This window comes from Glycine soja, chromosome 14 (genome assembly GCF_004193775.1).
Source record: "Glycine soja cultivar W05 chromosome 14, ASM419377v2, whole genome shotgun sequence".
Classification (NCBI taxonomy): domain Eukaryota; kingdom Viridiplantae; phylum Streptophyta; class Magnoliopsida; order Fabales; family Fabaceae; genus Glycine; species Glycine soja.
The window spans coordinates 46,201,023-46,273,111 of NC_041015.1; the positions used below are offsets into that span (position 1 = coordinate 46,201,023).

Genomic DNA, 72,089 nt, shown 5'->3' on the forward strand with positions numbered 1-72,089 from the left:
ATATTAATGAATGACATAACAACGACGTTAGCAGCCCATCGACTTGTGATGTCATTTAAGAGCATCTTAGGAGAATCATCTGTTATTTTTTTTATAAAATATATCTTTAAATCCTTATTTGTTCAAACTAGTTGACGGGAAATTTAAAACCATAATTTATCCAAAAACTACATGGAACTGCTTGTTAGACTCTTTCATGCCGTGACAAGTCAATATGTTGTCAACCTAATTGTTAGGTTATCAGATAACACTATAACTTAATAGTAGAGACTAAAAAAATAAAATAAATCTTTAAAGGACTAAAAAATTAATTTTATAGGGATCAAAAACTTATTTAAGCCTATAAATTAGATTGAAACTTACACTTTAGGTAAATACAACTAGGTGACACATGAGGCTAATACTTGTAATAATTATGCCTTCCTTTTCTTAAATTAGTGTTGTGAAAATCGTCTAAGACCGGCCGGTCAGACCGAAAACCAGTGATAAGACCTGTCCTAGCTAGTCATTGGATTAGTTATGTAATCCACCCAAATCAACTCGATTTGACCTAGATCGAACAATTTTTTTATAACTCCTAAAACGATGCAAATATTTAAAACTTTTTTCATGGTACCATTAGAAACTTGTGAAAAAAGCTTGATGATTCAAATTTGAATGCTTGATATCCATAACATTTCAATGAAACTTTTTATAAAATAGAAAGGTGAAAGCTCTTTCTAAGTTTTTAATAGCTAATTGTTGAATAGTATATAATAATATACTTCTATAATATATATTTTTTTATCTTGATAACAATATATAATAGCTAATTAGTATTATATATCTTTATCATGATATAATTTAATATTTATGTGTTTTATACATTTGGAATACGAGTGTAAGGTGAAGTTCCACTTCGGGTAGGAATGAGAAGGTTGAACACCATATAAGTGAGGAAAAGACCCATAAACTTAGAGTCATAAGATTTTGGGTTAAGGTGTGATGTTAGGTTCACTTATATAGTTGTTCATAATCCATTGATGTATATATCCCCGGTGTTAACCTCCCTCAATTTCTTCAACAATTGGTATCAAAGTCGATGGTTTGACTTGGTGACTGACTCAAAAGAGTAAATGGTGACAGCGGATCCATGGACATGGAGATCCCTTGTATCGAAAATCTTCCGGACGAGTGAGTCCATGCATAGAGACCAAGCAACGAGTCTTGCAAGTGTTGCGACAATGTAAGGTATTGGAGCATGTTGGTGGCAATGACTAGACAAGTTGGGTTAGCCATAGTTAAGCTCTATAGGTCACCATTGGATACTAGTGGATTGAAAATGGCTTTCGTTCGAAGGGAACGTTACCATGTGGAAGAAACTCACACTTGAGGGGAAGATTGTTGGAATACAAGTGTGAGGTGAAGTTTCAAATCGGGTATAAATGAAAAAATTGAGCATCATATAAGTGAGGAGAATACTCATAAACCTGAGTTTTAAGGTTTTCAGTTAAAGTGTGGTGTTAGGTTTGCTTATATGGTTGTTCATGGTTTATTGGTGTAAATTTTCCTGGCATTTACCCCCCTCAATTTCCCAACAATTGGTATGAGAGCCCATGATTCGACTTGGTGATCGATTCAGACAAGTAAGATGGCGACAATAGATCTATGTATCGAAAGTCTTCCTAGCGGATGAGTCCATGCATAAAAGCCAGGCAACAGGTCTCTTACGTGTTGCGATAGTACAAGGTACTAGAGCATGTTAGCGACAATGGCTAGACGAGACGGGACAATCGCAATTAAGCTCTGAGGGCCATTATTGGACACTTTGGATTGAAAATGATTTTTGCTCGAGGGAGAGACTATCATGTGGAAGAGACCCATACTTGAGAGGGAGGCGGTTGGAATACAAGTGTGAAGTCCCATATCAGGTAGGAATGAGAAGGTTGAACACTATATAAATTCAACTGGGTTAAAGTGTGAAGTCCCATATCCGTTTGTTCAATTTTTTTTTTCATCTTTTCTTTACTTTATTATGACAATAATTTTAAATTTAGAGTATGAATTGATCATATTTTTTTAGTTGTATAATATTTTTAAATTTTTTTAATATATATCAAATTAATTTATTTAATAAGTGACTAGTTAAACTATTAACCTATTAATCTATTATCTTTCAACTAAGTTGATGATCATTCGATTTTGACAACTCTATTTTAAATTGACTCCTGTAACAAAAACAGTTAAAGCTAATTAAGAATAATCAACTAACTGCCTAAAAATTAGAGGAATAATAATGAAAAATATCAAATTCAGTTGGTTGTTTGAATTATTATAAATTTTTTAGTATTATATTGAATTCCTATATATAAAAAAATTAACTTGACGTGTAATTTTTTCTTCTTGTAAGAAATAGCAGAAGTTGAGTTAAATAGACCGGTCATACCTCTTTACTATCTTCGTTTCTAGTAATATACGTATCATCATAAGCCAAAACATGATCTTTACATATCACTGATACTATGCCTTCTGTAATCCGTAGAGTCAAACAAGCCATAGAATGGTCAATTTTTAGTAGAGTTATGCTATATCGGGTTTCGTGGAAAAAAGGACAACGAATATCATGGTATACAATTATACACCACCGCGTATAATAATGTTAGATGCCAATTGTTTCCACCGTAGAATTTTTTTATAGATACAATGGATTAAGATCAAATTCCATCCCTTTTTTTTTATAGGTATAACATTCTTTTTCATTTTCATTTTCCCCCATTTCAAATGCGTGTTTATAAGAGGCATGAGGGAATTATTTAATATATTGAAATCTTTCTACAGGAGAAAATAATTGTAAGAGGTCCACAGACATTCCAATGAAATTAACGAAGCTCGTGCTCTGGAAAATAACGCTAATAATTCACAAGTGGGTGCACAGTTCAGTAAGGGGGGCCTCCACAACATAAATTGATTGTCGCTTCCAACACTTTTTTTTCCCTCTCAGGCTTAAATTCTTGGAGCTGGGAGAAAAAAGCAAAAGAGGAAAAAAAAAATATAAAATGAGAAAAGAGTAAACCTATACTTTAATTAGCATCTCCTAGCTTATTGAAATGGAACATTTATATATCTTGTTTGAGATCACTGATGCATGTACAAAGCCTATCCCTTGTTCTATATCCCTTCACGGGCCACACCCTACAAACTTGAACGCATTTCAACAAGGGTATCAAAGCTGTTTTGCACAATTATTGATAAACGAGGGTGCAATAGCCTTTTAGTATTTCAAAGTTTAATTCAGCTGAAAACAGCTTCCTCCTGAACTGTGCGTGATAATTGATGCACAGCAGCTGCAATTTCATCCACCGTGTTCAGCTGACACCCTTCCTCTACCTATTCCAATAATAAATTAATACATTAATACAAAATATACAAAAGAAAGAAAAAACTTTCAAATGTTTAATTATAAATATATCAAAATTGAGCAATGATAACTGTTCACCCGATTTTGAGAGGAATACATTTTCTCTAGCTAGTGTAAATAATTTGACATGATCAATTGTCATGATCTCAATATTTATTTTTTTCAATCTCAACTTTATAATAAAGCAATTATAAAGTCACTATTAAATATCCATTATCCTGAGTGAAAAAGAAGACACAAATAAGAAGAAAATAAGTTGCTACAATGCCTCAAACAAGTGAAAAATTATTAGTGGTCCTAGATCATATAATCTCCGTTAGTCTCTACATGACATGCAATACAAAATTATTAATTTTTTTAAGATTAAAAAATTTGAATACATATTTTATAAAAATTGATTGAGATTGTGGCAAATGATAATTTTGAACCACCTAATAGTCTTCCAGTTTAAGAATTTTTGTACTTTTAGTTTTTAGACCAATAGTTACATGAATTTTTGTTTAACAAAGTCAATAAAATTACAAAAACAAATTATATGATTTCGAATTCATTAAATAGGAACACATGTAACTATTGGTTCCAATACTAATTGTACCAAAACTCTTAAATTTCTCAAGATACCATACAATTTTTTTAAATAGAGAGAAAATGATAAATGAGAGTAGAAAAAAAGGATTAAGTTTTTTGTCTTTCAAAATTCTCAAAGATTCTAATTTTTAGTCTTCTAATTTTTTTTAACAATTTTTATTTCTTCACTAATTTTTTATCAGTATTTTTATTCCCTCTAATTTTTTTATCCATTTTTAATTCCTTATTTATTTTTATTATTCAAAATTATTTTGTATTTTATTCATTTTTTCCTCATTTATTTTATATTTAAGACTAATTTTGAATAATAAAAATAAATGAAGGATTAAAAATGGACAAAAAAAATTAATAAGACTAAAAGTGTTAACAAAAAATTAATGAAGAATTAAAATTTATCATAAAAAATTTGAGGAATTAAAAAAGATGAGCTAAAAAAACATTAAAAACTTATAAAAAAAAAAAGAGAGAGAGAAAAAATGAAGAGAAAATGAAAGAGAGAGAGAAAACCTAGCTAGGTAGCTAGCAGAAATAGGCAGAAACACAAACCAACCTTAACACTAACTGAGGTAAGGACCATATCGTCAACAGTGGTAACATTAAGGTGAAGAATGCTGAGACCAAGACTTTGAAGACCAACAACCATCTTCAGAAGCAACCCTGGTCGTTTCTTTGAGAGTATCTTCATGTTGGCATGGCCATCTACCAAGGTCACTTCTATGTCTGCCACGGCCCATGAATGGTTCCGTGCAATGTTGTTGTTGGCCTCGCACGTGCCAGGGTAGCCTCTGCTGCTGCTGCTGCTGCTCTGTGTCGCACGTGTCGAGTATTGGGGGAACATGAAGAACTCAGCAAAGGGTGATGAGTCAGAGAAGCCACCCTCCTTTGTTCTCTTCTGGCCCTTCATGCACTGCAGAAGCTGCTCCAGCTCCTTCACGAAGTTAATGGCGCCCCCAATAATAGATGCTTGATCGCCCTGTGTTTTTTTTTTTTTTTTTGAATAACCACCCATGTGGTACGGTTAGTTGGCTAGCTAGTATTTTAACATTTTCGGAAATTAACACAAGTTAAGGTCAAAACAATTGTAAAAAGAATCAATCTTGTGTACTAGTGTTTAAGGTTTTAAAAAACGATCTGTCACTACAACTTTGACCATCAAATATTTTGGGGTCATTGCAATTGTGTGATCCCAATTACAACATATCAACTATATTTATATGTAGTTTTCCGTAATATTAAAAATTGTGACCATAATTAACATAAGGTTAAAGCAATTGTAAAACAAACCAAAGTCATGTATTTGTGTTTTAAGGTTTTAAAAAACGGTTAGTGACTGTTATTTTGACTGTTAAGGTTTTTGAGATCATGGAAACTATAATATGATTACAATTGCAATTACTGCTGTATCAATTGTATTTGTCTTAATTTCTCACAATATCAAAGATTGGGATGGAGAAGTGTGACTGGGATTGCAATTTAAAACCTTAACTTGTAATGATCAAATGAAGACTATTAGACTAACCCTTTGTACATAAGAAGGAGGCATCAAGGATCTAAGCACGGCGAGGTACTCGTTCATCTGTTTTCTTCTATTGCGCTCAACTGCAATGTGGGTCATCCTCTGGTTCTCGATCTCCTCCTTGTTCTTGGCGCTCTTGGTGCGACGTCGTTTGCGGCGGCCCATGGCAGCGGCTTCGGCCGAGGAAGAAGGAGGAGGGAAGACTGCAGGAAGGGATTGATCAACAGTGCAAGCTTCAGGGGAGGAGTGTGAATCCCACTGGTCTTTAACATTTTGCAACACCGAAGGAGAAGATGAATCCCAATTTGCATGCAGGGTGTGGTCTATGTTGTTGTTGTTGATGATTCCCACATGGGTTTGGCTTCCTCCACCACCTCCTACTAACGAGTACAAGAAGTCTTTGTTGTTGCAACCGTAAGTGAATGGATCTTGTGGGAAAACCACGGCCTCTAGGGCCATTGTTTTTTTTTTTTTTTTTGTCACTTGTTGGATAAAGTTGGAAAATTTTTCAAGTGGAAAAGTGGAAGTGTAGCTCTCAAGGGAGACACCACTTTCTTTGTTCACAAGAGGAGCAAGCAGAGATGAGGAGAAAAGGTCTCTTAAAGAGAAAAGGAGAGAGAGGGGGGGGGGGTTGTATAAGAAAGTTTCTTCGTTTTTTTTTAGAGTAAGATGAAGGTTAATGATTAGATGATGCTAAGAACAGTTTTGGGAAAGCACGGAAGATGAAGGTTAATGATTAGATGCTAAAAACAGTTTTGGGCGAAGAAAGGAAGGTACTTACTTTAGCAAAGGCCAAAGCAAGGGCACTAACTAATAGAGCAAACAAAGTGACCCTTTTATCATGATCACCGTAAGAACAATGCCCTTTTGCCTTCAAATCTCAAAAAGTGGATTTGTGCACACAAACAAAAAGCTACAGCCCTATGCACGTGAGGTTTTTCGTCGTAGACCAGTTCCTTGATCGCACGAACTTAACCACCGGGAAACACACAGAAAGATTCTTTTGGCAATTTGTTAATTACTCAAATTTATAATACTACAAGCAATAGACTAATGATTTCCCCAACCCCTTGTGATGCCACACAACCTCCATGTTATGGACTAATAATACATAAGTAATATCAATTATTTATTGGCTAAATAGTCACTTTTATTTTTAAATATGTAATTCGTTGATAAATGTGTCCGTGAAAGATAAAAATACAAAATTTAATTTTCAAAAATGTAAAAAGTGTGATAAATATATTTGGCCATTAATTTTCGTTCTTCACTGTTAATAAAATTGCCTATGTGACACAAAGGGACAAACTTGTCACTAAAATGATTGTCAGCGTGGTCATCTTTAATTGTCAACATAAGGACATATTTGTCATATAATATTTTTTTACTTTTCGTCTTTTCATTCTGATAAATATATCCGAACGTTAATAATAGATTGTAACTAATTATTATAATTTAGAAAAATTTGTAATGATTGCGATAAAATTTTGGAAAAACTATATCACACTGGTAAGTGTTTGTTTCTGTTATATAATTTTTAAGCTATTAATACACAAAAAAAAAATTGACTGTAAAACGATAAAAAATCATTGTTTCTGATTAATCAGACATTATGTATTTAATAAGTTTTTTAATAAATTTTTCATAATAAAATATGAATGTCTATTAGTATATGCAATGACATCAAATTACAAATTATAATAAAAGTTGTTGATTTTTAAATTATTTTTTTAAATCATACACAATTATTTTTTATTGACTAGTCATTTAAAAAATCATAACCTTAAAAAAAATATTCCAAAGGAGGTGAGTGCTTTTTACAAATTAAAAGTGTCATTACAATTGTTATTTTTTCTAAAAATTATTCATGGATCTAATTTAACTATAATATTTTACAATAAATCTTTTTTTACTTGAACCTTTCATCAAGCATGGGAGTTAAAAAAAATTATTTACGAGTTTATAAAATAAATATTCTTTTTTTCTTATAGGCTTAATTTAATTTACGAGTTTTTATCATTAATTTAAAGTTAATAAAGCAAATACAAAAATAATTATTTATTATATTTTTTTATTTAAAATTTTTTTCTTTCACCTTAATTCCATGATCTGAATTTTAGTTACAACCAAATCAAAATTTTAAATGTACACTTATTTTTGTTTGTTATTTGAGATGAGTTAAGTTAAAAAAATATTCAATTATTAATTTGATTCTTTTGTCATAATCATTATAAATTTTCTAGGGACACATTTATCAGCAAATTACACATTCACGAGCAAAAATGATTATTTACCCTTATTTATATAAGATTTCTATAAAATCTATTCAAAGTTTATATGATAAATTAATAAGAAATCATTCAATTAACAAATTTATAATGCATAACAATATATGATTGGGTTACATTTTTTATGCATATATTATTTATCCTAATACTATTTTGGTTATCTTTTCCCATCACATTGATCGTCTCATTTTTATATTATTTTATTATATACCTATTCACCAACGATCACAATTGAACCAGTGATCCGTTTGTTTTATATTGGGCTTAAGGCTCAATCCGAATAATGGTTTACTTTGGCATAAATGTTAGATCAACCTAATTTGTATGTGTTGACCAAAGTCAACACCCAAGGATAAGACTCCTAATATACATTTGTGACTAGTAGATCACACCTAAACCTAAAGCAAAGTTATCTTGTCGCTATAGTAAATAGATAATTATTGTTAACAAGATGCCTTTGGCCTTGTGTAAGAAAATTTTGGTCCTACCATATTATTAAAAATAAAGTAAACATTACTATAGCATGTAAACATTTATTACACATTATCACTCAAGTGAGATCTCTATTAAATTAAGTGTCATACTATCTTTTACAACTGTTAATTCATTTCTCATAGTGTCATGTCTTTTTTTGATAGAAAGCTTTGAACCTCAATCTATTTCGGAGTTCATTCTAGTGAAATATTCACCAGAGTTCTTAATCACCAGTTCTCTTTCACACACTTTGTCATTATCCATCTAAGATGATCATCATTATTCAATATTTTAACCAAATCAATCACTAGTCTAAATTTGATAAAAAAAAAATTCTTTATGCAAGATCTTGAGAGTAAGTTATATGAATAGAATTAAATGTTATCTAATAAATGATTCACTTAACATAGACTACTTTAAGAGAGACAATGTAATTTCTAAAACTCTAAACTTTAAGTAAAGCAAAATATAATATAAGATTACAAAAATAAAACACTTCGATCGACTTTATTAACGTAGTGAAATTATAGAGATCAACAAAACAATATAGTTTATTTCGTTGTGTTAATTTGTCAAATCTCAAATGCTACATTGATTTACCACCTTTTCTTTTTTTACATATATTCGTTATTTATACACAATTTGTAAAAACAAAACAATTTAAATGCAGAAATTGCATAAAATTATAATTCTTCAATCTTATGTTTCTAGAATAACTTGATCTTATCCCCAAAATGTATCACAATCAACTCTAATTAGAAGAATTACAAATTATAGCCAAAAATAGTGTGATTGTGGGTGCATATATCAATGACAATTTGGGTGTGAAACAAACGGCTGGTCGGTAAGGGGACAAAAGCATATAGAAAATTATATACAAGATAAACCGTATCAACAGGGGCAGGGTCTTCAGTGTGATGACATTCATCTCTATTGTGGATATCTTTTTCTTTTCTTCCGATGCATTGTCGATATTTGTTAATTAACAAATATAAAAAAAAAATATTGTGGTCCTTCCACTGTACACAAGTGCATTGCTGTAATTATATACTATTTCATTACTTTTTTTGGTTACAAATTTCATTACTTAATATAAAAAAAATATTTCTCTATTTTCAAATTAATTATAATATAATCAATGTTAAATTAATAAATCGTGAATTAATGTCGTTAATCAGTCTAATTTTTAAACATTATACTGTGTGTATGGGAAAAAAATATACTTACACTAAAAATATATCTTATATAATTTATATTCATTTAATAATTTATTTTGAAACCATAATATTCTAAATTTTATCAACTGACTTTGGGACTAATCATCTATACAAAATTTCATCACACTTAAATTTCTTTTATGTAGACATCAAGCTCTCATCTTTTTTTCATAAACTCATGATGTATGATCTATATTTATTGGATGAATAATATTGGATTTGAATGTAAAATATAATATTTATAAATAAAATGATGTGATTGAAAGACACAAAGGTTCAATTAAAGGTGAGATATGTCAGATTTCATAGTCTTCGATAAAATCTATTCAAATTAATATTATGATACCTCAATAGAATAATATTATATAATTTAACCATTATATTTGTTAAATTGAAGTTGTAAAAATATAAAATAAATAAATAAATTTTGTTCTACACTTATTGATAAAATAAATGAATTTATTTCTATACATGCGTGTGTTTTACAACTTGTATTTTATCAATTAAGTCTGTCTGGGCTTTCATTGGGTAATAATGTGGTCTGAGACTTGTGCATGGAACAGAGAAAGGTCACAAAAAGCTGTTAATAGCTCAGAGATTCTTAGGTCATAGATCCATACAAGAGGAAATGAGGGAGCAAAAGAAAAATGAAAAACATGCAACAGTCAAACCAGTTTAGTTCAGGCAACGGGACAAGTTCAGATTTCAGAGGAATCCATGTGACCACACCATGGGCCACTCTGTAATATAATCACCTACGATGCACCTCTCTCTCTCTCTCTCCCTCTCTCTACGAGGTTTGTTTTCTTTATACACTATTCTCAATTAATACTTAGTATCATTGATTTTAAAATAAGAGTAGTTGTACTTGTAGGTAGTTTTATCGAGACAAAAATAATAAATATATAAAAGAGAATATTTAAAAATTAATTGTAGTATTAATATCACATTAAAAATTAAAATAATACTTATTAAAAATATTAATAAAAATAATTAATATCATATTAAAAAAAATCAAATACACCATTTATTTTGACATAAATATTTTTCCAAATACAGGAGATAGGAAGAAGTACTTAACTACTTATCTTTCATGTAGATGGAAGACCCATAAATATTTTACTTTTACCTGTGACTGAATGACACATTTGTTTTGGTTCACACAAACTACTAATTAACCATTTGACCACATCTCGATAAGACATTCTGTACGTTTCTTCCCTTTTACTCGGGTCTCCCTTCTTCGGAATAATAATAACACCATAAAACTAGTTTATGATCATTCTAATCAAACTATTAATGTGTTATTCCATTAGCGTTAATTATTATAGAATACCACTGAAATCTCTGATCTACGAGTACAGAATGATTAATCTAATACACAAAAATCCAAACCCAACTGGCATTCCTTTGAATGAATCAGAAGAAGTTGTAGATTATTAGATTCGATGACCACTTAACTTAACATCAGGGCAACTTGCTAATATGGAAATCCTGAAGCTACTACTACGTACGAATGACCAAAGTTTTTTTTAGTTATTAATACATCAAATAATGTACTTTTCAATAAAAAAATTATTTTAAATTTTAATAACTGGTCTTAGATATTAATAGACAAAATTACTCATGTACACGACACTGAACGCTACAGAAGCACATATCTTCATTCAATTTTTAGTTTTTCAATATTATAAATATAATTTTAAGTTAATATTTAAATATTATTGTCTCTAATTGTCTTCTCGTTATTTTTTTTTCTCGTATTAAATAAGAGATATCGTCTTATTTTTCATATTAAGAATTTCTATATTTGCTCCAAAATAATACTTCTTTAAATAGAATTATATAATGACTTTTTTTATTTAACTAATGGTTGAGAAATGAATGTTAACTATCTCTAGCGTCATGCTATTCAAGCAAGCAAGTCACATCACAACCTCCTTATTTCAATATTAAATATGTCTTTTTCGTCAATGAATATTTATATGTTTAATTTTATATGTATAAGACGCGTCATTATAAATTATTTGCTAAATTAAGGTGTAGAGTGTAGCGTGTAGTATACAAAAAACTAAGGTATAACTTTCCATCAAACTAGTTAGTTACTGCCTATGTGACCTATGGGTATTATAATCAGCTCATAGGGTTTTTTCTTATTGAGACTTTGATCATGTAAAATATAGATTTTATAACATCCTAATTATTTTATGATCCTATTAATTAGTGTGGAATTATTTTAACTTAACCAATAATCTTAAATTTGAACTCTAAATATACACCTAATTACAATAAATATTCATAAAAAAGACTTTATCTCCTATAATAGTCTTATCTAGTTCAAGTAAAATTATTTTTAGTAAAATACACATGTTGTCTTTAAAAAAATATATTATTATCTTTTAAATTTTTTATTTATAGGAAAGAAGTTACACTGCTATACAAATGGTCTTCTACATCAGTTCTAGGAGGTTTTTTATTCAATTTCCAGAATCAATGTAGTTAGAAAGGGCCGTAGAAAGTGACCACTTTTTATATCGATTTTTTCCCTAACTGATGTACAAACCATTTTTTTAAAAAACAAATGTGTTTCTTCATAGATAATCTCAACATGGAATCTTACACATTTTTATGTTTAACATTTCTATCAAACAAATAATATATTGTAGACTCAAAATTATGATCAATCAAATTATAAATTACAATATTAACAAGATACACAAAGATTTTTATGTGAAAAACTCTTTAGAACAAGGGTAAAAATAAGAGGTTGTTCAAACCATAAAAAAATCTCCACTATAATAAATAAATAATACAAAAGAAGAGTCTAGAAGACATGCTCAAATAGTGCATACAACAAAAACAACAACAACAACAATAATAATAAAATAAACCATTGTACAGAGCATTCAAGAAGTGCACAAATAGTGCATAGATGATAAACAAGAACATGAGAAATGTGAATAATTGTTCTTCCTCTCTAAACCTCTGAACGATCATCCAAGAAAGTAATTGATTTCATACTTGAACTGTCTTTTTTTCTTGTTTGTTTGTTTTTCATCTCCTTCATAATACATCAAGCGTTCAATACTAAAGATAGCAATAACACTCGTTAGAACTCAAAAGTTATGAAATTATAGACATACATTTACTTCTCATTAATTTACCGACAACAATTCATAACTTGGCAAGGTTGAAATCAACAAGGTATCATTGAAATTTGCAGCTCGGAGATGAAGATGATGCAATGATGGAGGATTTAATTTATCCTCATAAGTCTTTTTGGGATGTTAAAGGTGGATCAAGTTATTAAGAAAGAGAATAAACTTATTACAAAGGAATAGGAAGCGACTAAGACATTGAACTATATGAAAAAGAATTTTACTCAGGAGTAAGGACAAAGTTTCTTTTTAGTAAGCTTGTTCCGCTTCATATCGCTTAGTGTCTTCTTTTCTTCCACCTCTTTTCTTATAATCTCATTAAAGAAAATTAATCAACCTTCAAAAGCCTAGGGAAAACTATGAGGAACCATAAAAACAACCTTGTGACACAAGAAAAGCCATACATGACATGCAACATGTAAAAAAATAGTTTTAGCTATAAAAGAGTCCAAATTAATTTTGTGGCTTGTCATGCTTAACATGCATGTGTCATTTAAGCATCATGAGTTGACCTTACTTTGTATATTAAGCATGATGCGAATGAAATCAAGAATTGTGAATTCTCTAAGTGATAGGAATGATAGTGACAATAAAAGTACACGAATGTGCTTGGTCAAAGTGCAGACATATGCAAACCTACCTTCAATTCAGTAACATTACTTTTATCTCTTAAATGAGTTCTCAATCTTAATTTCATTACCATCATCCTTGACAATTAGATGAAGACTAACTTATGATGGCTAAATGGAACATAACGAACATGCAAAACAAGATAGCCAGTAAAAAAAAAAAAACTATTTTAGAGCTAAAATTGATTTTTCTATGTTGGTGGAAATGGGATGTGGTGATGGTGATGTCTCAATAGGGTTTTGAGGTTTGGGGAGTGAGAATAAGAGGAAGTTCGAAAAGGAAATGACAAGGTGTTGGCATGATGTGATGGTGATAGTGGTAACATTGGAAATGAGTTGTGGTGACAGTCATGTCAAGATAGGATTTCAAGGGTTTGAGGAGCGAGAGAAAGTTAGATATCAAAAGACAATGAGACGAGTGAGAAAGTTCAAATTTGTAAGGATAAAAATAATACTACATTATTTATTATTTGAGCCAATGTAGAATATCAAATTTTATTTAATTCTAAAAAAGAATGGAAGTGGAATCATCAATTAATTTAAAACCAATCTAGAGCACTTACACTTACAAGTTTTTTTTAAAAGTTAGAATTAAAATGCGTCAAATTAATTTATGGCTTAAATATATTTTTATTTCTTCAAATTTGAGTAATTATTTTTTTAGTCCTTAAAAAATTATTTTATTAGTCTCACAAATTTTCGAAAAGTTACTTTTAGTCTCTTTATTTCTTTGTGTTAATAATATCACAATTTGTGACCGTTTTTCACCGTCATAATTTTTTTAACTTAAATTTCTTCAAAAAAGATTTGTGATCATTTAAATTCGCCAGGATATGTAAAAAATTGTCACAATTCAACATTCATGTTTTTATTTTTCTTCTTTAAAACCTTCAAAAATATTTTTTAAGAAAGATCACCAATCCATATGAATCAAATCTTTTGATGATTTAAAATTGTTAGAAATTATTTTTAAAAAATTAAATCAAAATATTTATTTTTGTGGTTAAAAATGATCACAAATTATGAAATCATAAACACAAACAAAGAGGAACTAAAAGTAATTTTTTGAAAATTTGAGAATAATTTTGTTTTTGAAGAATAAAAAAAATAATTATCAAAATTTAAAAGACTAAAAACATATTTAAACTTACATTAAACATAAAATTCACCAAAAAAAACTAAGAATAAAAAATACAATTAAAGCTTAAAATCATCTTCCTATTTTCTTTCCTCATTTTTCTTCTCTAAATCACACATTACATAAAACCATGCTTTCATATCTTAATCATGCATATATTCTAGTCTATATCGTTACATTAATGTGGGACACATTTGAAATTAGTATAGTAAGTTGTAGTATTACTTAACATCTTATTGACGTAGAAATAAAACGCGTAGACGCGTCGTCCCTAATCTATCACATCTAAGATATTTGTCCCTTTCTGAGACACATGACTGTCCCCAAAGAAAACACGAGTAATCCAGATTTTTGTGCAATTAACTAGTCATTATGTTCTCAATCGCTGAAACTGCATGTGTTTTCAACCACAAAATACGCTACCAGCAACTCCAACCGAGGCATCCGGGCACAAGGCACATATAATTAATATTAGCATTTGACAATAATGCTGTAAGCAAACTGATTTGGTCAGAGATTTGGCTTTATTAATTAGCTACAATCTCATACTCATAGGCTTATTGACTTGTTCAAGAAAAATTCAGAAGAAAGGGACCTCATAAAATTCTGGGAACCTGAGCATTGTTTTATACGTTGGCGTTTGCTGCACAGATTATCGAGCCTGAACAGGGTTCTACTATATCACCGCACACCATAGCCATTGCCGCATCCCACTTTGTTTTCATTGCTCCAAGTCTGGCTATCACAAGCTGTTGTTTTGTCTGCCTTGGTTATTAAACTTTAATTAATTAGTTAATGGTTATGTCATGTATTAGCATTTAGCAGTAAGTACACTTAAAGGTCACGTTGGTTACATTTACAACATATACATTACATAGTTATTTAAACGAGTTATTTATTATAATTTTATGAGTTTTATAATTATGCATAAATTTAAATATTTTAAATAAAAATTTACTTTAATACTAAAGTTACTAAATGAGTGTTTAAATTAATTTTGTAAGTTATATAATGTTTAAAAAATATTTATTTATAGTACTATAATGTTCTTAAACAATGATGGTTGATATAAGCAATTCCACGTTATGGAAAAAAATTAAGTCTTTAAGCAACTTATGGAAGCACTTCCATTTAGAACTAACAAAATAAATTAGGCCGACGAGTTGGTCTGAGTCAAATTGGACAAAAAAAAAAGTTGATCCAAATAGAACTGGGCCTATTTAGGCTAACTAAATAAACCTATCGAACTAGGTTGAACTCAAGAAATATAGACATGAATTTAACTAAGCCTATTTTGGTATGATATTTTTTTTTTGAATTTATATAAATTTAGACAAAAAAGTAAAACAAATCAATATAGATCGGCCCGAAGGGCCAACAGACCTTATTGGATTTAAAAAAATGATATCTCATATAAAATATGAATTAACCCGATTTATTCCACTTTCTCAAATGGATTGGACTGGACTGGCTCGGCCCGTCCATTTTATCACCCCTAACTATCCCTGTTAGAAATGCTGTTAACATTTTGCTAGCTCCTTTATTTTATGTTGCAATTTTAATGTTTATTTCAAAAGAATTTTTTAAAGAAATTTAATTAAGTGGAAATCATAAGACAGACAAGGAAAGTTATGACATTTATTTTCAAGAATTTGAAATTCAAATCTCCTACAATTAAGCAATCAATTACATCTCCTATTAATTCCAATAAAAGTGAAATCAAGAGGGAGACAATGACAATTATAGACTCATAATTGGTGATAAAAAGGAAGGTTGGCAAAAACTGATGGTAGGAACAAGTATTTGAATGTGAATTCAAAAGTGATTTGTGTGTCGATTGTTTTGTTCCTCCTTTTTGCTTTTATTAATCTCTTTTCCTCTTTATTCCTGAGTTGATTTTATCTTTTGCAAGTTCTACAATCTTAGCTCCGCTAAGACGTTCTTGTTGTATCCTGGGAGGTTTGTGTGGGACACCACGGATAAACATTTTAGGTTAGTGACTGCCATGCCTCAGGAAGTTCAATCACGTTCGTGATTTTTTTATTTCGGCAGCAACAATCTAAAATGTTTATATCATGGTTGAAGCCACAAAACTTGTCAACAATGTCGACGCTTCCAATCCCACACCACCAACTACAACCATTGCCAAGTCACTGCCTGACTTCTCAAAAATTAAGGTCTTCACTGGCCAAAACATTTGTGGATGGCAGGAACATGTTCATACCTTGTTGGACATGCATAGAGTTGTCTTCACTTTTCCACTCCCAAACCTGATGCTAGTCAACTTCAACAATGGGTTTAGGCCAATAAGGTATGTCGTCACACTTTGTTAAGTGCCTTGTCTAATGATCTTTTTGGTGTCCACTACTCCTACAAGGAATCCAAAGAGATATGAGACTCTCTCATAGTCAAATACACTATCAAGGACGTGGTCAAGTAGAGATTCATCATTGCCAACTATTACCGTTGAACCACAAATGAAGAAAAAGATATCAAGGTACAAATTAGTGAATACCATAAACTGCTGGAAGACCTGAAGATTGAAAACTTCTCTTTATTTAACAAGTTTGTTTCTAAACTCTTGAATGTGAAGCTGTCAGAGTCCTGGACAAACTACAAACAATAGTTAAAGCACAAGTACAAACAAATGTCACTGTCAGACCTTATCACCTACATTATCATTGAAGATACAAATAGGAAGGAAAGTATTGCAACAAGAACTAAAGCAATGTCTGCCAAGGCAAACACAGTACAAGATAAATCGTTTCATAAGAGTCAACAAAATTGATCACAATAACAAGAAAAAGTACAAACATAATAACCCACATGCTATTCCTTCTAATCCCATCCCATGTGCTCTTGCTTCTAATCCTTTTTTTCAAGAAAAAAAGGTAGTTTGTTTTGTTTGTGGGAAGCGAGGACATTTTGCTCATCAATGCAGCTACAGAGTTGTGAAAAATGACAATCCTCCTAAGCTTAGGGCTAACCTGGTTGAAGGAGATGACATTATTGTTGTAGTCATTTCTTAAGTGAATGTTGCCACTAATGTGAACACATAGGTGGTAGACTCTGGCTAACTTGGTTGAAGGAGATGACATTATTGTTATGGTCATTTCTTAAGTGAATGTTGTCATTAATGTGAACACATAGGTGATAGACTCTGGGGCTACCAGACACATCTGTGCTAATAAGAATATTTTTTACCTCCTCCACTATTGTGGGGGATAGAGAAGAACAAGTTTATCTTGGTGATTCGAGAACTACTCCAGTTCAAGGAAAGGGAAAAGTTCTTCTCAAGCTCACATTTGGTGAAATAGAGTGAGGAGGTATCTTCAGAGATCACAATAATGCTCATTTCCTGGGAGGCTTTGCATCTAATGTGGGCATTCATAAATCTAATTTAATTTGCCGAACTTATGGGAGTCATCCTTGCGATAGAAATTGCTTCTAAAAAATGTGTGCAAAGCTTTGGTTGGAATGCAATTCTATTTTAGTAGTACATTTTTTTCATAATACTAACTTAGTTTCTTATAAGTTAAGAAATAGATGAATTAATTGCATTAGGAAAACAAAAAATATGCAATTTTTAGTTGCACACATATGCTAAGAAGGCAATACTTGTGTAAATCTTCTTCCCTTCGATCATGCTTCCTTTATCATCATTATGTTGGTGGGATTCAGTTTCAATCCCTTCTTTTGTTAAAGCATAGTTCTATAGAAATAGAATTGGTTTATTAAACTATAGGTTTAAATAGTTTTGTTTTGATAGCATGGGTTTTTGTTCCCCATGTTTTATACCTTCTCTCTTTCTCTTTTTGTTAATAATATTTTTCTGGTCATTTGGTAGGTATCTAGAGGAGTGTCAATCTAATTAGGATCAATCTAGCTACTATTCATCTATGTATGCCAGCTTTTTGCATAAAAAAGATATTCTTAATTATTATTTTCCAATTATACCCTTAAATTTTCATCTAATATTTAATTAATTTACACATATACATTTTTGTGAAGTAAAAATGGAAAAAAGAGTAAAATATGAAACCACATAAAAATTTCATAAGATAAATGTTTTTATTTCATTTCTTATTTTTTTACATAAAAATATTACAAGACGAATAAAAAGAAACCAAGGGACAAGTATTTAATTAGCAATGGATACAAGTATTAACCTCATTGTAGAGTAGAAAGAAATGTAGCCTTATATGGGTGTAAGTCAAAATTTGGCTTACATTATTAAATAATGTTTTAATTAATAATTTTATCACAAAATTCACAATTAACTTACATTTTTTATCATTATATATATATATATATATATAATTTTTCATAAAATCAAAATTAATAGTATTTTATTGATGTACATCATGAATAACATGATATAATCTTCTGACTATAAGGAAATAAAAATTATTCGACCTATTCTTATTATTATTGAATATAAACAAGATTTGTCACAAATAAACATTAACATCATAAATAATATTTTACAATCTACTTGATAAAACTTGTATTCTATATAAATTTATTAAATGGTAATTTTGAATTTTGTGTATATAGTTGCATTAAATATTCAAAAAAGAGTATTGTTGTTCATAGTAGTCTTTCTTGTTGATTTTGGTAATGATAAGTTGTTTCCACTGGAGATAGTGATTAATTTTTGTTGTGAATCAGGCAAGCGTACATAAAATGAATCTTTTTCCTCCAACACTATTTTTTCCAAGAACCAACTAGGATCTGAACCCTAGACCACTTGGTTAAAGAATACAAGCCACTTCCACTTGTGTTAACCATTGTTAGTCTATAAACATGATTATCTGTAATAAAAATACATGTGGTCTGTATAAAAAAGAAAAAAGATTATGCACTTGGGTTGATTGGAAGGAGGCATTGGGCACTACTATATGAAAGAGTTTTAACATCAATTATGGAAAGTCGTTGTTGAAATTAAGCATTTTCAACATCGATTTTAAGATCAATGTTAAAAATCGCTTTCTACATCGTTTCTGGTTGAAATTGATGTAGAAATGTGACCAAAATTGTGTATTCTAAAGTGTTTTTTACATCGGTTCTTAAAAAATAAATGTTCAAAGTCATATGAAATATCGGTTTTTGGCAAAATCGATGTTTAATATGCTTACGACATCGATTTTGGTCAAAACTGATGTAGAAAATGTCTTTATAGCATTGGTTGTGGTGAAAACTGATGTTGTAAATACACTTTCTACATCGGTTTTAGATCAACCAATGTTTTTTTGTATTTTCTTTAATATTTTATCTATTTTTATAATGAACCAACCATAACTAATTTGTAAAAAATATATTAATTTTAAATTAGAATATTTTTTTCATTACAACATCACATTACATACAATCTCATAATATTAATGATTCTATAGTCTCAAATAACTAGAAAAAATAAAGAAAATCTTAAAACAATAATATAGTGGAAGTCTTGATGAAATAAGCCTAGTGAAATTGAAACATGCAAAATCAAGACCCGAGTAGGCATCTGAGAAGTTGAATATCCCTTTGCAATGAAATTGTTGGCTTCCTTGTTTGCCAAATCAAAATTACCATTTTTGCAAGCTTTAAGAAGTGCCTCCACAACCTTTGCCGAAACAACTTGATAATTTGAGATTTTAGAATGTCAAGATAAACATGAATGAAGAAAAAGAAGAGGTCCTCCAATATAGAATTTCTAGAAATGATGTCACCAAAAAAACATAACCAACTGAATTGAAAATTAGTTAATGTTGAAAAAAAAAGTGTCACACAACTTGGATAGAAGACCCCACAAAGGAGGCCACTTGAAGGAATAGATGCAACATTGACTTTGAATGATTCACAAAATGACATATATACGCAATCAATTAGATTCAAAAGTTAAGTTGTCCATATGTGTTGAAAGACATAAGTAAAATTTATCAACTATACAATTGACAATGTATTTACCTTAATCTTGCCTACAAAATTCATGGCTTCTTCTATGAATTCAATGAGATTATTTTGGGGAGGTTTCTCATCCTCCAATAGAAGTATAATTTTATATCCCTTTGCCAAATTAGGGTTCCTTTGATTAGCCATCTTGATTCTGTCCAAGAACACGACCCTTATGATACACCCTCCCTTCCAAATCCTAGCCAACTTCCCCAAATTCAAGTTCCCTTCTTTCTCATTACTCTTAGCCCTTAGCAAATTCATCCCCCGAGCATAACTACAAATCTTGGAAGCATACCAAGCATGTCTCACATAATCAATCAACCTCTTCTTATCCACCCCACTCACACTTACCCTCCCCAATTTATCACTCAACCTTGCTTCCTTCAGCACCACTATAACACTCTCCCTCTTTTTCTTCAACCCACTCAAGTACCAACAATCCAAAGACGTTGCAATCGTGGGCACGACTATCGAAAGTTCAGTCGCTTGCTGCACCATCCATTTCTCAGTCCCCTTCATCCCAGTCTTATCCAAAATCTTATCCACCAAAAACCCTTCACCATCTTCATCCTTCACTTTAAAAATATTGACAGTAATTTTAATCAAGAAACTCTCAAGTTCCTCTCTGTTGCACTCTGCAAAAATCTCTACAAGCTCAAAATTCGACAAGCCACCGACGTGCTTCAAAACATCGTAGGCTTCAAAGATGAGTTGCATGTTGCCATATTTGATTTCGTTGTTGATGAGGACATGACAAGGACTAAGGGCAAGGAATCTTTAGAAGGACTTGGAGGACCTATGCCAAGGACCGGAACAGAGAAGGCCAAGGAAGCTCTTCAACAAGTGTTAACCATTCTATTTGAATATAGGCCCAAGTTACAAGTGGAGAAGCTTCGGATTGTCAATTGCACCATGTTCCAAGAAGAGTAAAGGGTGCCACCTTTGTTGAGTGATTTTATTAGTATTTTGTTAGTTGAAATAAAGGCCCAAAATTATGTTAAAGTGATTGTCAATTCTCTTTGGATTTTCACCACCTATGGCTTGTTTTAATTTAAAGAAATTAAGATTTAATAAGGTGGAAACTCTAGGCTTGTGGCTTGTTGAGACTTTGGCAAGTGCACCAAATCTCTCTTAAGTAGTAAACCTTGGAAGTCCGAGTATCGTTTCCACAGGGATTTTATTGCACTTTATCGAATACTTCTCAATTTGTAAGTGATAGTAAAATAATAAAAGCAGGAATAAGTGCAGGAATAGGTTGCTATTACTAAATCAAATGGTTTAAAAGGAAAGACAATTAATAAAAATTCCAAGACCGGACAAACCCAATTGGCCTACGATGCATGTAAATATGATATTCATTACCAATGCACTGGTATTAGTTCTACCCACATCTATTAATTTTACCTGTCCCTGATGCCTCACGTTGACAAGCCTATTTTAACTACCTATCTCCCAAATGCCTTTGCGAAGATTCAATAGTTAAAATGCATTAAGATTAAGTTCTAGATGTTGCTAAATGCATGGGCATTGAGTTATCATTCTATGCCTAGCAATGCTAACCCAAGGATTCTTTTCTTAAGATGTTCTATTAGGTACTACCCTTTCCCAAGTGTATAACCCCTAAAACTAATGCATGCATTAAATCTTAAACCCTTATTAGGAAATACCCTCTCCCGAGCGAATAAAACCCAAAAGAAATTCAGGAACGAATGCAAGATAATAAGAAAAGAATTAGAACAAAAAAACCTGGAATAAATTCTCTTTGCATTGATAATTCTTGAAGCACACCGTACATCGTTGGCTTTTTAGGCCTGCCAGGCCCTAGCTAAGGGATTAGCCACTCATGGCCATTGAGGGCTTTACAACTGGGGGTAAAAGAAAGAATAGGGATAAAAACAAAGAATATAGAGAGAGAAGAGAGAGCTCAGGCTTGGAGTGCTTAGAAGAGTGCTCAGAGGCGAGATGTTGATTCCTTGGGGTTGGCTCTCTATTTATAGTTGTTGACGTGGGCTTTGGGCCTTCATAGTCGTGCTCAGCGCGACACCTCGTGCTTAGCGCGATCGGATCACGCGCTTAACCCGCCATGCAGGCTTAGCCTATGCTTCTGTTGGATCGCACGCTTAGCTCGTAGCCGAGCTTAGCGCGCATAACGGATTCTGCATCTTCGAGCTCAACGCCTCACTTAGCGCCTGTCTTCTTTGCTCGCTTAGCGCCTGATGCGCGCTTAGCGCGAGTGTTGGGCTGGGCCTGCTTCAGAACTATTTTTTTCTCTTCATTTATGTTGCCCTTTTTGCTTAATGTAACCTCATTTTTCGTATCTGCAACCAGAAATTCAACTTAATTAATTTTTCAACTTTTAATTATAAATAACTGCTAAATAATTAATTCTAGGCCAAAATTTGATTAATTAACTACTATTAATTCACAATTATTTAGCAGTTATCAAAATCCCCCAAATTAAACTTTTCTTGTCCCCAAGCAAACCAAGAATAAAAGCAAATAAATTTTCAAGCAAGTTCTGAGTGTTCCAACACTATCAATGGCTTCAGATCCTCCTTCTTTCAGTGGTCCTTTTCGCATCTGTCAACATCTCAAAATGAAAGCATAAAACACAAGAGTGGAACTAGTCAGTCCTCTGAAATCTTAATCAAATTTGGTTTGCCTTACTTTCCTCACAAGGCTGGTGTTTCCCTCTGCTCACAAGTGTCTGGTTCAGTGTTTGCAATTTTACTAACAACTTGCAAGTAAGACTCCAAAGTTTTGCATTTCATCTCAATTACAGTTATCTTTAGTTACTTTAGGTGGATCACTAAGGACTTTGTTGGCTTGTATTGGGGCTTGGCTTACAAAAAATCATGGTTTTTCTTGGGAATTCAAACTTAGGATTAAGAGAGCAAAAATTTCTAATTCTTCCGATGCCTTTTTCTTAATCCTTTTATTTTCCCACAACACTTTTCTTTTGACACCTCTCTTGCTCCTTTTGTTTCTGCCCTTTATTACATTTTTTTTTTTGAATTGGGCCTACAGTTTGTAAAAGGTGTCTTACTATGTGCTGTGCTATTATCTTAGCTACCTATTTCCCAAAATCCCCCAAATTAAGACCTTTATAACCCATTTTTGCTCTCTTATCATCCTAAAGGGTTAGGACTATCATTTTATTGGCTCAAGGGTTAATTCAAAATAATATATTGGCTCAATCATGGGTTCAAGGGGTAAAAATCATGTCGGGTTGGCTTTTTGGCTAAGTAGCTAAACATAACAAACATGGCCTTGATCATATCCACCTTAAGTAACTATTCTAACAGTTTAAGAATGATGCAAAACCAGGAACTTAAAAATAGGTGTTTTCTCTCACAATTAAGTTCACACTCTCACCGGGACTTAAGCAAGTATTAGGCGTACCAGTTATGACCTTGTTCCATCAGGCTAACCTTCCCACCTTGTGCTATTCATGTTCCATTTCTTGACCTGACTTGTGCTTTCAGAACCAGTGTTTCCAAGGAGTAGTGGCATCTCAAGTGTTTGAACCTTCCAGAACAAGCTCAAAAATTATGATTGCTCAAGTTTACCATGCAATTATTACTCAAAAAACAGATACTGAAATACTAATATTATTACTACTACTTCTTTGTAATACCCAAACAGACTACATAAAAGAAACATACAACATAAAAGAAGAAAACATCAAAACATAAAAGAAACATCAAAACATAAGAGAAAATATCAAAATATAAGAAAAAAAATCAATTGCCTTCGTCCAAGTCTGCCCATGGGCCCCAGTCAGCGCTAGCTAGCTAGGTCAGCAATGAGGTCTTCATCGGTCGCAGGATCCTCAGCGGCTCCAGAAGGCTCTGCCCCCCTGTCAATGGAGGGCTGGTCTCCTGGCCAGGCAACCTGCTGACGATAAGCCTCTAGAGTGATGAGTGGTGGGTCCATCTGCAGATGTAGGGACAACTTGTGCATGTTCTCCATGATGAGCTGCTGTCTGATGTGAAGGGACCTCAGAATCTGACCATGCTTGTCCAGAGATGCTGAGGTGGAGGCAGGTGGAGGTCGCTGTCTCTGGGAAGAAGGCTGAGACGAAGGCTGGGTAGGAAGAGGGGCCTCTGATGTCGAGGCTCTGGTACGTGTGCGGCGAGTCCTTGGAAATGTGATCGATGGATCGGCGGGGTTCCAGCAGTTCTTCTTCATGTAGGCCAAGTTGATTGCAGGGCTGAGTGACTCAAAGATCAGGGTATCAGAAACCACCCCTGAATGTCACACAACGCTGTAATCAATGCCGGGAACCCGAGCCTCGAGGTGCTGGACTGGGCAATCTGACTAATCTGCTGAGATATAAAGTTGCCCACGTCCATATCCATCCGGCTCACCAAACCGTAGATCAAGTGTGCCCTGTCAAGATTAACATTAGATGTGTGAGAAGTGGGTGCGATATCATAATAAGAAAGGACACTCCATGTCTGAGCGAGTGTCGTCATGTCCTTCTTCAGCAGTTTCCAGGGAAGGCCATCGGCGTTTAGAACAAAACGCCCCCCTGGAGTACATAGTGTGGCGGCGATGGTGTCAGGATCGGGGTGAGTGCTGAGGTATCTGGTGTATGCTGGGTACTTTTCCCCGTCCTCCAAGATGACTGGGGTGTCGAGGAAGTCGTTAATTGTGTCAGCGTCAAAACGAACGACCTGTCCTCTCACCCTGCAGAATCTGGGACTGTGGTCCTCTGGATCATAAAGGTTCGAATAGAACTCCTTCACCAGAGCCACATCGATCCTCTTCTCTGGTAGACATGTAAGCACCTGGTCCCATCTGCGCCTCCTGAGTTCCTGGAGGAACTCATCGAACATCCCAAGCTCAAGTTCAACATTCCTCTCCAGAAGGATGTTTCGAAGCTGAATGTTGTCTTGGTACCTGTGCCAAGCGATCTCTGAGGTAAAGCGGGAAGAGTCCCAGTTGGACGCTTCCCCTGGTGTGGGCACGGCACGACGTTTACGGGAGGCCATCTGAAAAAAAACAAAAATAGCAGAACAGACTGCAGTTAGTAAACATGGGGGGTGCAAAAAGTAAACAAATTAGGGGTGAAGGTAGTAAAGAAGGGTGCAGAAAGTAAAAGGAAGGGGGAGCAGAAAGTAAAGCAGAAGGGGGTGAGGAGAGTAGAAGTGGGGGTGTAAAGAGCAAAGCGTGAAGGCTGATGGCCCTGAGGCCCAGCCCCGCGCTTGGCGCCCCTGTCTGTTGAAGGAGGCAGTCGCTTAGCGCCACTAACACGCGCTTAGCGCGTTCGCTGAGGTTGATGAGCGCGCTTAGCACGACCGTGCTGGCTATGCGCGTGCTTCGTGGTGGCTCCTCTGTTTTGCAACGGCTTAGCGCGCTCCTCGTTTTGTTTTTCATGTTGCATGTTCCCGCTAAGCCTATGTGCAAGGCTTAGCGTGATGATACATGTAAAGTTTACAGCACAATCCAGATTCAAATATGTGAGTAGAAAAACAGTGCAGAGAAAGAAGGTATTCTGAGAGTTGGAAGGCGCAGAAGAAGGAAAAATATGGGGTTCTAAGATTAAAAACCCCCTGGGAGGCAACTGAGGGGTTGGGGGCATTTCGAAAACTCCCCAGAATTTATGACATTCGCGCTTTAGCGCGCTTGTGGCCGCTAAGCGCACCAAGGGAAGCACCCCTTGGTTGCCTCTCAGATTTAAAATTCAAAATTCAAAAACTTACCTGGGTGCTTAGCGCAAGGTCTCGCGCTAAGCGTTTGGCTTCGTGCAGCCCACTTTACTTCTGCTATTGGCACCCCTCCTATTGCTGACTGCACCGGTTGGACCTTTGCTTTTCGTACCCCTTGTTTGCTGTTTGCACCTGTTGGGCTTTTTTTATATAAAATAAATGACTACATATTTACAATATATGTTGGGTTGCCTCCCAACCAGTGCTTAGTTTATTGTCTTTAGCTAGACAGTAGGCCTTCTCAAGGATCATTTAAGTAGATGATGGTCGTCAATCACTCTAGTTGTCCTCTGTTATACGGCTTCAAGCGCTGTCCATTGACGATCCATTTTTTCTCAAAGTTCTCTTCTCTAGGGTCCACCAATTCCACTGCTCCATGAGGTCTGACTTCTTTTATGATAAATGGCCCTGACCACTTGGACTTCAGCTTACCTGGGAATAGCCTTAGCCTCGAGTTAAAGAGTAATACTTGCTGCCTTGGCTGGAATTCTCTCCTTTGCAGTTTCTTATCATGATATGCCTTCGTCTTTTCCTTGTAAATTTTGGATGACTCATAGGCATTCAGTCTCATCTCTTCTAACTCCTGAAGCTGTAATTTCCTCTTTTCCCCGCATGCATTGTCGTCAAAGTTAAGCAACTTAAGAGCCCAATATGCTTTGTGCTCCAGCTCTACTGGTAATTGGCATGCCTTCCCATACACTAGCTGAAATGGCGATAAGCTGATGGGGGTCTTGAACGCGGTCCTATAGGCCCAGAGAGTATCATCGAAATTCAAGGCCCAATCCTTTCTGGATGATGCAACTGTCTTCTCCAGGATTCGCTTGAGCTCCCTGTTAGAGATTTCTGCTTAGCCATTTGTCTGAGGATGATAAGGTGTGGCCACCTTATGTTGGACATTATAGTGCTCCAAGACTTTCTTCAACTGATTGTTGAAGAAATGCGTTCCTTCATCACTAATCAAGGCTCGTGGGACTCTGAAACGGGAGAAAATGTTCTTCTTTAGAAATTTAATCACTACCCTGGCATCATCCTTTGGCGTAGCTATGGCTTCCACCCATTTGGAGACATAATCCACTGCTACCAAGATGTAGATATTTCCATATGACGAAGGCAGGGGTCCCATGAAGTCTATGCCCCAACAGTCAAAGATCTCCACTTCCATGATATTCTGTAAAGGCATCTCATTTCTTCGAGATATTCCCCATATTCATCTGGCATTGATCACAACAACGCACAAACTCGTAAGCATCTTTAAAAAGAGAGGGCCAGAAAAAACCTGATTGTAGCACTTTTGCTGCCATTCTGTCCCCGCTGTGATGTCCGCCATATGGTGAACTGTGACAGTGCCAAAGAATGCTTCGTGCTTCTTCCTTGGTGACGCATCTCCTTAATACATTATCTGCTCCCGCCTTGAACAAATGAGGATCATCCCACACATAGAAGCGTGCATCATGTAGAAATTTCTTCCTCTGACTCCAATAAAAATCCTCTGGAATAACTCCCGTAGCTTTGTAATTTGCCATGTCTACAAACCAAGGTCTAGTGGTAACCTGCAAAAGAAACTCATCAGGAAATTCACCTCTTACCTCTGGTTCTTCCTTGGTGACTTCTTCATTCTTTAACCGAGATAAATGATCGGCTACCACATTCTCGGATCCTCTCTTGTCCTTGATGACGATGTCAAATTCTTGTAATAACAAGACCCATCTAATCAACCTTGGCTTTGAGTCTGTTTTGGCGAGTAGGTGTTTGATGGCAGCATGATCTGTAAAAATGGTGACCCTCGACCCTATTAAGTATGACCTGAACTTCTCCAAGGTAAAGACAATGGCTAGCATTTCCTTTTCTGTGGTGGCATAATTCAACTGTGCTTTATTCAGATCCCTGCTAGCATAATAGATGGCGTGAAATACCTTATCGTGCCTTTGTCCTAGAACTGCTCCTATTGCATAATCACTGGCATCGCACATTAGTTCAAAGTCCTTATTCCAGTCTGGTGCAATCATCACAGGTGCAGTGGTGAGCTTGTCCTTTAGTGTCTGAAATGCTACTGAACATTCTTCATCAAACTTGAAAACCACATCTTTATTCAGCAGGTTGCTTAGGGGTCTGGCAATCTTCGAGAAGTCCTTGATAAACCTCCTGTAGAATCCTGCATGCCCTAAGAAACTTCTGACACCTTTAACATTCAATGGTGGTGGCAGCTTCTCGATGACGTCTATCTTTGCCCGATCAACCTCAATCCCTCTAGCTGAGATCTTGTGGCCTAGGACTATGCCCTCTCGAACCATAAAATGACACTTTTCCCAGTTCAGTACTAAGTTTGTTTCTACGCACCTCTGAAGTACCATCTCTAGGTTCCTCAAACAACTGTCAAATGAAGGTCCAAAAACTGAGAAGTTGTCCATAAATACCTCGATGCTTTTCTCCACCATGTCTGATTAAATGGCCAGCATGCACCTCTGAAATGTGGCTAGTGCATTACATAACCCGAATGGCATCCTTCTGTAAGCAAAGACGCCAAAAGGGCATGTGAAGGCCGTCTTCTCTTGGTCTCTGGGGTCCACCGCAATCTGATTATATCCCGAGTATCCATCCAAGAAACAGTAGTACGCTTGCCCTGCAAGTCTCTCCAGCATCTGATCCATGAAAGGTAGAGGGAAATGGTCCTTCCGTGTGGCTTCATTCAGCTTGCGATAGTCGATACACATTCACCAGCCAGTGACAATTCGTGTTGGTATCAAGTCATTCTTCTCATTCCGTACCACTGTCATTCCACTTTTCTTGGGAACCACCTGTACTGGGCTTACCCAAGCATTGTCAGAGATGGGGTATATGAGCCCAGCCTCAAAGAGCTTGAGTACCTCCTTTCTTACCTCTTCCTTCATTGTTGGATTTAGCCGCCTTTGGGGTTGTCGGACTGGCTTGTAGTCCTCTTCCATCATTATTTTGTGTATGAAATAAGCAGGGCTAATTCCCTTAAGGTCCGATATATGTCATCCAATAGCTTCCCTGTGTTTCTTGAGGACATCTACTAACATGTTTTCCTCTTCTATTGTGAGTGCGTTACTGATCACTACAGGCTTATCTTCCTCTAAGAACACATACTTTAGATGATCAGGCAATATCTTCAACTCTATCTTCTTCTTCTCGAACAGAACTTTCTTCTCTAGCGTCTCAAATTTGGCTTCTCCCTCAGGAATATTGTCTTGTCGATCCAAGTCTTCCAAGCAAGCCTTCAGATCTTCTTCCTCTTCACTGGTTAGACAGTCCAAAGCATTTACCATTGCTTTCTCTAGTGAAGACTGTGGTGTCTTGAGAATACTGACATCTTCCTTATCAATCTCCTCTACTCTAAAGCACTTTCAACCTTCCTATGGGTACTTCATTGCTTTGAAAAGGTCGAAGGTGATCTTCTAATTGTCAATACTCAACTCCAAGTTCCTATTCCCCATATCCACCACACAGTTGGCAGTCAACATGAAAGGTCTGCCTAAGATGAGGGGAATTTCTATGTCTTCTTCGATATCCATTATGACAAAGTCCACCGGAAAAGTAAAGTGGCGTACCTTGACTAGGACATCTTCTACCACCCCGTATGGCCTTTTAATCGAGTGATCTGCTAGTTGAAACGTCATCTTGGTAGGATCTATCTTCAAATTTCCGATTCTTTTACACATTGACAAGGGCATCAGATTGATACTTGCTCCTAAATCAATGAGGGCCTTGTTCACCGTTTCCTTCCCTATGGTGCACGGGATGGTAACACTTCCGGGGTCCTTAAACTTCTTGGGTAGCTTCCTCTGTATTATAGCGCTGCAGTTACCCCCTACCACAATATTCTCATTGTCAATGTACTTCCCCTTCTTGGTGAGGATGTCCTTCATAAATTTGGAGTAGAAGAGCATCTGCTGTAAGGCTTCCCCGAATGGCATAGTGATCTCCAGCCCATTGAATATTTCCAAGAAACGTCTGAAGTAGCGTTCCTTGTTCTTTTTGGTGGATACCACAGGATATGTGAGATCTTGTGGTAGGGATGGCGGTTCTTCCTTCTCGGCTTCTCTTGCTTTTTGGCTCTTGGTTTTAGGTGGTGATGACACCTTCTCTTCTTCTTCTGTCCTTTCTTCTGGTGTCTCTGTCCTTTCTTCCTCTGGCTGGTCTTGTTCTTCAACCTTACCTTCCTCCTGTGCTTTTTTCTGCCCTCGAGTCAGCACTGTCTTGCATTCTTCCTTCGGATTTTTCTCCGTGTTAGCCCCGAAAGTTATAGTGGGCCGTTCAGCTTTGTCGTGTGCCAATTGGCCCATTTGAACTTCCAGATTCCGAATGGCTGCATTCGTGCTCTTTTGATGAGATCGTGTCTCCTGGATGAATTGCAGCAGCAGTTCTTTTATATTGGTGGGCTTTTCTTGCTGATTTGGACCTTGGCTGGGATGCTGGTATGGCGGTTGGTATGGTTGTTGGTATGGTTGTTGGTTCCTGTGCTCCTTATATTGGTTTCCCTGATTCCTCCACCCTGAACCTTGCGTGAAGTTTCTTCCTTGATTGAATCCCGGTGGCCCGTGATTGAATCCTGCTCCCCCTTGGTGGAATCCGGATGAGTTCCCCTGGTTGTAACCCTGAAATCCGCGATTTGGTATGCCCATATAGTTTACTTCTTGAGAGGTATCCTGTTGGCTTACACATTGTTCAGGCTCATGAGTTCCTCCGCATGTGGGGCATCCTTCTACCTGCAAAACAGAAGAGTGGGAAGAATATACCGCTTGTAATTATTGAGGTAATTTGCTGAGGGTTTCGGTAAGGGCTTCTATCTGCCTCGTCAACAACTTGTTTTGTGCCAGCGTCGCGTCCTGTGTGCCGAGTTCCAAGAGGCTTCTTTTCGTGGGAACATAGGTACGATCATGAAGGATTGCTTGATCGCTTGCCGCCATGTTCTCGATGAGTTCCATCGCTTTCTCGGGAGTCTTCAATTTGATCTTCCCTCCTACAGATGCATTTAGTAGCTGTTTCGATTGAGGTCGCAAGCCATCGATGAATATGTTCAGTTGTACTGGCTCGCTGTATCCGTGTGTCGGTGTCTTTCTTAACAGTCCGTGAAAACGGTCTAGTGCTTCGCTAAGGGATTCATCTGGGAATTGATGAAAAGAAGAAATCTCCATTTTCCCTTCGGCGGTCTTTGACTCTGGGAAGTACTTCTTTAAGAACTTTTCCACTACTTCTTCCCAGGTTCTTAAGCTGTTACCTTTGAAAGAATGCAACCACTGTTTTGCCTCTCCTGCTAGGGAAAAGGAGAAGAGGTTAAGGCGTACTGCATCTTCTGGGACTCCGGCGATTTTTACAGTGTTGCATATTTCTATGTACGAGGCGAGGTGAGCATATGGATCTTCGCTCGGAAGACCATGGAAGAGGTTCCCTTGGATTTGCTGAATAAGGGAGTGCGAGTAGGAAATATTGGCTGCTTGTACCTCCGGCCTTGCAATGCTCGTGAAGAACTGAGGAGTGGCGGTATTAGAGAAGTCCTCTAGGGTGACTCTTCGTGCCGGTTCCCCGTCCATTTCAGTGTGATGTGGAGAAAGAGGAGGTGAGGTGTAACTGCTTCCTTCTGTGTCTTGTTCCCTTCTTCTTCTTACAGCGTTGTTACGCCGACAAGTAGCTTCAATTTCTAAGTTAATAGGGACAACGTCTCCAGATGCAGTTCTAAGTCGCATAAAAACAAAAAGGCACTACCCGTGCAATTATGGAAGAAAGAAAGAATAGAAGTGAAGAGAGAAAATACTAAGAGAATAAGCCAAGAAAAGAAGAGTTGGGCTTACAAACTGATATAGTATGGTAATTAAGTGCGAAAATAAAATCCCCGACAACGACGCCAAAAACTTGTTGAGACTTTGGCAAGTGCACCAAATCGCTCTTAAGTAGTAAACCTTGAAAGTCCGAGTATCGTTTCCACAGGGATTTTATTGCACTTTATTGAATACTTCTCAATTTGTAAGTGATAGTAAAATAATAAAAGCAGGAATAAGTGCAGGAATAGGTTGCTATTACTAAATCAAATGGTTTAAAAGGAAAGACAATTAATAAAAATGCCAAGACCAGACAAACCCAATTGGCCTACGATGCATGTAAATATGATATTCATTACCAATGCACTGGTATTAGTTCTACCCACATCTATTAATTTTACCTGTCCCTGATGCCTCACGTTGACAAGCCTATTTTAACTACCTATCTCCCAAATGTCTTTGCGAAGATTCAATAGTTAAAATGCATTAAGATTAAGTTATAGATGTTGCTAAACGCATGGGCATTGAGTTATCATTCTATGCCTAGCATGCATTAAATCTTAAACCCTTATTATGAAATACCCTCTCCCGAGCGAATAAAACCCAAAAGAAATTCAAGAACGAATGCATGATAATAAGAAAAGAATTAGAACAGAAAAATCTGGAATAAATTCTCTTTACATTGATAATTCTTGAAGCACACCGTACATCGTTGGCTTTTTAGGCCTGCTAGGCCCTAGCTAAGGGATTAGCCACTCATGGCCATTGAGGGCTTTACAACTGGGGGTAAAAGAAAGAATAGGGATAAAAACAAAGAATATAGAGAGAGAAGAGAGAGCTCAGGCTTGGAGTGCTTAGAAAAGTGCTCTGAGGCGAGATGTTGATTCATTGGGACTGGCTCTCTATTTATAGTTGTTGAAGTGGGCTTTGGGCCTTCATAGTCGCGCTCAACGCGACACCTCACGCTTAGCGCGTTCGGATCGCGCGCTTAGCCCGCCATGCAGGCTTAGCCTGTGCTTCTATTGGATCGCGCGCTTAGCGTGTAGCTGGGCTTAGCGCGCGTAACGGATTCTGCATCTTCGAGCTCAAAGATTCTTGTTGGATGCTCTCAATGCTTAAATGCAAAGACTATTGAGAGAGAACAACAAGGAGTTGTATGAAAGAATTGAGCGATTAGAGAATCGTGAATGTCATGAGGACGAAAGGAGATGAGGAAATGGTGGTGGTCCAAGGCCAAACCGAATTGAAGGAATCAAGCTCAACATTCCTCCCTTTAAAGGCAAAAGTGATCCGGAGGCATATTTGGAGTGGGAGCTCAAGATAGAGCATATCTTCTCATGTAACCCCTTTGAGGAGGCCCAAAAATTGAAGCTAGCAGCTGTGGAATTCTCGGATTATGCTCTTGTGTGGTGGAATAAATTGCAAAATGAGAGAGCTAGAAATGAGGGGCCTTTGGTGGAAACTTGGGTTAAGATGAAAAGGATCATAAGGAAGTGGTATGTGCCGGCAAGCTAAACTAGGGACTTAAAATTCAAACTTCAAAAGTTGTCCCAAGGTAGCAAAGGCGTTGAGGAATACTATAAAGAAATGAAGGTGCTTATGATTCAAGCCAAGATAAAATAGGATGAAAAGGTAACTATGGCAAGATTTCTTAATGGTTTAAATATTGATATTCATGATGTTGTTAAGCTGCAAGAATTTTTTGAAATGGAGGATTTGCTTCACAAAAAAATTCGAGTAGAGAAACAATTGAAGAGGAAAGTATGGCCAAAAGGAGTTCCACTAATTATGGTTCTTCTAGTTGGAAGGACAAGAGCAAAGGGGTTGCCACCTCTAATGCGGCATCTATACCATCAAAAACTCCTCCAAAATTCTGTGAACAATCCTTAAAAAAGAGTCAGGATGTGAAGTGTTTTCGAAGCCAAGGCTTGGGACATTATGCATATGAGTGCCCTAACAAGAAAGCCATGATTCTTAGAGATGGAGAGTATATTAGTGAGTCTAAAGTTGAAAAGGGAGAAGAAAGTGAGGATGATGAGGATGAAGTGGAGAAAACACCAGAGGGAGAATTGTTAATGATTAGGCGGTTACTTGGCCATCAATTGAAGTCTATGGAGGAAAGTCAAAGAGAAAACATTTTCCTACCCTTAACTATTCTACTTATGATAAGGAGTTGTATGCCTTAGTGAGAGCGTTGAAAACATGGCAACACTATCTTTATCCCAAGGAGTTTGTGATCCATAGTGACCATGAGTCCCTAAAATACTTAAAGGGACAAGGTAAGCTAAACAAAAGGCATGCCAAATGAGTGGAATTTGTTGAGCAATTTCCTTATGTTATTAAACATAAAAAGGGAAAAGGAAATATTGTTACGGATGCCTTGTCAAGGAGACACTTTTTGCTTTCTATGCTTGAAACAAAAATGATTGGATTTGATTGCTTGAAAGAAATGTATGAGGGAGATGACACCTTTGGTGAAATCTTCAAAAATTGTGAAAAGTTTTCTAAAGATGGTTTTTATAGATATGAGGGCTACCTCTTCAAAGAAAATAAATTATGTGTGCCCAAGTGTTCTACTAGAAACTTGCTCGTGTGTGAAGCCCATAAAGGTGGGTTGATGGGGCATTTTGGGGTCCAAAAGACCTTAGATATATTGAAAGAGCATTTTTTATTGGCCTAACATGAAGAAAAACGTGCAGAAATTTTGTGAGCATTGTATTGTTTGCAAAAAGGCCAAGTCAAAGGTAATGTCTCATGGTTTGTATACCCCTTTATCAATTCCGGATTCTCCATGGATTGATTTATATGTGGACTTTGTTTTAGGGCTGCCTAGAACAAGTAATGGTAAGGATTCCATATTTGTTGTTGTTGATAGGTTTTCTAAAATGGCTCATTTTATTCCTTGTAGGAAATTTGATGATGTTAATCATGTGGTGGATTTGTTCTTCAAAGAAGTGGTGAAACTCCATGGATTACCAAAAAGCATTGTTAGTGATAGGGACTCCAAGTTCCTAAGCCATTTTTGGAGGACCTTATGGGGAAAGTTGGGTACTAAGTTAATATTTTCTACTACTTGTCACCCTAAAACGGATGTACAAATAGAGGTCGTGAATAGGACTTTGGGTACCTTTCTAAGGACTGTTTTGAAAAATAATCTTAAAAATTGGGAAGTTTGCTTACCTCACATTGAATTTGCTTATAATAGGGTTGTGCATAGCACCACTAGATGTTCTCCTTCTGAGGTTGTTTATGATTTCAATCCACTAATTCCTCTTGATTTGTTGTCAATGCCTAATATTTCAGTTTTTGAGCATAAGGAAGGACAAGCCAAAGCAGACTATGTGAAAAAGTTCCATGAAAGAGTCAAGGCCCAAATTGAAAAGAGGAACGAGAGCTATGCTAGAGAAGCAAACAAGGGGTGCAAAAAGATTGTTTTCCAACCCGGAGATTGGTTTTGGGTTCACATGAGAAAGGAGAGGTTTTCGGAGTAAAGAAAATCCAAGCTTCAACCTAGAGGGGATGGTCCATTTGAAGTACTTGAAAGGATAAATGACAATGCATACAAGATTGAATTTCCTGATGAGTATAATGTGAGTACTACATCTAATGTGTCTGACTTAATTTTTTTTTATGTAGATGGAGAAGCCGATTGAGGACAAATCCTTTTGAAGAGGGAGAGAGTGATGAGGACATGGCAAGGACTAAGGGCAAGGAACCTTTAGAAGAACTTGGAGGACCTATGCCAAGGGCTAGAACAAAGAAGGCCAAGGAAGCTCTTCAATAAGTGTTAACCATGCTATTTGAATATAGGCCCAAGTTACAAGTGAAGAAACTTCGGATTGTCAATTGGACCATGTTCCAAGAAGAGTAAAGGGTCCCACCTTTGTTGAGTGATTTTATTAGTATTTTGTTAGTTGAAATAAAGGCCCAAACTTATGTTAAAGTGACTATAAATTCTCTTTGGATTTTCACCACCTATGGGCTTGTTTTAATTTAAAGAAATTAAGGTTTAATAAGGTGGAAACTCTAGGCTTGTGGCTTCCTCTTGGCTGACCAAGAGCTAAGCATTTTTCCACATGTTTTTGTGTCTTAATTCTAGTTTAATTAGGTATAATGACACCATCAATTGTTGTTATTGGTGATCATTTGTCTTAATTCTAGTTTTAATTAGGTATAATGAAACCATCAATTGTTGTTATTGGTGATCATTTCATCTTCTCACTTGTGTAACCAACTTGATGTCATTCTTGTTTATGGGCTGCACATTTTCTAATAAAAGACAAACCTTGAATTGAGTTTTAATCACCTTCTAAAGTGGGAGAGTGAATCTCCTTAGTTACTTGAGTGATTCAAGAAATTGGTTTATCAAGGAACACCACCTTGTGTGTGACACTAATTCCGGAGGAGTGATTCTTCCAACCACCTTCTTCATTCTCCTTATCCATTTCATTTTATGAATTTCATACAAAAAAAAAAGAAAAAAAACCTTTGAAGATCCATCCTCAACTCTTGTGCAAATGGGTTTACATCAGTTGTGGACAATTTTGATGAAGTTTCCAGAGCCTCCCTCGGCAATGTAGGTGACATAGGGGTCGTCCTCGACATGGGTGGTGATTTTGTGGAGGATGCCCTGGACATTGGAGTAGGCCTGGTGGGACCCATCGGGCATTAGGGAGGGTCGTGGCATGCGTTGTCTTTGCCGCTAGAGACGCCCATGCCGAGGTAGAGGAGGCCTTTGTCAGCAACAAGGTTCATGTAGTACTCGATGTTCTCGTACCACTTATTATCGTCATCGATGATGCAATCGTCGGGGTCGAGGTGGTCGAAGAAGGTGGCGATGGTGTGGTCAACGGGGGCGCTGGCCTTGACAAGGATGATGACAGATCTAGGACGCTGGAAGGAGATAATGAAGTTGCGAGGGGTGTATTGGCCCGTGAGAGGGAGGGAGCCTTTATTGTGTGCACAATCTACGATCTCCACCTCGAGGGTGATGGTCTTGTTGGTCAAAGTCTTCACTCAGGGAAGAGAAAGGGAGAACGAAGAAGTGGGGGAAGCGTAGAGTGGTGAAGAGAGTGAGTGTGATGTTATTGAATTGATTGGGGTTTTAATTTGGATAAAAATACATCATTAATTTTTATAAAAATCGATGTTAACATATTCACAATAACATCTCTTTTTTAAAACCTATATTATGAATTGTTCAAACATTATCGATTTTTATAAAAAAAAAAAAAAATCGATGTTAACATATTCACAACAACATTGATTTTTAAAAACCGATGTTAAGAATTGTTCAAACATCAATTTTTATAAAAATCGATGTTAATATAAATAAAAAACATCGATTTTTTAAAAATCAATGTTAATGAACTCAAATTATTTATAATTATGTCATCACATTTTTCTTAATATCAATTTCTATAAGAAAAACAATGTTAAAATGACAACCTTAAAATGATATTTTTTAGTAGCAAAGAAGGAAAGATGGGAGGAAGAGATTCAAAGTCAAAGAGGGAGGGTATGATGATCACGTGAGATTGAAGAATTGATTAATGAAAGCTTAGAATTGTTTAATTGAATTAAAATTGAAAAAAAATGAAAAATTATCATTCGATAATAGGTCAAGTATCTTGTTTGTTTACTATTTTATTAATAAATCTAACGTTGAATTTTAATGCTTCACTGGTGGTGCACTTTTTGCATACTTCACCGTAGACAGTACCAAAGTAGACATAGAATCCTAAGAGCAGGCAAATTTACTGTACAGGGCTTGTTTTAGAAACAATTTACCAAACAGGGTTCCTTTTAAAACATATTACAGACAGGGTCTGTTATGGACGTGGATGCCGCCATTGCTATCGGCGGGAGAGCTTGTACCGCCACTGGCAATGGCGGGAACAAGGATGCCGCCATTGGCAACAGCGGGACTCAGCCTAAACCGCCAGTACGAATGGCGGGACAGGCTGAGTAGGAGAGAGAGAGCTTGTACCGCTACTGGGGCTGGCGGGATAGGGGAAGAGTAGTACTGCCATTAGCTCCAGCATGACACGTTGATGGGACGCAAGCTTCTGAAAGGCTAGGGTTCACATGCAAGCTGAATCATTTTTTTTATGCAGGCTAGGCTGCTAGGGTTAACATGCAATCTGAATCATTTTTTTGTGATACAGGCTACTTCACATGCACCCACCTCTTGCTTTAACACTGTATTGGTAATCAGAAATCTTGCTTTAACACTATTGGATTGGATAGGACACTGTATGTATTAGATAGGGCAATCAGAAATCACATGGATGGCATTTAGATTAGGGCTAGGCAAGTAAGTAGGAACTGACGTGCATACAAATTTACTTTAATAATAGCATGTAAATTTACTTTGCAGATAGGTTTTTGGTAAAAAAATTCTTTAAATAGAGCAAACTTGCAATCCCTTAGCATGCAAAAATTTGTCATTGAAGAGAGTATCAAATAGTGTGTGAGAGAGGAAGAAAGATTTTCGTTTCGACATTGAAGAGAATATCAAATAGTGTGAAAGAGGCAGAAAGATTTTCGCTAAGTTTGCTGATTCTATTGTAAGGATGTTTTATATTTATTTAAATTAAGTTTTCTTTCGTTTTGTTTATTTATCATGTACAAATTTTTTATTTTGAACTAACAAATATTATGGTTAGAATGAAATTTGAAGCTCAACTTTAAGTGTATTAATTTTGTAAATTACGTTATAAATTTAAAAATTATTAGTAGTAATTATTTGTAAGTCTTTTTGTTAATGGTTTTTGTGTCTGAAGTATTATTTGACATATAATTTAATTTAAGACAAAAACTAATTACATGCTATTTGTTAAGTATTTTGTGGTTTGTCGTGAGTACGAAGTTTCACTTGTAATAAAATTTAGTATAAGTTAACAAAAAGAAATTGTAATTTTAATTATAAAAACAATAAGAAAAATATTACCATAATTTTAAAAGTCCCGTCATTTAAATTTACTAACATAAAAACTAGCATGGGAATAACAATTTTTCGTTACTATATTTATTAGTAATTTATTGATTTTTAATAATCTTAAAAGAACTTTACTTGGATTTTTAGATTATTTTATACTTTATGGTAAATAAGAAAAATATTGAGACAACAAACTAGCACTAGATCAGGTCTAATACTTCTCCAGTTTTCGAAAAATAATAGGTGAATATTTTATCTCTCCAAGCAATCACTAGGACAAAATATTAAAAAATATAGTTGAATTAATTCTTTAACACTCACTAATTTTGTATCTCTTTGTTTTTATGACATATATAATATTAGTTATTATACTTGAATTGTATATATTTCTTTTATCTCTTTGTCTCACTAAGTTTCAAATTAGTTGTTCATCGAGTATTTTTTGCCTTACATATACGTGCATGTAGTTAATTAATTAACCATTGAGACTATTCACTGGACATGGAGAACAATTAGGCCTTATTTGTCTCCCCTCCACTCCTATATATAGAGAGTATACTTTCCTATTAATTTTCTCATATGTATATATATATGATATATCCTTCGTGAACATATCTCATTTGAGTTAAGTAAGTTGTTCTCGTCAATTAGTACTGAAAAACGACTTCGAAGATACAAATATTGGGGCGCCTAGGCGTGTTGGCCATGTTCCGTCTGAAATTTTTTTAAGTCTAATCCTTTCAGTTATAACCCTTCCATTTTGTGTCTGTCTGGAATTTTTTTGAAGTTGAGGAATTTTTCATAAATTATTTAATTAGAGTAATTTTTTATAGAATAAAGTATGAATGTGTAGTTTAAGTTTAATAGAGGAAGCAAATAAATATTTTATATTTGTATCATCGACAAAATATTTAATTGAAGTAAGGATTTTATTTGTTAGACTAAAATTTGAAGGTAAAGTTTAAGTGAATTAATTTTTTTAATTAGAATTTTTATTATAAAATTAGTATCAGTAATTCTTTATTTTAAAACTACTATTGTTATGATTAATTATTTTTAATTTTGATCATGTAGGTATATCATGAATTCAATTATTACAGTGTTGTATTTCAACGGAAGAGTATATGAAGACAATGATGGTGTAATATTTGAAGGTAGTAAAAAGGCCATTCAGATTAAACGCGGAATTAGTTTCAATGCTTTGAAAAAAAAATTGGAGATAAGGTAAAGTTAGAAAATAATGAAATTATTTCTACTATAAGTTGTAGATTCCATTGTGTTCCTAACAGGGCATTAGGTGTGGAATTGGGGCCATGATATTGCTGTGAAGGGGTCATTGTGGGCCATGAAAAATGAGTTTGTGTTTCCGCAACACCACCAAACGATTGCTGGCTTGCAGAAGTATCAGTGTAATGACTCTGAAAAGGATACTGATACATCTGTGTCGGATACTCAGCAAATGTTTGTGGTGTGTAATACATTCCATGGCCACGCTCTGCCATTTGTTGCGAATATTCTTTCGCTTGAACAGTGTCCCTTCTTCTGTCTATGCCCTGAGTTTCAATACTTGACTGAAGCATGTGAAACTGTTGTGCGGGAAATTGACGCTTTGATGCGGGACCATGTGACACTAGCTCAGTGACTCTCTCTTGCTCTTCGGATAAAATTGTAATTTTTTCCACATAAGGCACGAGATCATCAACTGTCCATGTATTCCTCCCTTGAGGAGACAACATGTATTGTAATGTCTCCACAACTTCAGCCTGCAATTATAAGGGTAAGAAAATTAATGGCCATCATTTAAAAAAAGTTCAAGTTAAAATTTGAAAAAAATTAAAAAATACCAATGTCGCCGTCTTTGCATTTTCTGGGTCAACAAACATCTTTGTCTTTCGCCTATACCAGACCATGTAGTCCGAGTTAAAACTCAATAGGCCTTCTTGTCGGGGATAAGCGTCGACCCTAAATGCATGTCGATTATTCCACTGCTGAATCATTGGGGCGAACAATTGCCCCAAATTTTCGTCATGTTTCCCCTTTAATGTTATGCCATGAATGTTTAAGGGTTGTGAAGGAGACTCTGGAACTGGTTGCTGCATCCCAAATTGTCTCAAGACTCTGTCCGGTTGGTGCCACTCAATAACTTGGAAATAAATTAGTGGGACCACCGCGTACCACGCGATACTTCCGACTAAACAAACCAGAGGCAACAATGATATAACGGTTGATGAGTAAGGCTCCCACAAACACTGCATATAACAACATAGTTGTGAACATTGTAGTAAAATAAGACATATAATTTTTTATTTTACAAATACAATAGCATGGTTCTTACCTCATGATGTTTCATAATATCCAACTTGCGACGAAAAACTTTCACATCATCATTGCCGATATGTTGGTTTCCACGTCGCAGCCACCTACAAAGAATAAAATTTAATATACCCTAAAACCATTTATTCTATTGAAATGAAAGACGCTGTTAAAAATGACTGACCTGTGCCCTAGTGGTGTATTTTCTATTTGGGAAGGAGTCCTCTTTGGAGCCAAGGTTGGACATCGTTCCCATGCCCACAATTGTAGTAAGATGCACATACCTCCGATTGATTTAGTTTTATAATCGGTGGCACTGCACATCTCTCTATATAGAAAACCAAGTGCGGCAGCTCCCCATGCATATCTGCCACATTCTTCAAAGTCACGTAAAAATTGAAGGTACCTTACTGAAACTCTGTTACTGGTTTTGTCAACGAACAAGACACCTCCAATAAATCTCAGTATCCATGCACGGACAAACCTTCGTACTTGTTCTTCATCGTCGTCATTATTTATTTGATCAAAATGGTGAGCCAGCCAACTTAATTTAATTACATTACTTTTAATTTCACCTTCTTGTGGTCTGACTCCCAATAATTCCTCACATAAATCAGCCCAATCAAGATTTGTTGGACCGATTAATGGTAAACCATCCACACTTATACCTAACAACACAGAGACGTCTTGAAGAGTGATAGTACACTCTCCGCATCTCATGTGAAACGTATGTGTTTCTGGCCTCCATCTTTCTATTAGAGCACTAATTAGTGAGGCATTTATTTTTAAGTATCCCATCTTGATAATCCAGCCGAAACCAGATTGTTGAAGAAAAGGAAAAATTTGCTCTGGAATTTGTTCTTCCCCTTGATACGTGGGGATAGCTCGTCTGATATGTAATTTCCTTTCTTCTTCCCCATTCCAAACATGTTCTGAAACATGCTTAGGTTGCATCCATAATACATCAGTATCGATGGGGCCAGACTTAATGTTGATATGTGATGAAGATGATGATGAAGATGCCATTGTTACTACAAAATAAAATATTATACATGTGAAGAAAACTTTAATTTATTAGTAAACTTTAAATATATAACAATAAATTTGTAAAAAATCAAACTGGCCAATTTTTAATATATTCTATACATAAATTAAAATACATGTGAAGAAATCTTTAATTTATTAGTAATTTTTTTTCTACAATCAATTAATAAATAATTGAATAAAATATAGACTAACAAATTATTTATAATACAATAATAATAATAATAATAATAATGTACAATGTATCATATATTTAATCACGTAAATTTTCTATAACAAATAATATTAACCTACAAATTAAAACTAACAAATAATATATATAGCATTCTAACTAAAAATAATTAACTCAAATAATATTAAATTATCAGCTCATTTATTTAAAATACAAAATTATAATACTAAAAAGATAAATTTACGTGTGTAAGTGTCTAATATTATAATTATTTATTTAAGTGTCAAATATTTAATATTACAAAAACTAAAAATTTACATGTGTCTAAAATTTACAAATATATACCTAAAGTTAATATTAACTTGTGCCTAATACTAAAAAATTTAATATTACGTGTGTCATCCTAAATATCATGCATGTATATATATTTATTAGGCTAAAGTATCATCCGTCTAAATATATACCTAATACTACAAAAGCTAATATCACATATATAAAATTTAAGAATATATACAACAACTAAATATATATATATATATATATATATATATATATATATATATATATATATATATATATATATATATATATATACGTAATATTTTTATACTAACTAAACAAATATATAATATTTTCAGTAACCAAATAATAATTTCAGCCAAATATTATTTTCAATTTCAGCCAAATATTATTTTCAACCAAATATATACAATAACTAAATAAAATTTTCAACCAAATATTATTTCAGCCAAATATTATTTTCAACCAAATATATACAATAACCAAATAAAATTTTCAACCAAATATTATTTTCAATCAAATATATACAATAACCAAATAAAATTTTCAACCAAATATTATTTCAGTCAAATATTATTTTCAACCAAATATATACAATAACCAAATAATATCTAACAATATATACAATAACTAAATAAAATTTTCATTCTAACTAACCAAATAATATTTTCATACTAACTAACCTAACATTCAAATATCTATTAATACGTAAAAAAAAATACCTACGGATACTAACTAATTTAAACTTAGAACTTTTGATAATAATAACTAAACTACTATTTACATACTAACTAACTTAGAATATTTCTTAATACTAACTAACTTAAACTTATAATATATATTAACAGATTTACTTAAAAAATACTTACCAGGAATTTATGTGAAGATAAGAGTAAGGGCACACTTGAAGGATGGAAGCACAGCAGCAACAAGCACCAAAGAAATTTGAATCACGAGCACGCAAGCACAATAAGCTCTCACACACAGGAGAAAGAAAGAGAAAGAGAACACAACTAAAGAGAAATGTAAGCGTAAACAATCAACTTCAACCATTTTTTTATAGCTGAAAACTTATCCAACGTTCAAAATTTTTTAACGTTCACATGCAATAGGCTTTTCAGAACTGCAAACCCTAACTGCAAGCCTACCTATCTTCTCATCACTGCAAGCCTGCAAGTCACGTCCCGTCAACGTGTTCCGCAGGAGGCAGTGGCGGGACTGCCACGTTGGCATGTCCCGCCAGGAGGAATGGTGGCATGGCTCCCTCTCTCCTCGTCAGTCATGTCCCGCCAGGACAAATGGTGGGATGGGTGGCCATCTCTCTCCTACTCACCATGTCCCGCCAGAAGGAATGGCGGTATGCATTAAGGCCGCTGTTGCCAATGGCGGTACAAGCTTTTCTGCCGGCAACAATGGCGGCATCCACATCCATAACAGATCCTGTCTGTAATATGTTTTAAAAGAAACCCTGTTTAGTAAATTGTTTCTAAAACAAGCCCTGTGCAGTAAATTTGCCCCTAAGAGCAACCATAACTTACTTTTCTCGATAGAAATAAACTTGGGTAGTACCTTACTCCAAAATATAAAGTGTGAGGAGAATTCATAATAAAACAGAAATTAAAAGTGGAACAATCCCATTGAATATTTTCTATTACTTATTTTTTATTTACCTGACATCTTAAGAGGATAATATAATATTAATAGTCAAGAAACACAATTAATATTCTTGTTTATGCTAATAATATTTTGAACTTGTTAATATTATATTCTACTACTATTTCTCTCTCATTTATGAAAAGGATGCAAAATATTTAACATTTAGTTACTATTAATGCCATTATTAAAAATATGAATAATTAGTATTGTTTTAAACAGAAATGGATAAATAAATAAAAATAAAGTTTTCTTTTAAAAGTAGACAAATAAAAAGTAACAAAAGGTGTATTACTTTAACCATAATTTTAAAAAAAACCAAAAATTATTCAATGTAGAATAAAAAAGTTATTTTTTCCCTTAAATTAAAGGAATATTTCTTTTCTTATGAAACATATACGAATAATTTATATCCTTTAATGCTCACCAATAAAACTCTCTAAACTTGCTAACCGTACGTACATACCAGTCTTTCGTACATATGAAAAAGCTATCTAACTACAAAAATTTAAGATTCCCAATGCAAGTTGTTTAACTTATTTTAGATTGGCTTGACATCATTAAAAAGGAAGTGACGTATGGAACCTATTTGGTTGAAAAAAAAGAATAATTATATTTATTTAATGAACTTTTGAAAGCTATATCGTTAAAGAGAATAATTACTTAAGTTGAATTTTTAAAAAAATAATGCATTACAATAGAACTTATAGAAAATATTATAAGTAATATACAACTTCATTTATAAGAACTAAAATGAGTAATTAGGTGTAAGAAGTAAAATATACTAGTAAATATTATACAAATATAAAAATCAAAATAAGCCATTATATATAGCTACATTTTATTCTTCTATTCCAACCCCTTCATTCTCTTTTCTTTTCTCTCAAGACTGAAATTAAATATTTAAAATCAACACAAAATCAGTGTTTCCAAGCACGATGTCCTGTCACCTCGTACAAGAGGTAACCACAAAAGAAAAAAAAAGAGCTTATAAATGAAAATCTCTCTTTCAAAAATTGTGCGTTATTAATTGATTTACTATTGTAAAAAAATAATACTCCACACACAAAGTTCCTATTATTCTGGCAGTCAACCTCATTCCACGGCCACGGAAACAAAGTGCTCGCCACATGGCTACAAATCATATCGAAACTACCATTTCAGCGATTCATAACCCTACCACTTGCAGTGCCCAGAGTTAAAAGGAGATTCGATATGCTTCTCATCTGGTCGGATATATATATATGATGAGAAATTAAGTTATATTAATATAACTTTAATATTTATTATATTATTTTATAATTTTGAATTGTATAATATATTTTTAGAATTTATTATTAAATTAAAAGTTTCTTTCACATAAATTATAAATTACATATATGTAATATTTTATATTGATCTAAATTCATTTATTATTTTAATTAAAATTAATCCAATATAAATATTTTAAAATATACTAAAATATAAATTATTTAATTATTTTTTTTATTATTTAATACAAATACTTTTGATTATATATATATATATAATTTACGTGAAAGAAACTTTTAATTTAATAATAAATTTTAAAAAAATATTATACAACTTAAAATTATAAAAATAATGTAATAAATATTAAAATTATATTAATATAAATTAATTTCTCATTATATATAAAATAATATAATAATTATTAAAATTATACTGTTATATTCTTTATATATATATACTTTGGTTCAAAGCCTAACTCAGTCGTACTTTCCCTGACGTGTCTTGCTTCTGCATGATTCCCTCTGCCCTTCCCTCAGACGACAACTATTTCCTCTCACTTTCTCTGCCACATGCGATTTTCAAACTTGCATTAATTACCCTAACTCACAATCATGCTATATTATTTAATTATGTTGTGGTTGACGTCGTTAAGCAACCGGTAACAATAAGAATATGATCAATCTAGAGTTTATATTAGAATCTAGTAATCTATACATATGGCTATATATAGTTAAATCTACGAAATTCAATAATTTGCCACTAGGTTCCAGCTGGTGCTTTGTGAACTTATAGCATGTAGCCTCATAAGCCGTGTATGGTGAGAAATTTACATAAAGAACTCATTAAAATCATAGTTCTATCCACGTAACCCTGCGCATATTATATAAAGAGATACTGCGTGAATTTTAGAACACCGCATATATAATTAAAATTTTAAATATGTTTGATGTTTCCATAAATATAGTAATGATTTTTGTTTTTAGTCTTTATATATAAAAAGACTTAAATAACCTTTTAGTTCTAATAATATAAAGATTTTTCGTATTTTAGCTTTTTAAAATTTTATTCCTTCAAAGATTTATTTTAGTCTTAGTCTATATTGTCAAATAACAACGTTAAATAATAACATAATAATGATTGATAATTCATTAACTTGTTACATCATTAGAATTAAATTATTTGTGTTTTTTATAAGCTGAATTTTTAAAGTAGAATTAATGAGATGGTCAAAATGAGTTAGCCCATCAATATTTAACCTATTATTATAAAGTAGTATTGAGTTTAAGTTGTTAATCCAATTTAATTGACTTAACCCGACATGAATTTGAATTTGCTTAATTGTGGATCATCATTTTTAAAATGATTTTTTCCCACTTGAGTTACTTATTTTTAATTTATTTGGACTAGTATTTTGGGATAAAATGTGAGTAAAAATCTTGAATTCAGATTTAAAAAATTGAAAGTGTAATTCTTTTTCTTATTTTTGATCCATAAAGTTAAAGCTAAAAGGTTTTTATTTTTTAAAAAAAGTGAGCCTAAGAGTTGACACGTTTAGCTTGCAGCAAATAAGATAAGTCAGTATTCCTTTTAAAAAAACTAGGATAAGTTAGTAAATCTCTATTCCAAAATTAATTTAGCCTAGTTCAACCCAGCTCAAAAACATATTAGCCCATGTTAATTGGATCAGCCCAAGCAGCTTTATTGCCTAACATATTACTATCTACTAAAGATATTTGGAAAAGAGAGTTGAGATTGTAGTGCTTCACAAGAACCCCAACACCCATTTGTGGGAATTAGGAGAACGGATTTGAAGAAGAGGTTGTGTTGTTGTAAGTGGAATTCACGGTTGATCCAAAGTTGATGGGATGGGGTGAAGGTGGGGAAGGATAATATTGAAAATAAACCAAATTCCACTTCTGGAATCGCTTCCAACGATGGTAGCGGTTGCATGAAAGATATATTGGTTGGAGGGGACTGTGGAATCCAGTATGGACTGGTCTATATTAACAAATTGATCGAATGGCCCTAAATCATGATTCATTGTAGACCACTATCAAGGTAGTTCATTGTAGCCTTTGCCATAGTTCCTTTGCAAAAAACTTTCTTCTCTTCTCTCTCCTTGGTTATAAGAGGAGTTCACTTGTTCTTAATGAGGCCTTACGTAGGCTATAGTCTGCATTTGCTGATTATAACAGTTTTTTTTTAGCCACTCATATTAATTAATATATATTACCTTTTGCTGATTATATATATATATATATATATATATATATATATATATATATATATATATATATATATATATATATATATATAAATAGTTTCTAAATCCTTCCATTCAATCTAGCTAAGACACCATTCACGGCAACCTTAGAAAAAGGCAAGACGGGTCAAAGGAGGACGCACTCATTAAATAAGTATGATCAAATTTTACACACTAGGTTTCATAGGTTATTGGAACTCACTAGACTCTTAGATTTGCACTGAGCATCTCGATGAGCGTGTTCTGCTTAAGAACAATATCTAAGTTTTATATACATAAAAAAAATTCTAATTTATATACATTGGTAATGTTTTTCTAAAATACCTAGAGAGAGTAATTGACAAAGAGTATGCAAGAGTGGATGATAAAACGGAGAATAATTAAAGCGGGAGGATTTCTTCCTCGGCAAAATGACGCAATAACTCCATTTAATTTAAAATTTAAGTGAAGAAGTTTTTTTGGTAAATAAATTAGGTGAAGATTGGCTTTTTGTCTCAAAGAAAATATGACATGAAAGTGCACAATTAAGTATCCCTCGAGCAAATTTATGGTCAAGAAATTTATTTGCTAGGTTTTTAGCCCATTTGTCACATTTATGGACGTAGCCGTATAAATATGGTGTAACCTCGGGTGAGATCTTCTTTGCTGTTGCAGTTTTATTTTCGTTGAGTGATGTTGTAACTCTAAAGGGCGCTTATACCCTGTTAATATAATATATATTGATTTGCTTATCTAAAAAAAACACGCTCAAGAAATTTGTTTGGTAGAAGAATGACTCTTCAAGTGTTCTTTCATGTATGGAAAAGATTTTATAAAGAAAAATAAACCTATTTCAACAATCTTTTGCTTTAGCATGATCGTTTTGACGTGTTCTATGCTTGCCCTTTGCATTAGCTACGTACCACTTATATTTCACCACACAAACAAGTAACATCGTTATCCTTTGGCCATGCACAACATAGAGGAGCCAAATCTCGTTGGCTTCCAAAACTCATGAGAAATTAACTTCTAAAATAATAATATATAAGTTCCAAATTCCTAATTCCCACGCTTTCCAGTATTCCTTTGGCTAAAGCCCACGTTTTCTACGAAAACCACCCATTAATCACACAAAAAATACAATTATAATGTCCATACACTCTATTAGACATTTCCTTCCTTCCTTCCTTCCTTATTTGTTTGTTTCTTTCTTAATGCTCCAAGAGATCAATAGGTCTAAACAAAAATGAGTTATTGCAACAACTTTCATCATTTAACTTCAAGGAATTAATGAGTTATTACATGCATGCGTAAATAAGAAAAATGAGCATGCAAAAGGAGAGTCCTCTTATTAGACTCCACAGTTTCGACCAAGGCCATGCATGGCTAGCTCTACTGCACCTTCTCATTCACATCTCACCGGCAGTAACCGGTCAGCCGGTAACCCCGCCGGTGCAACCCGACAGCAACAAATCCGTGATCGCCATCATGGCCATCGTGGTCATCATGTTCCTCATCTCAGCCTTCCTCTCCCTCTACTCCCGCAAGTGCTCCGACCGGCCGGTCCAGACACGTGGCATCCTCGACCTCGCGGGCCCCACGGGCGCAGCCGGTAACCCGTTGCAAGCCGAATCCAACGGCCTCAATCAAGCCACCATAGAAACGTTCCCAACTTTCCTCTACGCCGACGTGAAGGGTCTCAAGATTGGAAAAGACACGCTTGCATGCGCGGTGTGCTTGAACGAGTTCGAAGACAACGACACCCTCCGCATGATCCCCAAATGCTGCCACGTGTACCACCCCGATTGCATTGGTGCGTGGTTAGCCTCTCATTCCACGTGCCCGGTGTGTCGTGCCAACCTTGTTCCACAACCAGAAGACATGAACACGAACACGAACACGAACATGCCTTCAATCTTGTCCATTCAGATACCCAATGAAGAAGAACGTGAACATGAACATGAACATGAATACGAGGCTGTTATTGTTGGTGAGGAACATAAGAGAGATGTTGACGTGGAGTCACCGAAGGTGGATTTACTTCGGAGGATTCGAACGTTGCACCATGATCATCAGAGCCGTCCATCGAGGTCGAAGTCGACGGGGTTCTTGTCTTCGCTCTTGTTTCCGAGATCAAACTCGATGGGGCAATTGGCGCAGCATGCTGGGGAGAACTATGAGAGGTTTACGCTAAGGTTACCCGAGGAGGTACTACGGAGCCAGATGGTGCTGAAGCGTGCGAATAGCTGCGTGTGCTTTACGAGGATGAGTAGTGGCACGTGGGGGTATAGGACGAGAAGCGTGGGGAGAGGGTGTGTGCAGTACGAGAGGTTTGGTGGTGAGAATGAACAGTGGGGTTTCACTTTGACGCCGCCAAGTCTCGTTAGGAACAGTTGGAATAATAATAGATCAACGAGAAAATCACCGGTTCAGCGTTCGGGTGTGGCGTTGGATAATAATAATGCTGGTGAGAGATCCACTGAATTCTTGCGTCTTGGGTAGTTAGGGTAGCTACTAGGGACTGTTTAGATACAAGCTAGGAATGTTTTTGGAAACTTCTCTACGACTACTGAAAATATAGAATCGTTTCCGACACAGAAACTCTCGACAGGACTTATAGTCATATATCCAAACAAGCTCTAACCAATTAAATTCTTAATTTTTCTTGTCTTACTCAACTCGAAGAGAAATATCTAGTGTAGAAGACAATCCTAGTTTCATACGTTGGAGAAGTTGATGATTATTCCGGCATGTTAATTTGATGAGTAGAGAATGATAGCCAGGCAATAATTGTTATGTTTATTATCAGTAGTAGTCTTTAATATTATTTGTGTAATAGATATATCATATATATTTATATCATGTGCAGTAGAAACTTATTATTTTGAATGGATTTCCTCCCGTGCACACTGTTATGAAGATGTTTTGGTACATTTCGTGATGTGGATCAATAGCAACCGTACATCACCTTCATCCACATAAGTGATTGGCTGAATATTGCATAATTGTTGTGTTGCTGAAGGGCCTATTTACAATTTTTAAGAACTTTAATTGATAATATATTAAGAGATATAATATTGAATTAATTAAATTGATAATATTTTTGTTTGTTATGCTGTCTTCAATTCCTAATTTACTGAATCCCTAACCCTGAAACAGCTTTGCACAACTTTTCCTTTGTTCGTCTTCGTCACCTTCGATTCAACCTAAGCAACTACTGAAAAAAAGAAATTTAACATCAGAATTTTAACATTGATTTTCGATTAAACTGATATTAACCAAAAGTTGTGACATAATTATAAATAAAATAAATTCGTTAACATCGATTTTATAACATAGCTTCCTTAACATGGACAAAACTCAGGTGGATTCATTGCATGCACAAGGGGTTAGAACATGCCACATAATGGGGTTTATAATGGGCGGACCAATGGGTGGTCATGAAGGTCTTGGGTTCCACAAAAAATATTTGTTCAATCATATTGAGCGTCAAAGGCGAGCTAAAATCAAGGATGAGGATGTGTTGGTGTCTTTAAGTTATCTTGAGGGCAAGGCTGACAATGATCCCATGTTTTATGCCAGATATGTTCTTTCTAAGGTTTGTAAATGGAATCATTTATTTTGGGGCGATGGGACTTGTAGATCTGATTTTCAGTTTTTTGGAGAAGTAGTTGCCTGTGACAACACGTATAAGAAAAACAAGTACAATAAGCCTTTGGTATTATTTTCTGGAAAAGATGATCATTGTCAAACTGTCATATTTGGATGTGCTCTTGTTTTCGATGAGACTACAGAAACATATAAGTGGGTCTTGGAATCTTTTTTGGCTACAATATGAAACAAACATCCTAAGGCAGTAATAACCGATGGTGATCTTGCTATGAGAGAGGCAATTAAACATGTTTTTCCAAATGCATCACACTGTTTGTGTGCATGGCACTTGCACAAGAATGCTTATGAGAATGTGAAGAATTCAAATTTTTTGCAGGATTTCAAAAAGGTTCTGTACGGTAATATTCCTTCAGATAAGTTTGAACAATTTTAGAAGGCCATGGTTGCTAAACATAACCTTGAAGGAAAAGACTGGGTGACTCAAGTTTATAATTAAAGGTTTTGTTGGGCAACTGCATACCTGCGTGACAAATTCTTTGCATGTATAAAGACAACGTTCAATGTGTGAAGGCGTCAATTCTTGTATCAAGTCATATCCTTGGAGGAAGAATTCCATTATTAAGGTGTTGTACAACTTTGAACACTCATTAAAAGATTTCAGGTATAGTGAATATGTAACAGATTTCAATTCATTTTACTAAGATGTTTGCTATTGTTTATACGCATTTTAAACAAGTATATTTCATTTCAAGTATAATGAGTACATTTCGGATTTCAATTCATTTTACACAGAACTTGTTCCAAGTACGTGCTTCCCATGCTTGAGCAACATTCAATGAAGGCTTTTAGCCGAGGATTTTATAATCTTGTGAAAGACCAGATCTTAGTTGCTGGATCATTGAATGCCATCAAGAAAATTGGAAATCATGATAAGGTAATATTCAAGGTTGATCTTTTTGGATAGCGTGGTAGACAACGTGAGGTTGTGTATCATAAAGCTGAGGCAAAATTTTCATGTGCTTGTAGGCTGTATGAATCGAAAGGAATACCATGCAGTCACATAATACGTGCCATGAGGTTTGACCACGTGGAAGCTTTTCTTGCAACATTGATTTGCAAGAGGTGGTTAAAGGATGCTAAGAAATCATTCATTAAAATCATATGATCCGGGCATGAAGGATGATTAAATGAGTGTTACTGCGTGTTATGGTGTATTATTGACATCCTTTAATACACTTTGTCGACAAGCTGCCAAAAGCCGTGAAACCTTTAATTAGACGCGCAATGAACTTTTAAGGTTGAATGATCAGTTCAAATATTGTCCAAAAAATATGGTTAATGATGGTTGTGATGTTAATGTTGTCAAGACAAAAGGTACTCCCAAAATGAAAATTTTGAACAAGAACAGAAAATGTTCAAATTGTAAATAGACTGGTCACATAAAAAGTACTTGTCCACTTCTTGTGTGTATCGATGATGAAGATGATTTAACTTAGTGAAGCTGAATTGGGTACACAACGCGATGATTGTAGCAATTTTGATAACAGCGTATGCGATTTCGGTTTATAATTTATTTAATTTTAATTATTTGGCTTTTTGGACTGTGTTTTTAACTCATTATTTTTATTATATGAAGGATAAAGATCATATATTTGTACATGCAACAAATGGCAAATGGACAACAAATGATGAACACATATTAGCACTACTAGAAAATTAGATTTTTACATTAGTTATTTAAGACTTTTAATATTGGTTATTAATCGATGTTGAAAGTACCGATATTGAAAGTAATATCATTAACATCGATTTTTCAAAATCAATGTTAACTAATAAATATAACATCGGTTATTTGAATAACCGATGTTATATGATAAGAATTATGAAAAAAGAAAATTATAAATCTACATATCAACATCGATTTTTAAAAAAATCGATGTTAACTGACACTAACAACATTGATTTTTAAAAAAATTGATGTTAATTGGCACTAACAACATTGATTTTTTTAAAAAAATCGATGTTGTTTTAGAACTTTTTTTTAATATGCTGTTTGTTTTTTCAATAAATCCAAAATTAACCTGCAAATTTTAAAACCAGACCACATAACATATAATTTTCATTCTGTTTTGAAATAGCTTTTACCAGAAATTCCATGAGAAATTTACTAATTACTATAAATTAAAAGCATATTTAATGTTGAGACATGAATTGTAAAAAATGTAAAGTAAGTAAATATAAACTACAATTACAAAATTGCCTAAACATCCTAAGTTTCATTTTTAACTTTCAAATAGTACTTTGCCCACTAGATGTGAAACGCCTTCAATCTCTCTTGGTTTCAATGGTCTAACATCAGTGAAATGCTGCATGATATAATAAAACTTAAGTTAATAATATAATAACAATCATAAAAAAAATGAAATTTGGTGAATTAAAAATTACCATTTCCCAATTATTCTTGAAATTTCCTAAGATTATAGTTGACATCCAGTGCATTTCCCAATTCTTGCCTCTTTGCCGAAATCCAGATACAAATGATTTATCTTCTTCCACTGTGAGGAATCAGCCGGATGACGGAGCATTCCATCACAGTTTCTCCCATTTGCATGCCATGTAAGGTCTTTTGCGTCGTCTCCATTAACAAACAAATGTTTAAACCTTGGAATGATTGGAAGATACCACAACACCTTCGCTAGGGGGCCCTTGTTTGAATTTTCATCACTACTACACTCCTCATCATCCATGACTTTGTACCGTGATACTCCACACCTAGGACATTTCGACATTTCTTGAAATTGATGTTTGTACAATATGCAATCATTCGGGTAAGCATGAATCTTCTGATACTCTGGAAGCATGTCGTGCACTACTTGAAGCAGCGAACTAAAACTTTTGTCATTTTACCCATATCTAGCCTTAACATTAACCAGACTTAACACCGCCGACAACAGTGTCAACGAATTCTTGCACCCCGAATACAAAGGTTTCTTTGAATCAGTTTGCAATGTATCATACATAGGGGCATGTGCTTGCTGAAAAGACTCTTATCCAAGGTCACAAATCATATCCTCCAAGCGATCTCCCTTTTCTGCATCAAACGCTTCAGATTGGGACCCACTCTGCATGTCTATCAATTCACCATGTCATATCCACGTCGTATAATTCCTCTTAATTTCATCACACAATAGATACTCTCGTATGTCGTCGACCTTATGTCATCTCCCGTTCAAACAATTTATGCACGAACAAAAAAACTTATCATTTTCATCCGGTCGACTTCTTTCTGAAGTAAATTGTAGGAATTGTTCCACGCTTTCTTCATACGCAAGGCTCAAGCAACTTTCATTCATCCAACTTTGATCCATCTAAATAATAACTTTGTCATACTCTGAAACCCATTCAATGCATGAAATCTCACTTTTTCATTTAAGGTGTGGCCCTATCCCATTCAGGAAGACACTTTTTTATGGTAGATTCATGCGTCAAGGTTAATCTTATTTTGTTAAATTTGATGAAATTTCGGCCGCATTTCGCATTGGTCTCCAAGTACACGACATGAAATTGGTGACATTAATTCCCCGATAATCAAGTATGCACTCAGAGAACAACTAGAAATGCATTGTACCGAAATTTCATCAAATTAAACAAAATAATGTTAACCTTAAAGCATGGATCTACCATGAAAATAAGAGTCTCCCCAAACTGTCCAAACAGACAATTCAAGATTCAATACAATGATTAATGCAAACTGTCCGCAAGAATCATTGTATTTAATCTCAAACGAGAATCTAAGGTTCACTCTTTATGAACAAAACTTGTATCTAATTAAAGCAAAATTCATTAATAACATACAAAAACAATCGTAACAAAATTAAGCATAAAAAGTTTATGAAAAAGTTTGATGCCTGTGATGATGACCAGAACAGTGTGCAGCTGCGAATGTGATGATCACGATACAAAAACCTAGATGATAATCAATGAATAAAGACCGCAGATGTTTGTGAATTCCTTCGGGAACATTAACCTTAATTCATTAAGAATCATATCAAGGCTATTTGTCATTTTATCCAATATATTAACCTTATTAAAGAATATATACCCACTTTCATAATTCCTTTTTGAAGCCAAGTTAATCTCACATGCTAGAATCCAAATCAACATGTCCAAGCTAAGAAAAAAATGCACTAGTTTGCTTTGTTACACTATTTTTTTTTTTGGAAAAGCATGTCCAAACAATTAACTACATTAATTGAATAATATGATATGACTTAAATGAAAAGATATATGAAAACTTTTTCCGGGTATATATTTTCTACTATTTTCTAATGGCCTTGTAGCCTAATTAATCCCAATTTGTTACAAAATAATTAATTAAGGGATCAATTTATATTTTTAAGGGATTATTTTACATTTTTTAACAAATAGGGACCAAATTATAACCTACAATAAAGTTAAGGAACTATGTGACTAATTTAATAATTTTTTTGTTTTATTTTAATTTCTAATATTGTTGTTTTAATTAATCTCTACAAATTCAAAATGTAAATTTTTTTTAAGAGATTCTTTCTATAATATTGTTTTTTGCTTCATTTTAATTCTCTATTATTTAGGCCATCAAATTTATATTTTAAGCTTTGTTATTCATGTAGAATCCCGACATTAGGGATTAACATAAAAAAAGAAAAACAGAGATGAAAACAGAAAAAAAAGAAGCAATTATATGTTATATAAATAAATAAAAGTAACAAATTGGGCTTGCTTGTGGCGCTTTAATTCAACTCCTTAATTCAATCAGTATTCAAGAATGTCTTATATTTAAAATGATTTTTAATCAATTAAAAAATATTTTTATAATAATATATTAAATTAAACTCATAATTATAATTAGTCATAACATATGGAAAGTTAAGAATCCAAAATGAGAAACAGGGGAGAGAGAACATGAAGATTAAATAGACAATGAAAAAAAGTAAAATCAGTTATATTTTGTAATTAAAGAGTAAAATAGTAAAAGAAAATATAAACCAAAATTGTGTATCGTATTGTTATAAATTAATAATAATAAGAATAAGAATAAGAATAAGTCATTACAATTTTTTTGTAAAATCTTTATATGAATTAGGATGTTGTTTGGTAAATTAGTTTTCAAAGTCTTTAAAAAAATAGTACTAAATAACAAAACTTTTTATTGTTTCTGGGAACCTCCAGCAGTATGCTTCGTTTGCAAAGAGCACAAGGTTATTCGATAATTTATGCATATTTTAATGTCAAGTAAATTGAAAAGGAAAGGATAATGTATAGAAATACTATTGGTAAAAATAATAACATTAAATAATTTTCTTTTGTAAATCATATTCCGTTTAAATTGAAATCAATCTAAACATATTTTATTTCAATAACATCAAAGCATGTATATAAATTACGCAAGACGAAGAATGATAACAAATAATAGTATGATTATTCACGAAAATAAAATAGTGATTTGGAGAGGGAAAGAAACGTGTTGTTGATACCACATGGGTGACAATGGAAACATATGTGAATCACTGAATTTCATATTCTATCACGATCAATCCTTCCCATCTCTATTGTTCAAAAGCAAAATGGAATTTCCACTCCACAACTTCACTTTAAGTTCATATATACAAGAAACAGGTCCTCTAGAAACCATGAGTTCAGAACTCAATTTTGTATGGTTATAATAATTAGCAATCCATGAATCCACTATACCCTATAATAATAGTTAAAAAGAAAGTATATATAACAAACTAGATGAATGTTCCACTGTTAAGCGCAAGACAAATCTAACAAACCGTGCCATGAAGCTAGTTAGGAACAGAGTTACTAACCTGGGGAGGAAACAATTTTTCTTTAGAGCGAATTATCCTGATGCTTGTATGATTATATCACACTAAACACAATTTTGCATCAAAATCTCATTCACTTAATTCACTCTCGCAGAGTTCATCACTCATTTCAACCTCAGAGTCTTCACTCCTTAGAATCTCCCCTTTTAGAAAATCACGATGAAGGGTTCTAATTCCACAGCCAGTTCTTCAAGCTTACATGTACAAACCAAAAATCTTCCCTTTTAGAAGCGTATAATGCAGTAGATATGTCATACAGAATCAAATAAATAAAGTTTCGCTTCAATTTATTTTGAGACATCTTCATGATTACAATTGCTTCTCAGAATTCTGGCTTCAACTTCCTTTTCAGAAAATCACACGAAATCACACAAACAGAAAATCAATAGATAATAACAACTTGCAATTATCTCAAATCTTTTGAAAACTAATGAGTCTACAACACAGAACACACCCACTAAAAGCAGAACTTATTTAAGGAGTTCACAACTAAAATGGACTTAAAAGTAAAGTTAATCCAAAAACAAAAACCCAAAAGAGAAAAAGACATTCTTAGAACACAAATGTAGAGATTCAAATAACTTACTCCGAGCGTCGAATTTCAGAACTATGCGACTATGCTAAGTGCGAAGAAGAAGGTGTTCTTCGTGTTCACGATCACGGGTTCAAAAAGCAATGTCATTTTACTCTGAGCGTCTGAGTGAAGGGTTGCTGATCTTTAGCTTATGTGTTTTTCTTTCCCTAGTTCTCACCACTAAAACGATGCCGTGTTGTTGTCTGATCTTTTGCTTATGAGGATGGACCGTTACAGTATTCAATGAATTGTGCATTTGTGTTATTTTCCTTTCTTTTTTTTTTTGTCTTTTTTTTTTAACTTAAAAAATAGTAATACTTTTAGTTTCTTTACTTTAAATTATGCATTGACGATATTGAACTTCTTGTGAAACGTTGATCTATTTTTAAAACTTTATACATTTGGTTCTATTGATAATTATTTTACCTAAAACTATTAAATAAATATGCTTTCTTATACAAACATTTTGGTTTTCCTTTATAAATTTAAAATATAAAATAACATCAAATGTTAAACTAACACTTAATTTTACTGTCCGAAACAACACTTAATTTTTTTATTATTAAAAGTTAAAATCTAATGTTAAAATATAATTCTAATGTTTTTATAGTTATTTAAAAATCACATTTTAATATATATTTCATTAGAAAAAAGAAAAAAAAATTAAAATCATAATTCAATATACTATTTTAGTTTTTAGAAGAAAAAAATGTTTTAAGCAAATAAAAAGCAAAATCGTATTTAGATATATGATTTCTTTATTATGAAATTGTATACCAAAGTATAACTTATCTATTTTTGTAATTTAAAAAATACCGTTTATGATCATTTTTTTTAAATTTATTCATTTCCCTAATTAATCCGAACTCTAAATAACGTCACTACATGGTTAAGATGATTTTGGCTCATTAGGAATTTACCAAAGTATAACTTATCCTTTTTTTTCATTTTTATATAATAAATAAAATATAAAATATGAAAGGAGGCTACACTTAGAGGGGTTAGTTAACATATGTTTTTAAAAATATTTTTATGGAATTTTTTTTCATTGAAATAAAATATTTAAATAAATAAAATAATATAACTAAGTTACAAATTTTATATTTTTCTATAAAATAAAAAATTTAATAAATAATCTTAATAATTATTTATGCATATTAAAATAAAAATCAAAACATATTTATATCAATAAAAAAAATAATTTTTTAAAATAATAAATTATATATATTTACTCTACAATTAATTACATCCATAAGTAAAAGTAATCATAGGTATCAGTTTGTAGAGATTTTAAATATAGTGATGATTTAATATTTATTTATTAAATGATGACAAATATCTTATAAAATATACTTTTTAAATATTTATTAGACATTTTGATAATAAATAATATATACATTGTTTGTATAAATGTTTTTGTATGATAATTTTTTTATAATAATTAAATAAAATATATTAATAATAAATTTTAATTGTTTGACAATATAATTGTTTTTACCAACATTCTATAAAAATTAATCTCTACTATTAAAAACAATTTTTTTTATATTCAAATGAACTAATAAAGAATAATTAATATAAATGTGTGTTATATTTAAATGATAATCATGAAATAATAAAATTAAAATTACATAATTTATTTTAAAACTTTATTTTAATTTTTAAATGCTTACCTTTTGAATTTGTTATTGTTTATTAATTATTATATTTTTTAATTAAAATATAATTAATAACTCAATATATGATTTTTTTTAAAATATATAAATAATTAAAAAAAAAGATTTATATTAACATCGGTTATTTTAAAATCGATGTTGTAAGTACTTAACGACATCGATTTTAAAATAATCGATGTTAAAATTGCACTAAATCAAGATGTTAACGTCAACTATTTGAAAATCGATATCGCTAAACACTTACAATATCGATTTTAAAATAACCGATGTTAACATCATACTAAATCGAGCTGTTAACATTTGTTATTTGAAAACTAATGTTATAAGTGCTTAATAACATCGGTTTTAAAATAATTGATGTTAATAGAACGATGTTAAAACTTATTTTTTTAGTAGTGTAGATGGTGAAACATATAGTAGAAAACTTTGGGTCCCCTACTAGTCATGTAAACTTGGAAAATTTTAGTTATAGCGTAGTTCATATATACCTATTTTATTTTCGGACCAAATTTTATATTGTAATACAACCATATTTGGAACCATCACAGGTGAGAGTACAAGTAGGATGTTATGAGTTACCGCAAAACGGTAGAAAAGCTTCATCCCAACATTATGCAAAGAAGGACAAATATGTAAGTATGTTTTAATTTATAACAAGTTTTGAGACACCTAGTTTTTTCAGGAATCCTGTCCAATATTTGTTGTTTAAATTGGTTGCAGAAGAAGCACACTTTGAAAATTGAGCATTTTGGGTTAGAGGTTTGGAATAAAAACCTTAGGTCTACGTACAATTGTTAAGAAGGTAAATTTTTTTTACAATGTAACTAATGTTGGAGTCAATTAAAAATTACTTTACTGAAATATTTATTGTATGAATACTACCTTAATTGTAGAAGAAGCGGACACATGACAAGAAAACGATATCCTCCAATGAAGAAGACAAAATGAAGGAGAAAAGTGTATGTTGTTGTTAAGGTTGGCATTTGTGAATTTGTATTTTTTGCACACGTGCCCATTTGGTTGATACATTGTAGTATATTCTTGTACAGGTAATTAAAATTTATTCATTGTAGAGGTTCATTATATGAAATGCAGCAAACTGTACAACCTGCTTGACCTCATTGTCAGGCATTCAATAACTATGCATCACATGTTTTGCCTATGCATCTTGGCTATGAAATACTTCCAATGTATAGTCAAGCTCTTCAAATTCCTTTTTATCTTGTCCATAATTTGGGTCCAATTCACAACAGCAACCCTAACACTCCTTGGCATGACCTACTTCAGTGTTATAAAAGATGCAAGTGGACATCGTGACTATGACATCATTTTTGTTTTATTGGTTCATTATATCGGTTACATTTTAATTATTATGTCATGATTATTTTATGTAAGTAAAAATCCAGGTTAAATTCCATTCAACATTGGAAGCGTGTAAGTTGATTAAAGGTTCTAATAGATTGTAGTAGAGGAGTTAATTTTGTCGTGTAATGTTTTGTTGTGACATTTAGATTTCTTTTTATTAGGCTAGTATATTGTCTATTCTTTCAGCACTTTTGTTTGATATTAGCAAACATTATTAGAGGTGTAATATGACTGATGCTTACTTTTATAAGTTTAGTCATTTTTAGTGTAAAACAATAGTAAAACATAAAATAAAAAAGTTAAATAAATGATTTTTATATTACAAAGTTTTTTTATTTGTAAGTTTTTATTACAAAGCTAGACAAATAGAATTTTAAAATTTCAGAAATTAAAATATCCAATCTACATAACTAATAATGTCCACACCATGATGAAAGACCCATTGATATTAATGCAGCACATTACAAATTGCAAGAAAAGAACATCTTAAACGTTAAAACAAATACATTCAAATCGAATGGCTTGGGACAAATTCAGTTCACCAACTCTTCAGAGTTAATACTACCATATACTAGATAGTAGTATGGACGGATTGAATCGTTATATTTTTTAAGCTCCAGCATCTTCAACATCAGTTTTGCGTTGGTAAAATTCGTATCCTCTTGAGTAGGCTCATAAGTTGAAGGATCTGCACGGGATTGTGAATCGGCCTCCTCAATTATGTACCATTTTGCACAATGGATATATGGATTTCGGGCAAGCCTGAAGAACATGATTTCTACGTCATCGTCGTCTAAAAGATGCATTGCATTGTATTTGATACACTGGTTATTCACAGATATGGGGCACCGAAAATGAAGCTGAGAAATCATTTTTTCAATTGGAAGTTTAATTTTACTCTGCACACTTGTGTCAGTTCCCGTGGTGTGCTGTTTGGCACAACTTGAAGATGTTGGACCTTTTTATCAACTGGGGGTAAAAAAAATTTGGAATTTTCCATTAAAAATTTGGAATTTTCCATTCGAGAGTATATTTTAAAAAATTATCCAAAACGTCTGAATTAGAAGTCGTAACACCTGTTACGATTTTTTTATTTTTTTTAACTGAAATTGTAAAATTATTTACGGCTTCAGTGTAAATATATCTTTTATACGACTTTCGTATTTTTTTTTAAAAAAAATCAAAGTCGTATTTTGTTTTATGACTTTAAAATCATAAAACTATTTTATTTTATTTTTTAAAATTTGCAACCTGTTTTTAATTTGTTAACCTACTTTTTTTCGTAAATTTGTTTTTTTTGAATTTAATAATGTTTACAATTTTATTTTTTTAAAATAAAAAAGTTAAAAAAATATATTTAAATATATAATAAATAATATGAAGTTGATTTTATTAGTATATTTTTTGTGATTTTATTTTATATGTTATTATTTTATTTTAATGTTTAATTATTTAAAACATGTTATATATATTTTTAATATAGTTTACTTTAAATGTTTTTTATTTAAAGTCTAAATAATCTATCAATAAAAATTAAAAACAACATAATTAATACATTAATATAAAACACACAATACAAATGAAAGAAAAACATAAAAATTACAAGTTATTTTAGTCATGTACTTGTTTGTATGGATAATTACTCCGATTATGTCCTTCAGTTCTGCATAATGAGCATTTCTTAGGCCTATTTGGAATTGGTTCATCCATCTCATTATGTATTCGAGTAGTGGCCGGTCTGCCTGATGTTTGTCGTCGTTTCGAAGGATCAGACATAAAATGCAGACTTAAATATTGAGACCATGTGTCTTCACTTCCAAGGGAATAAAAATGATGTTTATAAACTTTAAAAATATTTTCCAACTTGTATACAAGGTCAACAAAGTCATCATAATTTAAATTGCAAAAAGCACACGCTACAATTTCATGCGAGTAAGGTAATCGAAGTGCTTGAAATTGTCCACAATCACACGACCATTCATTCAATTTGACAATGCATGTCATTGCTCGTCGACCAAGTCGCGTATTTGCAATTTCTTGAACCTCAAACTCTCCTGTTTCTCGAACATACATGCGAACATAATGTGAGGTAGCAATGTGTTGATTTTCTTGCATCATGACATATACGTCTTTGGAGTACCTATGCCCTGCCTTTATCATATTCATGATTTTGATGTTGTTAGTGAAAAATGAATCATTTATTTTATTAAATGTTTCATTGACTAAGGCAGTAAAAGGTAATGCTCGGGCTCCTTTCAAAACAGAATTCATACATTCAGTAAGGTTGGTAGTCATATGGTCATACTATTTTCCTTCATCGTAGGCCTGAGTCCATTTACTCTTAGGAATTTGATCCAACCAATCTGCTGCTTGTGGAAACTCTGCTCGCATAGCGAGCAACTTAGCCTCAAATCATGGTTTCCTCATCTCATACCCTGTGCGAAAAGATAGAATAATGAGTAATAAATTTAGTGAACATGTAATAAAGCAAGAATATGATGCATGAAATAGGAAGAAACATACCCATATTGATGACTTGTTTTTTTAAGTCAATATTTTTAAACTGTTTGTTGAAATTTGATGCAATGTGGCGAATGCAATACATAGACGAAACATCTGGTCCATTCCAACCAACGCGTTCGGATTGTAAAGCTGCTAGCAAACCGGTTCCCCTGTCTGATATAATACACAATTTGGTTGCAGAGTAACATATCTTCGCAAATAATGCAAGAACCACATCCAAGCTTCTTTAGTCTCGCTCTCAACAATTTCAAAAGCAAGTGGAAAATAGTTCCTACTACCATCTTGTCCGATGGAAGTCAACAAAGTACCATGGTATTTGCCAGTTAAAAATGTCTCATCTACTTGCACAAGTGTCTTACAATATTTGAAGCCTTTAATGCATGGATTAAACGCCCAAAATACACGGTTAAGAATCACCCTAGGAGGGTTATCGTCACCTTCCTCCATTGAAGATGAAGTTTTGTATTTTACTATGGTACTTGGTACAAAGTGTTGAGCAGCTGTGAACCATATAGACAGGTAACTGTATGATTGTTTCCAACTTCAAAATGTCATTTCAAGAGTTTTTTGTTTAGTTGTCCATGTTTTTTTGTATGAAACAGTGTAATGAAACCGTTGATACATGTTTGCAATCAAGGTTTTGATTTCGATACCCGGATTTGTTTTCACTAAATGAACAATATTATGGGCAATTATAGAAGAATCTAACCTAACATGATATTGTGATATGGTAGAATTTGTGCATGTGTGAATACCGTTTAATTTCTTCAACTCCCACCTTTTGCGTATTTTGCTGAACGATACTCTCGCCCTCCAATAACATCCATTATCATATTGATTACACATAAAAACGTACTTGTCACTCTTGTTCTTGACCACATCAAAATTAAATGAATGCATAAAATGGAATTGTTTAATGGCATTCACAACGACTTGTTTTGATTCAAATGTCAACCCTTCATAAAAGTCATTTGTATTAACACTTGTTGTCCTTTGATAAGGATTTGAGTACTCTTGATTTTCAGAAAATTGGCTACTAATAGTTTCAAAATATGAAGATGACTCACTTTGATTGGTTGGTTCACCATGTTCATCAAAATCATGTTGTTGCTCGTCATTACTGAAGTCATTAACATTATCTCTTATTATGGGTTCTTCAGTAGCCATCTGTAAAAAAACATTATTGATTAGTAAGAAATCATTGGATTATATGTAACATAAAAAATTAAAACATTTTTAAATACTTTTTTCGTGTATGTAACACTAAAAAAATTATGTCAGTATGATTCTAAGAAATACGTCAAAATTAGAGAACCAAACTGATTGTTTGGATGCAACAAATGCCCCGAAGTGAGAATGAACCCTCTTTTTATAGGTTTCACGGGAGTGAACAATGTAATAATAATTTGTCTAACTAATATTCTAAAACACAAAATAATAACTAAATCGTAAATTAATAATAACTAAACACTAATATTCTAAAACACAAAATAATAATTTAACAAAATTAATTTAACATGTATAATAAATTATCTAACTAAACCGTAAATTAATAATAACTAAACACTAATATTCTAAAACATTAAATAATAATTTACCAAAATTAATTTATCATCTATAATAATTTATGTAACTAAACCATAAATTAATAATAACTAAACACTAATATTCTAAAACACAAAATAATGATTTAACAAAATTAATTTAACATGTATAATAATTTATCTAACTAAACCTTAAATTAATAATAACAAAACACTAATATTCTAAAACAAAAAATAATAATTTACCCAAATTAATTTAACACTAAACCATAAATTAGTAATAATTAAGTGATATTAAAAAAGCAAAACTAATTAATAGTGAAGTCGTGTGGTATTCCACGACTTCAACAATTCAACAATTGTCTCGTGAATTAATAGTGAAGTCGTTCTCCAAAGTAAAAAATAGAAAATAAACAGCAAAAAAAAAATCAAAAAATTGAAAGACCATTAAGTCACTTGTGCAGCACAGAAAACAACAAAGAAAAAGCAAAAAACAGGTCCTTGAAAACAGCATGCGCGTATTATTCACTCATGTTACAACATTGAAATAACAGAAAACAGTAGGCAAGGGAATAGCTTTAGAACCCGTACAGGTTGCACATACATGAATAGAATAAAAGTAGTCATGAAACATGCTTACAGGATTTCAAACTTGCAATAATTAACACATATAGTTGTTTCATGGTTGTACTTTGGTGTATTTGGATAGAAGTAGTCATGAAGCATATTTTAGAAGTTGAAAAATATTTTAGAATATTAGTGTTATATGTCGCTTCAACTTTTAGAAGTTGAAAATATTTTTGAATATTTTTCTTTTCAGAATAATTCATACCATTTTTTTAAACTTTGATTAGGTGTATAGTTTTTCAATTATATTGTCCTTAATTATGAATTGAAAATTTAACTACAAAAATATTTATGTTTGTAAAAATTATTTTTGTACTTAAAAATGATTACACAAATGCTAATATATAAATACATGACCTGCAACATCTATACATTTTTTTCTTTTTAAAATCACGCCTAGCTTTGGTCCTTTAATTAAATAACTTAAATTGATATTTTTTACTTTAATTAATAAAATAAATAAATTTTTAGGTTGTTCAAAAGAGGTTATAGATACATTTAATTAACTTGAATAATCAAATGTTGTTATCATTGTTATATATATATTTGATAAAGTTTTATTATATCATCATAAAATCATATATTTATTAATTTATATAAAACTTACAAATTAGATTTATTCATTTATTTGAAAATATTTAATTGCTTAATTTTAAGTCAAATAAAAATCACTTACAAAGTATGTATGTAAGGGAATTCAACTTTTATGATTTATGATAGACAATGAACAATTTATGATAGCATGGGAATCTTGCAGCTGCCACCAGTAACCTACATGGTGAAATGATTTATCATGGAATGGAATATTGACAGAAAGAAATAAAGTAGTCAAATTTAACTTATTTTGTACAAATAATTTATCATAGCATGTACCAACTTCATTGCGTATATTAGACTTCAAAAATTCTTGAGCAATATTCTACAAGTTTACATATTAGACTTAAAAAATTGTTGAGCACGGACCACCCTCCTTTCATACCTCCCCTCTTTCATTTTTCCTCACTCTTATTTTCATCCTTGTATCCATTTACCAATGGCATATGCACAACCCAGACCAGTTGATTGTTCGTTGTTGCGCTTATAAAACAACCATATTTCAAATCAAGTGTGGGAAGGCCAAGAGAGAATCATCCGTCCGAGGTATACTTTTGTTTGGGCTTTTACCCACTTGGATCAAATAGATAATCGGGTAAAAAATCTAATCAATTTAGCTGGTTTCAAACATATTATAAATGCTGGAAAAGTTGATATTAACCAGCATTTGGTTAGTGCGTTGGTTGAACGTTGAAGAACGGAGACACACACTTTTCATTTTTCACATGGAGAGACAACCATTACTTTACAGGATATGGCCCTATAGTTGGGCTTGAAGATTGATGGATTGTCGGTAACTGGTTTCATCATCGGCGATGTATGTGTTGCTTGTCAGAAATTACTCGAGGAAACTCCACCTGATAAGTATGTAAAAGGTAAAATGATTTACCTAACTTGGTTGCGACAAAATTTTCAACAACTTCCCGTTGATGTTGATGATGTTGTCATTGCACAACATGCTAGAGATCATATGATGATGATTATAGGCGGTTGTTTGATGCCAGATACATCAGGTGCAAGAGTTCATTTTATGTATCTTCTTTTATTATCAAATTTAATCGAGGCAAGTCATTATAGTTGGGGTGTAACAATATTAGCATATATTTTTCGAGCTCTAGATCAGGCTGTGAAGTCAGACCAAATAGACAGGCTGACTTAGAAGTCGTAACATTATTAAATTAAAAAAAAAACAAATTTACGAAAAAAAAGTAGGTTAACAAATTAAAAATAGGCTACAAATAGTAAAACAACATTTAAAAAAAAAAGCAAGTTGACTTTGAAGTCATATGCCTTAAAAAAATTTTAAAAATAAAATAAAATAGTTTTACAACAAAGTCGTAAAACAAAATACGACTTTGAGTTTTTTTACAAAAAAATATATTTACACTGAAGTCGTAAATATTTTTACGACTTCAGTTAAAAAAATTAAAAAATTAAAAAGTCACAACAGGTTTTAGGACTTTTGACTCAAAAGTCGTAACACTTGTTACGACTTACTCCGTTTTGGATAATTTTTTAAAATATACACCCGAATGAAAATTTCCAAAAAATTTTTACCCCAATTGGTACAAAAGCCAAAGATGTTGTGTGTTATCAGTAACAAACTTTGCACCTTCATCTACAATGGTGATCATCTCCCCATCATAGTACACAGAGATATGCTGGAGTGGAATTTTTGCAGTTGGAAGCCATTTTTAAGTGAACATATGTAGCTTCCAACAAAAGAATTTATAGATGTGTAAGAGCAAAGAATTATGGAGCCTTAACGGCTTCTAAAATTTTATTCGAAATTCAATACTAAATTTGAGGCTCCATGGCATTTGTCCGTTTTAGAAGGTAGTACCCCATAATATGTAAGCGCAAAAAGTAATATTCATTTGTACCACGTGAATTTCAAAATTGAATCCCTTCGTGCACAGTGCATGTCGATTCAAAGTATTGCATATGAATGGCAACTGCATAGTAAACCTTTCCACCTTGAAGGACTCACTAATACAAAAAGGCTAACTGTATTGCACGCTGATAAAGTAGTATTTGTTTCCACCTTGAAATATTTGGAGCATTTGACCATGCTGCATATGCATCACTAATGGAGCATTTGACCAATGAAATCAGTTAGAAACAAAAATTTCGTTTGCAGAGAAATATGGTAGCTAGGATAGGATAATCTTCTCTTCTTGTTTTGTTTTTTTCCCTTTGTTTGCCACCATTAACTACCACCAATTGCTATGGCTATCACTCTATCTCTATCATTTTTATTAGTCAACGAAACCAAACCAATAGTATATTAATGTTGTTACTATAATTCATGCTTTAGTTAATAATAATAATAATAATAATAATAATAATAATAGATATTAATGCATACTAATGTTGCTATTATAATTGTTATCTCTTATTCTTATTTGTTAATTTTTATAATAACAAGTAATACTTTTAAAATTATAGTAGAAAATTTAATTAATTGACTATGTAAAAATGTTGTACTAATATTATATAAAAGTTAAACTCTTAAAAATTCACTTTTAAGTAATTAAAGCTCAATCAAATGAATTCAATAAAAAAAAATAAAACAATCCTAAAATTTGTTTTTCTGTTCATAATACTTAAATTTTAAAACTTGTTGAAAGAAAATTGAGTTTCTTACCGCACTAAGCAACATGTATTAATGTAATTTAGCTTATCATAAACCTGAAAAATAAAATAAAAAGTGGTTCCTACCTTTACTTTCAAGTTGTTGTTTTTTTTGTAACTCTTAGTTCGATCATGACTAATTGTGTTAAGAAAGAAAAACTTGTTGTTTTTTTTTAAAAAGTGAATAATTAATAAACCATGACATCTTTTTCTTTTTTCTAATAGCAACATAAGTCTCAATTAATTTTTAAATTATATAAATTTTTTTTGGACTAGTCGTTCTAAGTAATTTTTAAGTTAAGTGGATCAACTGATTACTTAAGCACTAAGTTATCATTTCATGTGTACGTAAATCCCTAAGTAACCATGGAATCTTAACCTATATGGGTCAACTAATTACTTAAACACTTAAGTTCTCATTTCATGTGTAGATAAAATCTTAAGTAACCATGAAATCTTAACCTAAGTGGGTCAGTTGATTACTTATAAGCACTTAAGTTCTCATTCCACGTGTAGATAAAATCCTATGTAACCATGGAAAGTGGGTCAACTGTTTACTTAAGCACTTAAGTTATCATTGCATGTGTACATAAAACCATAAGTAAGTAACCATGGAATCTTAAGCTAAGTGTGGGTCAGGTGATTCCTTAAGCACTTAAGCTCTCATTCCATGGGCATGTAAAATCCTAAGAAGGAATTATTTTTTAGACAAACAAATATAGGTGTATTTATTTTATTGATTGTTTTAATCTTAAAAGCAAAAAACAAATTCAATAATTTAACAAAAAAATGTTCATTCAGGCATGCTTTTCATGAGATATTTTTCGTAACAAATAATAATTTCCAAATTCTAATTCCTTATTATTTGTATAATACAAGAGTTACAAAAAATACAAGAGTTAGAAAAGGAGAAGCAAAGATTGTTTACCTTTAATTTGTTAATGTTAATTAATGCTTAAGATAAGATGTGAAAGAGAAACTTTTGTGACGATTTTACAATTCATGCTTTAGCTTATAATAATAATAATAATAATAATAATAATAATAATAATAGATAAATTACTCTTAATTATTATGGTCAATGTTTGATTGAAGTTAAAATGTTTCAAATAAAAAACATTTATCTTTAAAGCAAGCGAAATGGAGGCATCTTTTTTTTAAAAAAGAATTTATTATCTCATTGTAAGAAAAAAGTTAGTAGTAACGAAGCTTGCCAATTTTTGGGTCTTTGTACTGTTAGAATTTTGTTTTTTTGGGTAAACAAATTTTGATGGAAAAACCAGCACACAAGCACCAAATTAGTCTTTCGACATTTATCTATTCTATTTATTATACACTAGTTCTGGCAAGAGCACCACATTAGTCTTTTGAAATTTATTCACTATTTATTATACATTTATCTATTATACTATTGATTATAAATTAATGTATTCTCTAACAATTTTTTTTAATATACATTCTTATATGACCTTTATAACTTTCCGACTAGTTATAATTACAAATTTTCAAATTTTGTTGTTTTAAAAGAAATCTGTGTTACAAAACTGGAGGATATAATTATATGGCAGTTAAAAGCAAATAATCCCATAGACATTGAATCAAAAGAACCAACCAATCAAAGTTGTTACATGTGTTGGAGTATGAATTCATCAAAGAAAAAAGAATCACGCACATACACGCACATACACGCACATACTTTTCCAAGAACAAGAGAGAGAAAGGGGAAAACAGTTACAACTAATTTTTATTTCTGTTTGCACACAGCTGATACTCCAAGTGGTTCAGCATATAAGAGAGTACTTATTACACTTGGCAAAACTCTATATCAATCAATAACTAGCTTATTTTTCCTATTGAATTTTAACACACCCCCTTAAGCTAGTTTCCTGCTATCAACAATATTCAGCATGCTTCTCTGTTTCTTGAAGGTTTCAGATTTCAAGGACTTGGTAAATATATCTGCAAGCTGATCTTCTGATCTGCAGAACTTCAACTTGAATTTCCCCTTCGCAACTTGGTCTCTTATGAAATGAAATTTGGTTTCAATGTGCTTTGATCTTCCATGTGCAATTGGATGTTTGGCTAACTTGATTGCAGATTTGTTATCTACATATAGCTCAACTGGACCTTCTTCTTTGATCTTCAGTTCCTGCATCAAAGTATCAAGCCACACTGCTTGACAAGCTCCCATTGCAGCAGCAATGTATTCAGCCTCGCATGATGAAAGTGCAACCACAGATTCCTTCTTCGAGCTCCAAGAAATTGGTGCTGAATCAATTAGAAAAACAAACCCAGCAGTGCTCTTCCTATCACTTTTGTCTCCACACCAATCAGCATCTGTATAGCCATATAGATTTCTTGTATTTTCACTATGGTTAATGGGCATCAAAATTCCATAACCAATTGTTCCTTTCACATATCTCAATATTCGTTTTGCTGCATTGAGATGTGATACTCTAGGCCTGTCCATAACTCTACTAATCAGACCAACACTGAAAACCAGATCAGGTCTGGTGTTGCAGAGATATCTCAATGCCCCAACAATCCTTCTAAACTCAGTAGCATCTACTAAGTCCTCTTCACTATCTCTATCGAGCCACAATCCAGCTTCTGCAGGTGTTTCAGCACTGTTACAGTGTTGCATATTGAATCTATGCAGAATATCAGTAGCATATTTTTGTTGTGTGAGAACAATTCCTTCACTACACTTCTTGAATTCAATTCCAAGGAAATATGACAACTCACCCAGGTCAGTCATGTCAAACTCATCCATTAGATTTTTCTTAAATTCATTCACTTTTGCTTCATTGTTTCCTGTCAATAACAGATCATCAACATAAAGGCATAGCATCATAATGTCTTCACCCCCTGACTTCACATACACTCCATACTCAGACCTACATTTCACAAAACCCAAATTGGTCAAGCTCTTATCTATTTTCATGTTCCAAGCACGTGGTGCTTGTTTCAACCCATATAGAGCCTTCCTCAATTTGAACACCTTTCTCTCACTGCCTTTCACTACAAACCCAGGTGGTTGATCAATGTACACTTCTTCTTGTAAATCACCATTCAAAAATGCTGATTTTACATCAAGTTGATGTAGTTTCCACCCTCTCAAACTTGCATGTGCCACCACCACTCTCACTGTCTCTAATCTGGCCACAGGTGCAAATACTTCTTCATAGTCAATGCCTTGCCTTTGGAGAAATCCCCTTGCTACTAATCTCGCCTTATACCTCACCACTTCTCCTTTGGGATTTACTTTCACCTTATACACCCACTTCACTCCAATGGCTTTCTTATTCTTTGGTAGTTC

The 72,089-nt window shown here is 33.2% G+C and overlaps 2 protein-coding genes, 1 long non-coding RNA gene and 1 pseudogene across 3 annotated transcripts; 1 reads left to right on the forward strand and 3 right to left on the reverse strand.

Moving 5' to 3' along the window:
- Positions 1-2,827: 2,827 nt before the first annotated feature.
- Positions 2,828-6,521, reverse strand: LOC114383276 (transcription factor bHLH96-like). The gene is made up of 3 exons (XM_028342903.1): positions 5,505-6,521; positions 4,536-4,958; positions 2,828-3,366 (listed from the first exon to the last, which is right to left on the reverse strand). Exons 1-3 carry the CDS (start codon positions 5,958-5,960, stop codon positions 3,271-3,273), a joined length of 975 nt encoding a protein of 324 aa, XP_028198704.1. The 5' UTR covers positions 5,961-6,521; the 3' UTR covers positions 2,828-3,270.
- Positions 6,522-20,333: 13,812 nt separating this feature from the next.
- Positions 20,334-37,749, reverse strand: LOC114384141 (annotated as a pseudogene).
- An 11,146-nt stretch (positions 37,750-48,895) lies between these two features.
- On the forward strand, positions 48,896-50,644 carry LOC114384631 (RING-H2 finger protein ATL34-like). The gene has a single exon (XM_028344340.1). It carries the CDS (start codon positions 49,075-49,077, stop codon positions 50,251-50,253), a length of 1,179 nt encoding a protein of 392 aa, XP_028200141.1. The 5' UTR covers positions 48,896-49,074; the 3' UTR covers positions 50,254-50,644.
- A 6,310-nt stretch (positions 50,645-56,954) lies between these two features.
- On the reverse strand, positions 56,955-57,973 carry LOC114383197. The gene is made up of 2 exons (XR_003660420.1): positions 57,820-57,973; positions 56,955-57,577 (listed from the first exon to the last, which is right to left on the reverse strand). It is a non-coding gene; the product is annotated as an uncharacterized LOC114383197 (long non-coding RNA).
- Positions 57,974-72,089: the final 14,116 nt, after the last annotated feature.

Bases quoted from the DNA above. Each gene is read 5' to 3' on its own strand.
- LOC114383276 (XM_028342903.1), bottom strand. From the start codon at position 5,960: ATGGCCCTAGAGGCCGTGGTTTTCCCACAAGATCCATTCACTTACGGT. The intron at 4,959-5,504 runs GTTAGTCTAATA...AAAAAAACACAG, and splicing joins CTCCTTCTTATGTACAAAGG to GGCGATCAAGCATCTATTAT. The intron at 3,367-4,535 runs GTTGGTTTGTGT...TTATTGGAATAG, and splicing joins TTACCTCAGTTAGTGTTAAG to GTAGAGGAAGGGTGTCAGCT.
- LOC114384631 (XM_028344340.1), top strand. From the start codon at position 49,075: ATGAGCATGCAAAAGGAGAGTCCTCTTATTAGACTCCACAGTTTCGAC.